The following is a 69,918-nucleotide window of genomic DNA, read 5'->3' as shown; positions in this document are numbered from 1 at the left end:
CTCTGTATAGACCAGGGAGCAGCAGGCAGAGCCCCAGGAGTCTGAGTGCAAGCGCACACCTCCAGGTTTGCCTGGGCACACCTAGATCTGCCCAACCTTGGCCTTCGCCTGTAGCTTATTATATACTGGATATCGCGCATCCCACTCCTCCACAACCTGAAAGCAGATAAGCAGGTCCTAGGAAAATTCAGGGCAGAAGTTCCTCAATAAAGCAGGAATGTGCCCAGAAATGTGCTGGATCTATTCAGGCATGCAGATGCGTGCGCTCTGGGATTTCTCCCCCATCAAAAAACAGGGAGCTGGGTGCCCTGCTTGCAGGAAACTGGGACAAATTCTCTAGAAAAAGCTTCACAAGCCTGACCAGCAAAAGATGCCAGAACTTGGGAGCTGGTACGATTTTCCAACTAAAAAAAAATAATATTGATACCATCTTTTGACACCCTGCGGTGTCCGTTCCTGTGAGAGGGTCGCCGTCCCGCTGTGTAGCACCACTCACCCAGATAACGAGGTTTGCCCTCGCCCCTCTAGGCAGCAGCTGATGCTTTGCTGATGCACGCAGCCCCAAAGGCAGTGAAAATGTAGTAAAACGGAATCTGGCTTGGGGTGATGGTTTTCCAGCGGTGATGACACAGCTGCAGCCCCTGTCAGTACATCAGAGGTAAAGCCTCCCTCTTGGCAGCACCCGCTGTTGTTCCAGAGGCTGCCAAAGGGCTGCTGTTTCACACCGTTTGGTTGCTGAATGTCTTTTGCCCTGGGATCCTGGTGTGGGAGGGGTACAGCCCAAGGAGGGAACAGGCCCTCCGGACCCTCTCCAGTGTATGCTGCCCCCTTAGCCCACCCCAGCACCTCACAGGGCATGACCTGGTACCAAAGAGTCAGGGAAAAGGCTGGCCGAGCAATGGGACCCTGGTGTTTCAGGGGTATTTGGGGTTCACATACTCACGGTAGGAATGTCCAAGCTCTGATACTAACTCTGGACCCCTAAAATGGTGTTTGTTATTGCCAATTTTGTTCCATCGTGCTATTTAATAGTGCTGGTACCACTTCTCCACAAAGGTCCTTGTGCCCTGCGTTGCATGGGACCACCAAGTGTGGCTGGAAGTGATGGGGGATTTATTTTCCTCTTGCCAATGTACCCCCAGGTGCTTTTTAATGTGCCTTTAACTCTAAAGCTTCAGCACTGAGGTACCTCAAGAGCATCATTAGAGATAAAGTGCTTAAGGCAGCTCTGTGGTGGAGGCACTGGGGGTTGTGCTCTGAAAAGCCGGCTGTCGTGGAGCCCTGCATTAATGACGGCTCGGTGACCACCGGCCAAATTTACTCGGTTTACAACCAAATTGTGGTACATCTGCTCAAATGAAACCAGCACATCAATGTGAGCAAAGGTCTGGGTTAGCTAGATTTTAAACCTTCCTCGCACGTGTCTAAAGCTTGGTGCGGAGCAAAGAGCGGCAGAGGAGGATCAGTCAAGTAAGAAAGCCTGGGGTTCACTGTAAAACACTTTTGGGGCTGAAATGCTTTGTGAAGGCTGAGCCACCGTTAGTCAGAAAGCCTGAAGAATTTATCCACGAGTAAGAACAATCTAGAGATAAATGCATTCCCTGCATGCTCAGTGGTCTAAAACTCGGCAGAATAAAGCAACTGGGGAAGTATCATCCTCCGTTTCAATCAAAGCACCAGTATTTCTGAGGTCACAACATGCAGAACCCCTGAATGGGTTTTCTTTGTGTTTGAATAAACAACCCCAGTTCCAGGTTTTTAGCGTAGCTGCTTTTTTTCTTAGGCGAGTGCACTCTAAAGGAGCTGTAACCGCATCAGCTTGGACTTCAGGTGAAAATCAGCTTTTGTGCAGACGCTGGCTGAGGAATATCCCATTCCAGAGAGTTTTTATTTCAGATGGCAGTCAAACAATGAATGCAAATGGATGCAGAGTGGACCAAAAATGAGAACCCACTGCTAACTACCAGGGAACCTCCTAACTCCCCTCCCTGCTACACGTAAAGCGTGCAGAACCTGGCAGGCTCTCCTCACTTTTCTGCAGAGATTTAATAGAATGGAGTCTCATGTGAATTGGATTTCATTATTTTCACAACAGACGCCACTACAAAGTCTTATCATAAATAATTCAAACAAAGCTACAAATGATAAAATAAATTAGTAAAGTCCATTTTGAGAAACATTATCTTCAGTTTTGACTGTTTTCTTTGCCTAGGCACTAATTCACAACTCCAGTCATTTGCAGCTGGATTCACTGCAAACTAATGAGGTTCTGCACAACAGCATCTTTCAATGAACCTGAAAATTAAGATAGCAGAAGGGCTTTTCTGCAGAGGTCACGGGATTCCTGGCTAGCTCCTAATATTTGAGGTGGCTTTTGTGGCTACAAGTCTTGATGGTGATGATATTCATGTCAGGTCGGAGAACGTAGCCTGGATTGATACTGGTTCAAGTCATAGCAGAAGGACTGAGGAGGGATGATTTGCTTTAGCAGCAAAACCCACTTGATTATTAAATCAAGTATCCTGGCTGGGGTCTGAAGGCAAAGTGCTCCTCCGTGCCCCAGTGCCCATGCAGAAGTGTCTGTGGGCAGAGCAGGGATGCTCCTGACCACCACGTGATCACGCTGTTGTCCTTTGACTCCTGGATCCCTGGTTTTGCCTTTCCCTGGGACACCAACTGGGGATGTTGGTGCTGGGGCTGGTAAGGAGAAGCAGCAGGGATTTCATTCCTGGTTCATCTTCTCATCCTGTTGTGTTTGCCCCAGGGCTCTCCCACCTACTGTAAGGTCATGCCTGCCCAAAGCAGCGGCATTGGCACAGTACGCAGATACTTAGCCACTTGTGCAATACCTTGAGCAAGCAGAACAATATGATCTTCTCTGTTTTAAACCCAGGGAGCCAGAGCTGCAGCAGCCAGGGTGCAGAGGAGCCAGCTGCAGTGGTTTCAAAAGCTGCCACCCCTTATCCTCCCCGCTCTTCCCCTGAGACATCACTTCCCCAGTGGCCCAGCCAGCAAAGCAGGTTGGCTTAATGTAACCACCTGGGAGCATAGACACATGTCCCCTCTGCCATGGGCAGCGACACCAAGGAATGTCCCCACCGCATCTGTGGGCTGCATGAGCTCCCGTCCACCTGAGGGACACAAAGAGAAGGCGTCTGAAGTTTTTGCTGGTGATGCAGATGTTTCCTATGGAAATACAGATTGGCCGAGCTGCTGCCTTCGGGATTTCTTATTAGGTTTCCTGTATTAGTTCTGTGCAAGGAAAAAAAATTACTGCTTTGAGCTGTAAACATAGCGATGGTTTTTGTTCCCACTGACTTGTCCAAGCTGACCACAGCTAATGAGCTGCCCTGAGCCCCATCCGTGGGGCGAAGAAGTGGCTCTGGGTGCTGCAGCCCTGCCCAGCGCAGCCGCCGCACGCAGCTGTGCTCGCAGCCCACTAAAGCCCCATCCTTTAGCATCGCCGTTCGCAGATGGTCATATAATTACTGTTTGCTTTCCCATCATGTCTTTTTGGGACATGTGTTTTGCGTTCGGATTTCTCCAGCCTCCCTGTTTTTGTGAATCACACTTCATAAAATAATGGCTACCTAGGGAATGTAAGGCATAACATTTTATTCTTCCCGTGCATATGAATTTTTCACTAGCACTGCCACGATCCAGCTCATAAAGCAGAGTCCTCAGTTTTAGTCCTTATGTTGCAATATACTTAAGCACATAGACATTCACCTCTGTCCATGATAACACTTAGGTATGTTTTTAACTCTTACTCCTACGATTTTCTGCTTTAATTTAATCCAGGTCTCATTTCCTGGCTGTGCTGGTCCCCACCAAGCTCATCTCAAGCAAAATTCATTGTCCCTCCGTTTTTTCTCTCCATCAATAAATTTGGCTAATGGTGCTTATATATTCCTCACTAAAGCACTTCAAAGTGTTATGATGAGGGGTGAAATAAGAAATAGACCATAGCAATCCCCTTCCTTTTGCGGTGCACATGGGCTGAACTTCCCTGGCACTGTTGCTTGGTATACAATAGCATCTGATACAAGCAGCATCAACTTTTCGAAAACTAAACTAAAATATAAAGTAAACCTTCATAGCAATAACAAAGACAAAAACCTGCAGATGGTTCCCTGAGATACAAATACAGTACTTGTTATTTGCCATTTTTCCCCAGGTAGGTAAATGAGATCATGTGTGATACCTCGGTGCTGGCAGACCCCTCTCATCTAGCTGAATCCCCCCTGACTTCTTTCAATGGAAAAAGGGAAATATTTCACCCAACTAAGAATGAGCAAAAGCTGGTGTTTAAACAGAAATCTCAAAGGAAGCTGCCTATGTAACCACAGCTGGTATGCTGCGTACCTAAATACTGACAGCCAATTTGTTTTTTGGTGCAATATAATTCCAAGTCAGTCAATAGAGCTCCACCAGGGATTCATTTGACCTTTTGTATTTACCGGGTTAGCCCCAGAGGGGGGGGGGGGGAGAAAAGGAGGGGACCACTAAAATCCATCTCTTTTACCACTAGAGCCGGTGTCGCGCAAGCACTTTTTATGCTGAGGCATTGGGCGGGATGGGGTAACTCCGCTGATTTGGATTTGGGGATGCTTTCTTGGTGCTGGCCCATTTGAGGAGACTTTTCCCTGGAAAAGGTGGGAACCACAGGGGATGCAGCCAACACGTGCTGAAGTAAAGAAGACTTTTTAATGCAGCCCTGTCACTACAATCAGATAGGAGCCACATAAAGACACAACTGCAGGGATCCTGAGCAGACGGAATGGGTTTAAGCCCCATCTGTGGCCACAGAGGCTGTTTGGAAAGGTGGGGGCTGGCAATCCTCCCCCTCGCAGATGCACCGTGCTCTTCCCTGCAGCCAAGTCCTTCCCCGAGGCCTGACCGAGGAACCAGTCGGTGCAGGATCCTCCAGACTGCTGCAAGCTGTTCTTTCGGTGTGTGAGCTTACTCAGTTTAAGCCTGTTGCTTAAGCTTCCATGCCTGTTTGCAAGCTGCCTGTGGAATGGGAGCTTGCCATCAGCAGTGGGGTGGTTTGCAGGTGCTGCGGGTGTGCATGAAGCTCTCTCAGCATTGCATTTCCAGGGGCACGCTGCCTCCCCGCTTGTGCTAGGAAGGGGTGCCAACAGCCTCCTGCGAGCACAGACACTGCAGCTCCAGGCTTCCTTTCTCTGCCCTTGCAGCATTGCTAGGGGATTTTTTCCCTGGTTTTATATTTTTCTGTGACTTCTTAAAACTTGCCACAGTTGTTCCTGAAGGCTGAAAGAGCTCCAAGCATTGCTCTAGGGGTGCACAGTGTAAACATCCCTTCTCCCAGCCTGGGCTGCTGATCCGCAGTGAGCAGTGTGATGTTGGGGCTCTCCCCTGATGTCCCGCTGTTATACTCCTGCAGGACAAATCAAGCTTTTACTCCTGAAACTAAGACTCAGGAAATGCAAAGATCCTTTTCACCCGGTATCCCTGTGTTTAGTGGTGAATCCTCTTTTTCCCTCCCTTTACCTTCCAGTGCTGGTTTAGCTGTGTGTGTCTCTCCCACCCCAATGCCTGTTGAGATGAGGGGTGCAACAAGAGAAAACTTTGGCCCTTAATCTCTGCTGCTGCCTGGACTGTGCTGGAGCTCCCCAGCTCCTCCAACAGTCCTGGGGCTTCACAAGGTCTTTTGCCAACAGGGACAACCTCAGCGAGTCGATTCGCTGCCGTAGCCCAAATAATGAGATGGGGAGTGCAGCGGCAGCAGGTCCCTGCTCAGCTCTCTTCAGGCAGTAGGGAGCAGAACAGCCCCGGGTGTTGCCCCTTTCCCCAAAAACAGGGCAGAAGTCGGTGTAGGAAGATCTTGAGTTGGGGCTTTGGTGGTTTGTTCTTCCTAGTTAATGAGGGAAGAATAAAACCAAACTCTGTGTCTCGTCTGTGCCTCTATGCTGACAGGCTGAAGTACAGCAGACGCACAGCCATATTGTTCTGTAATCAGCAATTAGCTTTATATTTTTTTCCCCTCATCCCTTTGAGAAAGGGACAAGGAAAGGCCCCACTTCAGAATAAATTAGTCTCTCAAAAGAGAGGGAGCTCTGCAGATGGCTTTGTCATGCTTTCCACTCTTGTACAGCTCTAGAGCACACAGTCCCCCATCCTCAACCTGTCCATGCTCCAGATGTTCTCCTATTCCGAACACCTGGAAGAGAGGAGGTGTTCTCACCTTCACCAAAAAGCAGCTGCTAAATTTCTGATATGTATCACTAAATTTCAGCATTAATTTTGTGCAAGTGCTTGCCTCCTGAATACTGTGAAGCTGTAGGTTTAGTGCTGGCTTGCTGGAGTTGCAGTATGGCATCAGCTAAGTCTAATACGGACCAGGCGTGGCAGTGGGAATGGGTTGGGGGTTATTAAAATGTGAAGTTCATTCATGTGCCCTGTTTCTTCATGAGGTGCAGGAGTTCAGTGTGTGTGAGAGAGCGGTATTTTACACCTACACTGTTATCCCACAAAACGAATCGCTGAGCAGGGAGGATTTTAGCAACTGTTTCAGCTGTCGGCCAGGATCAAAGTCTCCATGCCCCAAACCCAACCTCCAGGACAGCTTCTCCTCTTCTGGGGAGAAAAAACCTCTACCCTGCTGCAGCCATTTATCCCTGCTATGGGCAGGCCTTTTCTGGGGGTGGTTGCCTGAGCACTCAGGTGAAGGCTTTGTCTCCAAACAGCTTGTTTCAATCGCTCTTCGTTTTTTCTTGCAGCCTCGTGGTGGGTAGCTCTATGCTAGAGGTTTTTGACAGCCTGTTTGAGGGGCTCTTGTCCTCTTTCTGTGCACGGCCAGCCCTCAGCATCCCTCCTAAATTATTCTATTTACACAGTGAACATCACCACAGCAATGTACAGTTCCTGAAACTTCATAATTTCCAGTCTCTTTACTTTCCTGCTCCAGATATTGGTCCTGTTTAGCTAAGTGAGTCCAAGGCGGTAGATTTCTTAAGTCACTCAAACACATCTCATGAGTGGTGTGAGTGCGCTCTGTACTACACTACAATCTAACTCACTCTGGTGCTCAGCAGCGCTTTAGTTACCCTCCTGTTGGTCAGGGTTCACAGTGGAGGAGAGAACTCCACTAAAAATGTCATTTTTAAGGGGCACTTTGGCAGCAATAGGAGCTGCCCTTTCTTTTCAGGTGGGGAGCAGCGCAGCGCAGCTCTGGTCTGAGGAGACAGGCAACCCTTCGTGCTTCTGGAGTGGCTCTTGGTGGTGCTTGGCTGTGTTAAACAGAGTCTCTGAAAACCTCGTTCGACAGGGGCATTTTCTACATTGCAGCCTCTAAGGAAAAGCAGTGAAATGGGGCAATATGAGTGTTTTTAAGGAGAATTTCTAACCCCTATGGCAAGTGATGGAGAGCAGGAGGGGATGTGCAGCACTGAGTAGGCTGTAACATGCTTTTTGCCACAAACTCACTTTTTTTTTTTAAAAAAAAGTAAGTATAGTCCTGCATAGGGCTGCATCTTTTACTCCACCAAGTGCAGGTTTCAGTGAGTGACTAAATGGAGGGTGTGCCTGCCTTGTAAAACACAGTCACAGCCCCCCGGGACAGTCTCTTCAGTGAGATCCATGAGACATCCCTGGTTTTCCACCTCTTGTATTCTGCTGGGTACATAGCATGTTTGCCAACTTCTCATTTGGTAAAGATCTGGTGGTGGTCTCATAAACACTTTCTTGCATGAGTGGTTTCCCATCTGAATGCTGCCCAAACTGCCAGGAAAGCTTATTGTTCAGTCCTATATAAGCACACAGGGTTATATTCCGAGTATGCTAAAACAGGGGATCTGCTACGAGGGGAAGGTGCTGATGCTACTGCACATTGTCCTTGCAGGCTTCCAGGGTTGTAGCTGTTCAGGTTATTTATTTTAGCTCTGTTCTTTTCTGCTGCATCACCAATGATTGGTATTTGTTTCAGGCAGGCTTCTGGTTTATTTGTATGTCACGCTCAGATGCAGTGCTTGCTGCTGGGGACTGCTGTGCCGAGCCCTGACCCTCTCGATGGGCCTCCTCTTCGCCTAGGGCACTCCAGAAACATGATGGTGAGCACAATTTATCCATCCAGCTCACATTCACTGATATACCATCAGGTACAGTTTGGCTGGGCAAGAAAAAAGTACTGGTCCCTTTTCCTACATGTGCTAGCCTGCTTGAACTCGGTGCTGCCAAGCCTGCATTGTCCGCAGTGTTACTTGGTCACCGTGTGGGAGCCGCAGCTGCTCGGAGCTCGCAAATCCTGATTGCGGGGAACGGCTGGATTTATCACTCATCTCGTACCCAGAGGAAGGAAGAGAGACTTCAGCTTCAAACTTGCAAATAAAGGAAACCACGCATTTTTTGATTCAGTGTATCCAAACAGCTGAATTTTCTCTCAGTCTTCTCTTGTGTGGCATCTGGGTTCTGCAAAGGTCATACCTGTGGCTGATCTTGCTCTTGCTTGTGAGGTCCTTGTGGATCAAGGACCACAGGAACAAGGCAGAGAAAGTATGTTGGGGTTTGCTGTAGTTTAGACATGTTTCAAGCAGACCCTTGGGAGCTGGGAGTTTAACTCATCGTGTGTGTGGTTTTTTCTCCCTGTGCACTTTGGGTTGCTTGTTCCATGTGCTAGTTGCTTGCTCCTCTGAAGCTTCCGAGGTTTAAAAGAAACAGGACAAACAACCCCCCCCTATTCTGCAATTGACAGGTTTGGTGGTAGGGGACTGTGGTCCTGCTGAAGAGACATCACTGATTCAGTACCTGCCAAGGCTTGTTGCGTCTCCTTTAGGATTTTAAACATGTTTTTCAGGAGAATACAGAGAGTTAGGCTCTTCTTGGGAAGAAGAAATCTCTGCCGTGTCTCAGGCCTGTTGGCGGAGTCCCCGCAGACCATGTCCCGGCGAGGGCACAACGCGTCCCGGTGGGGGGCAGGCTGCACGGGGAAGCTCTGGGATGCCCGATAATTCCCGGTTGGCTTTCCCTCCCCCCCCCGAAGGAGCGGGGCATTTCACCCATGCCGGGTTAGGAGCTGCTCGGCGGGGGGAGCGACCAGCCAAGGAGGGTCCTTGACCCCTCGTGCCGGTGGCGGGACGCGGCGGGCGGGATGGGGGGCACGCTGCGCCCTGCCTGGCTCCCCTCCGCCGCGGCGGCTGCCCCCTGGGCTGCGGCTGCCCGCGCCCCCGCTCCCGCACGGCGGCCGAGCCCCCGCCGCCGCGAAGTTCTCCCGGAGCTGGGGCGCACGGGCCCGGTTCCAGGGAGCGGGGGGGCAAGGGCGAGCCTGGCGGGACCCCCCGCCGGGCCGGGGCCGCGGGGCCGGGCCGCGCTCGCCCTCCGGGCCGCGCAGGCCGCCGGTGGCCGGGCGGGAGGTGCCGGTAACGGCCCCGGGGCGCGAAGGCGCCTGGGGGAGCGGAGGCTCCTCTGAGGAACCCGCCGGTGCCCGCCGCTCCCCGCGCCGCCGCTGACAGGAGGGCGCGGGGCCGCGCCTTACGCTCCCCGTCCGGTGGGGAAACCGCCCGCCGCGGGGGCTCCCCCGGCGCCCCCAGGTCGGTGCCCCCCCCCCCCTCTGGTCGCCCCGGAGTGGGGGGGGCGGCCCGCCCTCACGCCGCGGTGCCGGCAGGCGGCGGGCGGCCGGGGCAGCGGCCGGGGCGGTGAGGGGCCGGGGGGGGCCGGGGGGGGGGGGGGGGGGGGGGAGCGGGGCGGTGGGGCGGGGGGGGGCGAGGGGCGGTGACGTGCGCGGCGATTGGGCGGCGGCGGCGGGCAGGAGCGCGCGCGATTGGCCGGCGCGGCGGAGAGAGCGGCGGAGCGGCGGGCGGCCATTGGCTGGGGACGAGGAAGCAGGAAGGAGGACGGAGGGGCTCGCGGCTTGCGGGGAGTTCGCGGCGGCGAGCGGCGGCGGCGCCTCCTGCTCCTCCCCGCGGCCCCGGCGCCTGCCCGCCCGCTCCCGGCCTCTGCGCGCCGCCCGCCCGCCCCGCGCCGGATCACGACGCCCTGCGGCGAGGGCGGGCGGCGGCAGCGGGGGCGCCTCATCCCCATCCCGCAGCCGGGAGGAGGCGGCGCTGACGCAGCAGCGTGGAGCCCGGGACTCGGGCGCCCCGGGAGGGCTCCCGTCGCTGGATCTCTCCCCAGCCGGGGCCTGCGGCAGCCTCGCGGCGCGGGAGCGCGCCCCGGTGAGTCCCCACGCGGCCGTGCCGATCGTCCGGTGGAGCCCGCGGCGCCGCCTCGTCCCCTCCGCCTCCGGTAACTCCGGCGGGCCGGGAGCAGGTGCCGCCGCCCCGGGGCGCGGTTGTGGGGGGGGGCGGGAGGCGGCGCGCGGGGCTACCGGGAACTTTCTTCGGCGGCGGCGGGCGGCCCCGGTGGCGGGAGCCCGGGGCGGGCATCGCGGGCGGCCGCGGCTCGGCGCCCCGCGGGGAAGCGGCCTCGGCTGCAGGTGGGCCGGGCCGGGCCGCCCTCAGGTGCGGGCGGCGGTTGAGCACGCGCGGCGGCCGTTAACTTGCGAAGTGCGGAGGGGACGAGGCCCGGCCTGACCCCCGCCCCGGCCGCCCGTGCCTCCCCGGCCCGGCAGCCCCCAGCCGCGGCCCGGCGTGCCCTCCCTCGGGGCCGCCCGTCCGGCCCCGGCGGCTCGGCAGGACAAAGGCGGCGGGGCCGGCGGCCGCCTGACAGGCGGGGCGGGGTGGGGGGAGGCCCCGGCCCGGGCGAGTTACGGGGCCGGAACCGGGGTGTATGTGGGTGGGGGGTTATTGCCGCCGGGGGGTCGGGCAGCGGGAGGGTGAGGGCTGGTCCCGACGCCGCCGTTTGGAGGCGCCTCCCGGGGAGAAGCGGCGGGAGCGCGGGCTGGGAGCCGCTGTCCCCGGGCCGGGCCCTCCCGGGGCGCGGGGCTCGGGCGGCAGTCGCGGCGGAGCCAGCGCTGCCCCTGGGGAAGTTTGCCCAGGGTGGACGTGGCGGCGGGTTGGCGTTTTTGTTTTTTTTTTTTTTTTTTGTGGTGGGGGGGGAATGGACCCCCCAAACCTGAGCCTGGAAATCAGCCCCCTCGCCCGGGCGCCCGTTAATTAACGGGCAACTTCGTCGACTTCACCGTGGTTTGTGTGAGGTGTCGCCCTACGAGCGCAGGTGCCATCCTGCCGCTCGGGGGGACCGCGGGGGAGTTCTTCATTTTCACCGTGTTTCAGCCCCCCCGGTCTCTTCTCGGCCGCACTTGCCGTGCGTTTCCCCTGGCCCTGACCACCTCTCCTTTCCTGTCGGTAGCCCGGGTGGCTGAGAGCTTGTTTCCTCTTCTCCTTTTGTGTAGCGGTGGCTCCTAATGGAGGCAGCTCCGCTGGCTCCCTCCTTTCCAGCTGCTTCTACAAGACGCAGGAGCCAGCACATGTGACTGGGCAGATCTCGGCAGACTAGCAAGTGCTCTCCGGGCTACTGCTCGACAGCCAGTCGCCGATGCGGGGATGCCCGAGCCCCGCCATCTCTCTCCCCGCCCCGGCGCGAGCAGTCGTAGGGACCCCCTCTCTTTCAAAAGAGCAGCCATAAAAACTTGAAAAATCCGAGCGTTTGGGATCTATTCTGTTTGCCTTCTCTTCCACACTCCCCCCCCACCCCCCCGCCCCTTTCCACCCCCTTCCTCCCTCTCTCTTTCCACCAGTGCTTATCTGAAAGAGGTTCTGGTTTTGTTTTGTTTTAAAGAATACAGCTGCCCCTCGTGCTCGCTCTCCATCTGAAGTCATCATTGTCAGGAGCAGGCGAACCTCAAAGCAAAAGGCTTTTCTGGGCTTTTGCTAGCCTGGTTAATTGATCTGTCCATCAGTTTGCCACAATTGGAAAGCGCTTGCTCCAGACTGGCGGGCTCTGTGTGATCGTTGGTGCTGTGGTTGCAGGACTGTGTTCTGGGGTCTCAGGTTTTTATTTTAAGGTTTTCAGTCCTTACGGTTGTGAGAGGTAGGGTGACATGAACTGTATGATAGACCGATGCTTTTGAAATCTTAATGTGATTTAAATACCAACATGCTGCTGATCGCTCTAACGGAAATATCCTGCTAACATATTCATCCCGAACCATCCTTCACGTTTGTCATGTCCTAGCTACCTGAATCGTTCTCAAGCTTTAGCTGGAACTGTCTAAATATTTGCTTGCGATAGGAAACTGTGTGTTAGTCTGATTTAACAGGACATTTTGGATTTAAACATTGATTTCTGTTTGTTTTCCTAATGAATTCAGTGTAGCATTTTAAATGGAGCAGCAGCATAGGCTTTCTAACTGCTGTTCTCGACCAGAACAGCACTGCTACCACAGTGAAGCGTAGCATCACTCCTAGGTGTAAAATCAGCTGGAAAACACCAGAGCTGCAGGTGAAAATAATTGCCTCAACTTTGTGTGAGTGGATCCTTTCTGGATGCCCTTTTCACTGTGGGTTGATGATGGCAATAGCTCAGAACAGTATAATACCACCTAGCAATGTAGCATTTGGGGGGGGGGGGGGGCGGGGGAACAGTTACAACCTTGGTTCTGTAGCAGAAATGTTATTATTTCAGAAGCTGCTGAGGTTTTCTTATCTAACTATATCAATTACTCTAAAGTTGGGTGTTCTGTCCTTCTTGCCAGTCATCTGCATCACCTTTCTGTCTGCAGGCTGACAGCCTTATTATTTATTTGGGTTTTTCACCTCTCTGGGCAGAATACGTAAGCTAATTTTGTTTGATGTGATGGTGTTAATTGCTACTGTGTGATTCAGGGGCTGCGCAGACAGTGGGATGTGTGTGTTGGTACAGCCTATGGATATCCGATTTAGATAGTGCTTGGTGATTATTTTGGGGGAATACACCCTTCAGCAAATGCTTTTCTAATACTACTGCAGCACTGAAAATAAGCCCTTAGCAGCAAACCTATCCAAAGTAAACAACTGAAAAATAATTAGAAATCATAAGCAAAGGCACGCTCACTGCTTGGCATTAAGTTCAGATCATGAGAAAATGAATGAATGATTGTATCTGGTGCTGTGAAAATAGACAGGTATGCTCAGATGTGCAAATATTGCATCCAAAGGAGCTGTGCAGAGCTGCTTTTTTGCCCCATCTAATACTCGGTTAACCATGGCAATACACCCTGTGGAAGTAACAACGGGAACAACTCTGCTTTGTGCCCGAGCAGCCGAACTAATTAAGTCACAACTATCATATTGTTAATAATACATGAAACAGCAGTTCAGATAACTGGGAAATAAAAAACCCCAAAAATAAACACCCCAAAGAAGTTGTAAAACTGAAAATAGCTTCAAACATGAGCTGTGTGCTTTGTGCCATGGGCTGTTGTGGGCCAGGGTAGGGAAGTTTGATGGTCCCCGGGGCTTTCCTCCAAATCCCAGGGCGCTCTGTCTGTCTGGTTTCCTTCTCTGCTTCACCTGGCAGTGTGTTTATGTGCTTGTTCACGGGCAGGGTACAGGTGAGCTGCAAGTCAGCTGGCTGTATTTGCGCCTGCAGACTCATGCCTGTCTGCAGGTATTTCCTCTCGGTGTGAAGGCTGGGGAGTATTCGTGGTTTTGGGATACAAACCACGTTTAAGGGCGGGGGGGAAAGGGGGTGCTCGGGAGGAATTGTGCCCTTTGCTTCAGCGTGAGAGCTGCGAGGTGTTTGGGTAGAGGGGGGTGGTTCTTCAGAAATGCTATAGCTGCCCAGTGCAGCAACCTCCTCTTTCATTTGGACCAAAGGCATGTTTTTTATGACAAAAAATATTAAAATTCATGGCCAGATTGCTACCCTGAGTGAGTTATCTGTAACAAGGCCAGTAAAATTTAACCCTCCAAGCCTTCGCACTGGCAACCGATATTCTTTAAATGCTCTTAAATGTAATACTACTGGGTTTATTTCTGAAGACGGGAAGAAATGTGATTGTATGGGACAATGCAATAGGCCTTTATCCAGTTACTGTCCAGACTTGATATTCTAGTGTGAAGCTTTATTATAAGAAAAGTAGAATAAAGCAAACTGCAGTGGTATTTTGTATCAGAGTTAAAAAAATAATAAAAAAAATCTTGCATCAGAACAACAGCATTGTGGAAATCTTTACTTTGCTGTAAAGTGAAATGAGGGACTGATATCATAATTTAAAAAGTTAAATCAAAAGATGTTGTTAATAATAAATATAAATCTGATTTAAAATTAATTTTTCGCACCTGTTCTCTGTCCCTTGTCAATGTTTGTGCCGTTGGAATTTAATTAATGTTACGTGTTATTCTTACAGTGTGGGTGAAGACCCATACTAAATAGGAGAGAGTCTGGAGAGCTGGTGAGACGTAAAAAGTGCAGTCAGCTGAGCAAAGGAGGCAACCTGACCCTCTTCTTAAAAAATCCCTGAACTATCGATATTATATTACTGTAATTTCCAAAGAATATTTTTAGTTAAATTGTAGTGGAAGCCCCTCAGCTAGGGACGGTAGCGCTGCTCTCTGTAGCTGAGGACGGGGGTAACTTGCCTGGAGAAGCAGTTATTTTTCTCATGTTCAGCTAATCATTGATGTGCATTGAATTTCATGAAATCTTCCATAGAGGGTGTGAGGTCATTAACTCCATGTGAGTCAAAAATAAGATGAGGGATGCCTTGGGGTTTTGCTTGGGTTCTGCTGGGCGTGAGCCTGCTGCTGAGGCAGGTGTTGAACGGCCTCTCGGTGATGGGGAGCTGAATGTGTCTTTCCTTGGCCAGTTAAAAACTGTGGGAATGAGCAGTGCAATGTGCGGGAGGGCCAGTGGCACCAAGCAGTTGTGTGCAGTGGCTGCGCTGTGCGGTGGCAGGGGAGCACGGCAAATAAACACCTATTAACGTGGGGAAGGAATGTATGTCAGCTCACTGAGAGCACAGTGTGTTCAGGGCCTTATGTCTATGCTTTTCACATGTGGCATGGCCAGGAATGGTGCTTTTATCACCTTTTTTAAAAAAATCTGTCTTGGGTTATAGGCGCATCTTTATTAAAGATGCTCAGTTGAATTCTTGCTGAGGGCTGCTTTCCATCATTTGTTTTGCAATTCTCCTTCCTCTGCCATTTGAATTTCCAAGCGTGTTTAGAGACTTGTGGTACAGGCTTTGGAGAGGTGCTTGCTATAACACCTGCAGCCTAGTACCGTGGTGAAAAACAGCCTGGTGGCATCAGTGGGGTGTCAGCTTGTCACCCTGGGTGCCACGCTAGGGTGGCGCACAGCGTGCTGGTGCTGGAGAGTGGCTGGCAGAGGGGCGGCTTTGGGGTGCGTGCATCCTGCTTGGGGTATAACGCAGCCTGGGTGGGATTGCTCTCCTGCTGTAACGTGCTGCCGATCTGGGTGCTGCTCTGTGTAAGAGCTTTTTGAAATTGCCTGCGAAGCAGGTGGGTTCCTGCGTGGCTGAACTGGAGTGATTTTGGCATTGAAGAGCGTGGGGTTTGTTAAATGTGTTGTGTTCAGGAATAAGATGATGTTGCAGTTCAGAGCTGCCAGTTGCTGTGTTCCTCGTGTCCCAGTTCTCTGGAACAAAGGTGTGCCTAAACAAGAAAATTATGATTTTTATTATTTTTTCCCTCCCCCTTTGTAAGCCACATCACAGGAGTGCTTGCTGGCACCCATTGTTCTTCAGGCAGTTTTTTGAAGGGCTTTCTCATGCTCAGCTTTGAAACTATACAGCTTTCCCCAGCAGGCTTGATTATTTATTATTTTTTTTAATAAAAGATTTTGGCTTTTAGTGACTGCCTGTGTATCAATATTTCAAATTATTTACGATGCTCTTAGAAATAAAAAAAGAGGCATTTTCCTAGCATTGATTTGAATAAAACAGCTTTGCTGATGGCTTATTTTTCATTGTCTGAATTATCATCCTTTAAATGAAATAGCAGTGCTAAAGAAGCATCGAGATCCATGGGCATCACTGAACTGTGCTGCTTCATACGTACACCATGCATGGCCTTCTATTGTTCCTGGCTGTGGCCTGTGTAAAGCACTGAAAATAGCGAGCTTTAGCCTGCCTTCGTGCAGTAAAGCATTATCCTCTGCTGCTTGTCATCTTTGTATATCTTCGAAGGCTTGCAGAATACCTGGAATAGGCTTAAATTGGCAGCGGAGAAAGAAATGGGGAGTTGCAGGCATGCTAGGAAAGATGGTTGAGTTGACTTTTGCAGGCTGGAAGGGAGAAGGCGCCGCGGCAGGAGCGCGGCCGAGCAGCTGCAGCAGCACGTTGCTGGCAGCCAGGCGGACGCTGCCCAAGCCGGGAAGCACCTCGCACCGAATCCTGCCGGGAAGTTCTCCAAACTAAAGAGCGTTTTAGCTAAACCCTAAAATGGAGGGGGGCTCGAGGCTCGGCAAGAGCGACGGTGTTACACGATCGTTTGCTGTAAGTATGAGGGCAGTTGGCAGATTGAGCACATTCTTGCTGATTTAGGTTTGGGAATACCATAAAAAGGAAAAGGATTTGGTGGGGGGGAGGGTGTGGAGAGGGGCACTGAGGCATCTCCCTCTGCAGAGGAAGGATGGAAAGGCACCCGGGAGGATGCAGGTGGTGAGGAATAAGCATCAATAATCACATATTGATAAACATGGAAGATCAGGAAGGCAGAGGAAACAAGTGGGAGCAGGAGGTTGTTTTTAAGTTAAAGATAAATCAGCGCGCCCAAAAAACAGATGCAAAGCGCATGTTCGGGTTTATGCAGCTCAGTCAAAATTAGTTCAAGAAACCAAGGCTGGAGGGTGGTTCAGGGTAAGGCGACACAGCAGATATCTCCAAGGCTAGCAAGATAGCAAAGGGAAAGGATTTAGCAGCTATAATCATGTGTAGACAGAGGAGAAGAGACTTTCTTAAAATCCTGGCTAAATGCCAGGTGGCAGGACAGGTATGAAAATTCTGATTACTTGGGCAGGTAAATCTCAAACTGGGAATTCCTTAGATTTCAGCAAATTGCATGAGCCACAGAAGTGAGCCAGGTGTTTCAGGGATTTGTGCCCTAAACAATCGCTTGGTAACCCCAACTCTCGCACATCCCTAATTATCTAGGGGCGGTACGTAAAATAACCAAGCATGTGCTGGGTAGGGTGCCTGGCGAGGCAGAACATGTAATGAACTGCTGTCTGCCCCCCTCTCCTCTCACGGGAGCCCTGTCATCTTGTCTTTCCCTTTCTTAGATGCTGGATTTCATGAAAGATCTCTAGGAATGTATTGTTTGGAATTTCTACTGTCCTTGTGTTCTGGTTGCAGAGAGGTGAATCCTTCCAAATCCTGTTAGGGAGGACAGATAGTGTGATTGGGAAAGCACTGTTTAGCCAGCCTTCAAAAAAAAACCCCCCAAAAATTTTCATTTTTTGCATTTCTGTTTCTTTCCATATAGTGGAAGAAGAGTCAGGGAATAATTCCCACTTCAGAATAAATTACCAGCTTTGCTGAAATTGCAGTCCTGACACCTCTGGAGCTAGACAGGTGGGATTAAAAGCCCTGCCCCTCTTGGTGCTGGGGAAGAAGGGGGCTGCAGCTCTACGTGGAGGCTGTGGGTCAGCATCGCTCGCTAGGAGTAACTTCAGCCTAGCACTGAAGTTTTTGATGCAGGTAGCATAATTACAGTGCAGATAGTGCATCACTACTTGCGAAAGGCTCTTGTCTGCACTCAGCATACGTGTGATTTGCATCAGTTGTCCTGCCTGAAACCACTAATGAGCTTAAGAACTGTTTTCTCAGTGCTTAACAAAAATTAAATCCTTCCCTCCAAACAAAAATGTTGTCGTGTGCTTGGCCTGATGCTTTCATGCAAGTACAATGGGTAATCTCTGACCTTGCCTGAGATGCCACCTCGAAGCTCATTACTGAATAATTAGGTGATCCTTAACCTTTCCACAAAGTTTGGGCATTTTGGGAGCTGTGTGTGTGGTATTTTGTACTGATAATGTGACATATCCCAAGACTCGGCCTTGAATTTCAGGCACTGGGCTGTTCCAAACTCCATCTGTCCACTAAGTGAATGTCAATCCAATTTAAGCTTGCATATGTTTCCAAGGAAACCATCAGAGGCAATGGTGAGAAATGGACCATGGAGGGGCAGGGAAGCGAGCGCAACAGCGGCATTTTTACTTTTCAGTACTTAAACATGATTAAAACCTAGTTAGCAGTAATAACCCTATATAGAAAAGTGTTTAGAGTACTTGGAGGTCAGATGGTTCCTCTTGAAGGAGTCTGTGTTGTGTGTAAATGAAACAGTCAATTTTAAAATTAAAAAAAGGGGAAGTGTCTTCAGGTGCTGCCCCCGAGGTCTCATTCCAGCTCTAAGAGCTTTATGCTTCCCCATATAGATTATGGTTTTGTATAGCGCGGTCCTAATTCTCTTTCCTTTCTAGCAGGCTGGAAAACTCCTGCAGCTGTATAAAAACCTGTCCAGCCCCTCAGCTGAACAAAGCAAGCTGTAAATGCTTGCTCTCATTTCTACCCAAAGGAGTCTTTATATATACATGTAGATCCTCCACCACCACCAAAAAAAAAAAAAAATATTGAAAGTGTTTAGGTAGATTAAAGATCAGTGTCCTGGTTGTATTAAAGTGTCTCAATACTGCACGCTGGTGTATTTCTGCGCTGTTTTGGAGGGCGGTAGCAGTGATGTGCATTGCCTGAGGAGCAGGAAAGGGGATGAATATTTGGATATTTGCTTCTGATCACTCAGGCCAACTGAAGGTGCTCCAGTGCCCTGAGGGCTCATCTTTTACCCAAGACATGAGAATTTCCACACGCTTACCAGCTCAAGCATGCTTAGCTTTTCAGAGATAGGAAAGGAAGCCTTTAGGTTAGAGTGAGCATAAGGCTGCATGGGTTTGTTGGCATTTGTGACCGTTTGTATATGCAGCCAGCGAGCCGTGTCGACCACAGCAGAGAACCAGCGGGACGCGTGGCATGCCCTGTGTCTGTGGGGCTCTGAGAAGCATCACCCAGCTCAGCCAGTGCTCCCGTGCTACGTGGCAGAGTTGTAAGCAAGGTGAGCAGCAGCAGAGCAGTCTGGAGACTCAAAGGCAGAATTTGTGCTCTGTTTCTGTTTAGGAGAGATGAGGGCTTTTGTTTCTTTCCCCCCCATTCAGAGGAATTCATCTTTAATTGAGAATTTAAATTCTGCAGAAGCCAGAATTGTAAGTCCCCCTTGCTTTTTGGAGAGAAGTGTATTTTCTGCCTGTTAATATAGCCATTAAATAAAATGTTTATCTTTGTTATTGAAATGAGTAGCGAGGTTCTCACTTTGGAGCTCTAAAATGGGATATTATCCATCATTTTAGTTTAAAGAATGCTTCTAGCACCCTTGAACTTAAAATGTTTTACTGTGACAAATAGCTGAAGCAGGAGCTGAAATTCTGGTGTCTGGGGGCTACCCTGTATGGGTATATTGTATCCTTGTGCATTGTAACTGCAACATGAGGCAGAAACTCCGCAGCTCAAAGCTCTTTGCAGCTGTTGTCCAGCATCAGATCCTCTTTGGATCAAATCTGCAGAGATTTGGTCTGCAAAAGGCAAAACTAGCTCCAGGGAAGTGGGTATCTAGGCACGAGTACTGGGAGTTGTCCTTGGGGCTGAGATAGCATGGCAGCATGGTTCTTAGGTGGAGAGGAGGTTTGTAGCGCGTACCTCCTTATCTGCTGTTTACCCTTCCATGTCTGGGCACAGCATGGGAAAGTGGAGCTTGTGCAGCTTTCTTCTATCTTCTAGCAGCTCCTGGAAACTTTCTACCAGTTCATCTGCCATTCGACCAGTAGCTGCAAGTGTCTCCTGCTGCCACTTTGGCTCTGCTTCAGCTGGCAGCCCTCGCAGCTGCAGGCATCCTTCTCTGATCGCTTCTCCAGTCAGATTTATGATGGTCTAGCTTCAGGTTTTGTCTGCTTGTACCCCAGCCTGCTGGAGTCCATAACTCTGTAGCAGTTTGCATCTTTTACCCTGGTGCTCTTATGCCAGTGACTTGGATGCGTGGGGGCGTTTTTCTCTTCCCCACCCATCTGTCCCATGTGTTGAACATCTCAACTCCTGTAGCAGACAAACTGATTTTTTTTTTTGCTCTACTTGTCAGTGCTAGGAGTTCCTCAAAAGCTTTGCTGCTTTGTTCCCTGTTACAAATATATTCCCCTTGAAGCCAGAGTTGGAGGAAGCATAGGGGGTGTCTTCAAACTATCAGAGCAGTCATTTGTGAAGAGCAGTTTGCATAGCAGTTGTAGGATTCTTGTCCCCAGTACTCAACACGCTTAGATGTTTTGAAGCCACAGCCTGACTTCAAGGGACCTTCCAGAAAATCCAGTTGGAGGCACCCATGACATTTCCATAAAACTAGGCTGAACTGTGTAAATGCTTTGTAGTTCTAGAGATGAATTTGTAACTGTGCTCTTTTGCCAGAGATGGTTTATCCTCTGGAGTTCACACTGGCTTCATGGTGACCTGCACTCATGTGAAAATGGAAGTCTTCCAAGACTTGTTGCTGGGTTCCCCTTGAGATGAGATGGTGCCTCTGCTTAGGGAGCAACTGAATAAATGCGCCCCACTTGCAGGCACAAGTTTGCATCTGAAATGGCCGGGTATGAATAAAGTAAGAGTAACTGTAGTTGAGATTTGTGTTGAAGCTGGAAGTCATCTAATGAATCTGCTTTAGTCTCAAAGCAAACTGTAGCTCTTGGTGCTCAGGAGTTTATCTGTGCCAGAAAATGCCTGTGCTCTGTGTGAACGGAGTGGCTTCTGGTTCTCTCGTGGCGTGTGGCACGCGGTATGGCAGTGGGGTATGGAGCTGGGGTGGGTTAACTAGCCTCTTTTAGTGTAGGCTTATGAGAAGTGCTGTTGCCTGAAGTTGTGGTTTTGGGTGGATGTGGAAGTTGAGGAGAGCTGCAATACTGAATGTGCATGCTCTTAACAAATAGTTAATTTCATTAACTCAAATAGCGAACACAACAATCAAACTTTCAAGGGCCTTTGCTAGCTGTATGTCCCCCAGGTTATCCGTACCCATGGCAGCAGCGGGTATAGAGAAGGACCTTAGAGTGGTCATGGTCAGCCCTGCGTGTGGGGCAGGGGATAAATTGTACCGAAACATTGCTAACAGATGTTCCTCTAACTACTGGGTTTTTTTAACCTCAGCTTCTTTGGGCATTATCTTGCTTTTCCTAGCCTCGTGGGAAGGAAAGATGTAGGAAAAGACTTCTAAGTCTCCCTAAATGCAGTTTAAGTCTTTTCCTTCTCCTCTCGTTCCCTGCAGAATGCCGTATCACCACCTTCGTACATGTTATGAACTCTTTTTTCTCTACCTTTTTCTGCCCCCCTCCTTTTTTTTTTCTTCTTAATTGCATGATGTATGCCCCTGTACCTCTTCACTGGTCACCTCCAAGTCCTTCATCCTTGCTACTCCCTTGCTCATGCAGTGTCGCGCACAGCACGGGAAGATGTGGCCCAGCTGGAGCCTGCTCCCGTCCGGACTCCTTTCCCCCCGCGCATGGCCTGGCTGACCTGCAGCACTCCTGGGCATCTACCCCAGGATGATGCTTGGAGTTGTTTTCACGACATTGGGATGTTGTTGACTCATCCAGCTTGTGCTCTTCAATAAACCTTAGCTGCTTTCTGCAGGGTGCCACCTTCCTGGCTGCTGCCCATTTTGCATTTGTGTGCCTGATGATTCCTGCCTGTGGGGTGTGCAGGTTGTAGATCTCTCCCTGGTGGTGGGCTCTTTATTTTTTTTTAATGCTTCTTTGGTCCATCAAGATCATATGTGAACCCATAGCTTGTCTTCTGACTCGCTTGCTGCCTCTCGAAGTATTACCTGTGGGTGAGTCGGTGACTTGCTAATAAAATACTACGTGACTTGTTAATAAAATATTGAATAGTCTCAGCCTCCAGGGAACCTGCTATGTCTGTTGTTGTGTTTTGTCACAGAATCGTTAGGTTCAGGGAAAGGCCATGTTTGATTCTACCGTACGGTGGTTTTCTTTAGGCCATCTATCCCCCACTGGCTCACGGGGATGTTCTGTGGACCAGCTTGAGAATAATTGAGGTGCAAAATCCAGTGCTTTGCTTCTACAGCAGAGCACTGGATGTAGGAAGTGGCAGTAACTGGGCAGGTTCAATAGATGATTCTGAAATATTCCTTCTTGTAGACAGCTGCTCTTAGCAGGGTCTACTCACATGTGGCTCTTGGGACATGCTTTCCGTGTAAGGTGACGGAGCAGAGGCAGGTGTCTGTGCTGCAGCTGAGGGAGCATAACCTCAGCGGTGCCCCGTGGGGGCCCTTCTTCAACCAACCCCCCACATTGTTCAGTCCATAGCTCTTGGGATAGTGTGTAACTTACTGTTCTTAATTGTTCCTGACTTTTAAAAATTGTTTTCCTTCCAGCTGTGCAAGATGCAACAAAATCTAAGTAGTATGTTGGTGTGATGTAATTTAAATGGCTTACCTTACTGAAAATGTCTTACCGTACCCATTGCTGTGGAAGCAAAGTGTGTTTAATCACTCTCTTTCTGAACGGCCAAATAATGTCATGCATGTGTAGGTAGATAAATGCAAGTTAATGAGTGAATATAAAACAAATCACTCCTAGCGCAGGTCTGCAAATGCCTTCCGGTCTATTTAAAGGAGATATTTGTTGCCATGACTGATCAAAACCTGGGGCGCAAGCAAATGTGTGTACTCAAATATACCTCTAACGATATGGGTAAAGGATGAAGGAGCTAGGCCAGCTTCCAATGGGAGTTAAATGGGCTCTCATGGAAGCGGTGTTCCAGTGATTAGGCTTCTAGTTGTCAAAGGTGGCTGAATTGCCGATGTTTGGCTTGTGGTTTCTGTTATTTTAATACCACTTGACAGTTCTTGTATGGAGATATATATCATCATCCAACTGTCTTGCCTGAGAGTTGTGTCTCAGATTTCTGATGGCAATACCATGCCAGCTCTGGTCACTGGAAATGTTCTTCCAGCTCTGCTTGGGACCTTTGGCAACGCAGGCATTGAGTCCCTCTGCTTTCCTGGGCTTAAATTAGCAAAACCAAGTTTGCACAGAGGAGGGTGATTCCTTTGCCTTGGCCAGAAGTGCTGTGGTAGCCGCCGTGTTGGACGTGGTGAACGGTCCGCACACCATGCTTGGGTTTCCCCAGCCCAGCCTGGACCCCTAATAATTCTGGAAGGAGCCAGTGTTGGGCACTTAAAAATCTTGACATGCTAGTTACTTAGTAATGAAAAGTGTAATTGCCAAGCAGTTAACTTAGAGCACTTAATGGCTGGTGGAGGTTCAGGCTGGTCTGATGAAGACATTAATAACTTCAGGTTCCAGACTAAAATCTTCCGTTTCCCGCACAAGGATGACAGTGCTGTGGGACTTCCCGCATGCTCCGCACTGACTCCCCAAGCCTCTCTGGCTTGCACCTTTCTATCCGCTGCCTCACCAGAGCATGTGTTCCTGTCTGCTAATTCCCTTAATGGAGAATCAATTAACAAACTGCCCTTCAAAAAAATAAACAGCAACAACAAAAAACCCCATTGTCTGAATTTGGTCATACAGGTGAGTGTGCTAACACCACCTTAGGAATTAAGAAACTTGTTCTCCTTTGAGAAATCAGGTGTTGCAGCACCATTTGGTTGTGCTAAATTTTGACTGACCTAATATGTTAAACCAGCGGAGTTGTGAAGTTTTAAGAGGAACTTTTTCACTTGCCTTGTACTCATTTATAAATAGTGTGCTCTTGTGTTAAAAAGAGGGAGGCAAGGTTTTACACTAAGTTTAGTGAGGCTTGGCAGTTTTACCTTGGTCGTAACTGCTGCTACAAGATGTGGGAATATAGACAGCTCCCAGTTTCTAGCCCTGCAGTGCAGTTCTGCCCAATTTGATGACAATGTCTTATGCTTCAGTCAAATCTGAACTTTTATTCCATGAGTTCAAATGTAGCAAAGCCAGCTTCACATGTAAGCTCTGCTTAGCGTTCAGCGTGGCACTGTAATTTATAATGTGTCTGGGGAAGGAGAGTGTTTGGTTACAGGGATTCTGGGGGGAATGAGGGTTTTGTAAAGCCTTTCTTTGACTGGGATTTTGGACTGGGAGTGAAGCTCCCAGATGGAAAACTGCTCAGTGTGAGTAGTCCTCCGTCACCTGTGTCCCCAGCTAGGGAGGTGTGTGGAGGATGCTGGTATTTCAGGTGATGGTAGGGAAGTGAGAGTAAAGAAATAAAAAGTGCATTTTCTTTTGAAATGTCTGTATACTCTGAATATAAAGAGGAATAAAAACCTGTGATGGAAGAAGTTTGAAATCCCAGAAAGGTGTTCTGCTCTGTGCACATCTTGCTTTGTATGGACCAAGTTGAGGTTGAATTGATGTGAAACTAAGTTTAAAACCGCATAGTGACAATAGGTATTTCCAAATGAAAGATGATGCTGTCTTAAGTACTTATTCTAGAACTGAAAATACATTCAGATTACAGCGTTGGTCTGGAGAGGTAGTTTTGGTCAACGTATTTCAGCTGAGGATGAGTCAGAACACAGAAATCCTCAAAAATATTACATGAACTTGTTATTTAGCATAGCCTTTTTTTGCCTGCCTGGGTTTAAAGCTTCTGTGAGTTTAAGTCGAGGTTATAAACATGTGTGCCTGTTAAATTTTTAAAATGCAGTCTCTCTTGTGCACTCCTCTCAGAGATGGTAACAGAGGCGGTACCTGGAGCCCCAATGCCAAGGATTCAGACATAGAGGTGGGGTACTGTATTGTCAGATAGTTTTGAGGGGATGCTTTGAGGTAATGAAAATAAGATGAAGATTATTTAAAGTGTAAAAAAAAAAAGTCCTTGAAGTTGGATTTTGGGTCAGAATTTAGGATAGTTAATTAAATGGTATATTGAAGGAATGCCTTGCCCTTCTCTGAATTTCCTGCATTGTTTTTTTTTTTCTCCCCTAAAGCAACTTCTGAGCTTGTTGAGTAGTGACGTGTTGTCTTTGAATCTCAGGGGTGCTGTGCTGACAGCTTATAGTCAAAAGAGTTGAGAGTGAATGGAGACCTTTGTGGAGGGAGACATACTGGAGAGAGGAGAAGGGACGTCCAGATCCTGTGATAGGGTGGCAGCGACAGCCTTGTGAAATGGAGAGGAGCTGGCAGGGATGCACCTGCCCTTGAAATTCCCAAAGGCAGCACAGTTTTGCAGATGCATGTGTAATACATGAAATCACGGTGCATCTTGAATTATTTAAGCTGAGCAGCTTGGAGGAAGTTCCTAAAGCGGTCGTGGAAGAGTGTGATTTTAATATATAGAAGAGCTTTAATATTTACTATAGAAAAATCTTGCACTTTGTTCTTCAAAATAAAGTCTTGGAAATAATTTGTTATTCCATTTTGTCCGTATAACCAGGACTGGTGCCAGAGCTATCTGAGCAAAGTGACATATGATTGATATTTTACCAGACTCAGCCTTCTGCCGTGAAGGAATTTAGTTTGCATTTTGCATATATGGAAAGTCAGATGAGCAGGGCTTGGTTGGTGTGTTTTTTTTTTCTTTAAACCTTGATTAACTTGATTGGCAAAGCTTGTGCTCCTTCTAAAAACACAACTGTCAAAGCTGTCCTGGAATATTTTTGACTTGGTTTTTCAGACTACTTATAGATACCTTACAGGGTGGTGTTAGCGTAGCTGTCACATAGGCAGCTTTACATGGAACCTATTTAAAGTTCTAATAGGCAGTTCTTTGTAAACTTGTGATATTTAATATATCCAATACATTATGTGTAGTAGTAGTTGCTGCTGATGTTCTCTGGGATGTTTCAGAAGAATTGTAAAATCAGTGTAAACTTTAGCCTGTTTCTCAGGTGGTCCAGCCTACACACCCCCATCCTTTCCAGGGCTTATCTTGCCTAATCTCTGTACTCTGCCTGTCTTCGTTAAAAGGAAGCCTTAATGACTGATTCACTGGGGAGTGTTACAGCAAAGGCCAAGTGTCAAAGCGTCTCTTAAGCATGAGTGCTTTCATTCAAAGTTGTCAGCCTTGAGACAAGTTGAGCCTGATTTTTCACCCCCACCTCCATGTACTCATTGCCTGTGCTTGCAAATGCCAGGGATTTCCTTTGCCTTACCTGGGCTTGCATCGCAGCAGTGTGGTTGGGTCTGGTTATCCATCATTCTCACTTCTTACTTTTCAAATTTTTTTTCTCATATTTGTTTTGAGAGACGAGAAGCCGATGGTGGGCTTTGCACTGTGGGAATAATTACAGTGTTTGCACTGGCAAAGAGGTGGTTTCTGTTCGAGAAGGGGGTTGGCCTTCTGTGTGTATGCTTGTTTGATTGTGTCTCTAATGACATGGTTGTGTATTATTTTTCCCTATAGTCCCTGCTTGGTGCACAAACAGAGTTTGCAGACTAACATCCAAAGCCAATGGCTACTGGCCGAAAACTTTGGAGTGGCAGTGGGTTCCTGCTGCTACAGCTATGAGGCTCTTTTGTAGGAAGCACAAGTGATGAATGCAGGATTAAAATACTGTTCAGAAATTGGTGCGTATTCTGTCAGCCTTAAGGTGTCTGTTAGCTCAAAGTTTTGTTCTCATCCTGGTGCATCCCTCTTTTTCTTGTCAGAAGGCAAAAGAAATGTGTCCCTTCTGAAGGAGGGAAGATGGTAATCTTCTCCATCTGAGCAATATAAGGAAGTAGAACAAAATTCTGATCCCCAACTGCTTCCAGTTTTCGCTGGGTTTGTAATGGGTTTGGAGTTTGGGGGAGGTGAGGGTGGCTTTGCTTGTGGATAAGCACAGCTTTTGCACCTTTCCCCCAGAGAGTGAGCATGAAACCGGCAGTGCTGTGAGCTCTGAACTCACCTGGAGCAATTTCATGGTGCTGTGTGGCAAGGCTGCAGACAGCAGCAAAAGCATCTGAACTTTCTGCAGATGTTCGGACACCACTGCTGTGTTGTGAGTCACAAGCAGAAGGCTTGTGGCAACAGCTGGGGGTGGAAATCTTTAGTTCTTATAGGCTCTAGGAAGTGGGTTTGCAAGTGTTGGTCATGGCTGTACAAATAAGTGTTCAATGAAGGCTTTGCATTCAGAAACTTTGGTTTTAATTTAAGGCAAATATGTAAACAAGACTGTGGCTATAAAGCCTGATCTGGTTTTGGTGACTGATGTTTGAGTTGTTGAGGTCACATCTTACTTCCCACATTTATTTCTTACTATAGCATTTACTGAATAGTCAACCTAAGTGACAGCCTTTCGCTGAAAATGTAACATTACCGATGCTACAAAGCTGCATTACTGGCCAAAGGAAAGCTGGTGCCTCTCTGGAAAGGCAATGTGCTCTGCATTAGTCTCCCAAACAATGCACCTTGTTATTGATTTTGAGGAAATGTCTTCCTACTCTCCCCTAGACTTGTACATCATTCTTTTCCACTGATACTGAGAGAGCTGGCTTTTCTCAGCTAGATGTGAATTAAGCAGCTTACTCCTAAATGAAAAACTTAGCAAGCAAAGTTAGTTGAACAGTTCTTGCTACAATCTCTTCTCCAAAAGCATGTGCCTGCCCTTGCCAAAAGATGTCAAAGTCTGAACCTAAGCCTCCTTGTAGCTGTGGGCATGTCTGTGCTGTGCAGCGGTCGCAGCGTGGGCTCGCACCTTGCTGCTCACTGGTAGTTCTGCCACGGCGATGGCAGGGGGTCAGGGGATGCGAAATGCTTCCCCTGCCCACCCAGCCTGCCTCTTTGGGCTTTCCAAATTGCTTTGATCAGGGAATTCTGAACTCCAACTGTCTGCATTTGAGGCTTTCAAGGGGCTGCTTTCCCCAGGGCTGGCAAGCTGCGTGGCCGTGCTGGGTATAAACGCTGCCCGGAGAGAGGGAGCGCAGAGCTGGGATTTGGGGAGTGCTGCTGCCCAGGGTGCTGTGCCTGCTCTGGGTGCTGAGCAGGATCCTGGCCATCCGGCTGTCAGGCACCGAGCTCGGGCTTTGGTGGTGCAGCAGGGATTTCTTTCTTTTTTTTTCGTTCTTTTTTTTTTTTTTCTTCCTTGTGAACACTGCTTGCTGGGGCTGTGGAGAGTGTGAGAACAGCCAGAGAAATTTAATTTTGGCTTCCCTGCAAAGCGCTTCAGAGCACTGCCACTAGGCAAGATCTGAAACCAGATAATCAAGGCTAGGACAGGCCCTCCCAAGAAATCAGCTGGGGAGCTGCTCTGCCGGGGGTGTTAACAGGTCTAGCTCATGTTTATTCAAGTGGTCAGCTGTGCAAGTAGGGACTGCACCCCAGCCTGGTTCGCTCTCAGCTTGCCATTGCTTTCAGACAGGTGTAGCACTACTGGTTTTAAAGCATGGGGTTATAATTGCAGTTGTTTGAGCACTGTAATTTATCACAGCCACACATGTGCTGCAGCACTCCCAGCTATGTGGCTGGAGCACAGGCTTTCGCAATGGAGTTGTAATTACTGGTATTGGACCAGGGAGTGGAGCAGTGTGTAGTCCCATACAGCTTCCACAGATCCTCTCTTGACTGTGCAAGAGTTGCCCCAGATCTTTTTTGCAGGCTTTATTGACGCTACGGAGGCATGGGCTGCATCCTCCAGTGCGGTGTTCATGTGGTTTTCAGGAGGTGCTGGCAAATGGTTAGGGCTGTGCCAATGAGAGAGAGAGAAACAAGCCTTTTCTGCAGTCTAATGAGCTCTGTATAAACAGTTTTCTCTGGAGCATGTGGATGATGGAGCTTTTGATGGGTCTCCAGAGAAAAATCGGGGCTGGACCCTGGGAAGACAAATTGCAGCCTGCAACAATTACAGTTTTTCTAAATGTTTGAGACTGAAACGATGCTTCCGCTCATGGGACTCGCACACCATTTTGGTAATTCAGCCTGGGATACCTGACGCTCCTGTGATTTATCTGGATTTCTGAGAGCTCCTGGGAGGCTTCCTTCATGCAACATGTTCCTTATAGCACAGAATTACTCGACTGTAAAAGCAGTAGGGAGAAAGGAGCCAATCCTCCAGATACTTCCAGTTATAAGGCTGTTGTCATAGCATAAGCTGTGCCAATTTAAATGGATATAACTTGTTCAAGTAACACAGGGGCTGAAAGTCGACAGAATGATGCTGTGCATGGAGAAGATCGGTGTTGTCGTAACTCTTTGTATATTACTGAAGTGCCAAATGGATTAGGAGCCTTAAAAGCTTTAAATTTCTGTGCTTTTGGCATCATCTCCTTGGAACGAGTGCATCTCCGTAGTGAAGCTTTGGAAAGGAAATGGTGCTTGAATGGGTGTCCCAGACTAGTTTCTTCTAATTTCACTTGCAATCAAGTGATAGAGAGGGAGAGACAGATGCTGCAGCTGCGTGATTACAGAAAATGCAGCTGTTAACACACTTGCTTATTTTCCTGCTAATGAGGCATCAACTCTCTTCTGCTTTTGCTGTTTGGGTAGTGGTTTTATTCTAGCAGAAAATTGGACCAGTGTTGGTTTTTTAATCTATCTTTATTCTGATCTGGTTTGGGTTCAATAGCTGTCAAGACAGTTTTTCAGAACTAGTCCAGTTTGAAGGAGGAGACAGCGATTCCAGCTAGCTTTAAAATGCTTGGTGGGCCCTGGATGCAGCTGGTTAGACCAAGCTGCTGCTCTGAACTTGTTTTGTTTCCAATAGTTATACCTAAATGTCCTCTTACCATTAACCCAGTTCCTCAGCTGCAAGCAGTAAATGGGTAGTTCAGTCTTAAGTATCTTCACTTTTCGTTCTTCAGATTACCTTGTGATTTTTTGGAGACTTCTAGGCACAGTTGTTATTCCTTCTTTGCTTTGTGAAGCAATAAAAAAGTGGAAAGAGAATGAAGAGCCCTGGCACTCTCCCCTCCCAGCTGAAATGAGTACAATACTTGCTGTAAATAAACTCGGTGTGACTCTGATCTTGAGGCATGATACACTTGACTGTCAGATGGTTTAGTTTTGAGCAGCGTTCAAAAGCCTGCTTGTGTGTTACGCTGCGGGGAGAAAAGGGATTGCTAGATCACAGGTAAGGCAGGAGTCTTAGCTGCTCTGTGCTTTTTGCCAAGAAGGAAATGAGCAGGAGCATCCCTGTAGCAAAGCAATCAATGCAATACTGGCAACTTCATAGGCATGGAAAGACTTCTCAGTAGCCCAGTGTGCTAAACATGGCTTCTGTTAATAGAGCAATCTAGCAAGACAGTTTGGTGCCTGTTGCTGGATATGTGCTTGCCATGTAGGTGAATTGCTGGTTTAGCAGGCTTTTTTCTTCTTGCCCATCACAGTACTGCTCCAGCTCTGGCAGTGGCATCACTACAGTGGTCTTGTAGCAAGGGCTGCTTAGCATAAGGCTCAGGATGGCTCTTTCTGCACCTGTATGTGACAAATCACAGGACAGAAAATGCACAAAATTCTCCAGGCTGAGAGTGACTTATGTGGTGGCGTGAGAGAGTTTCTCCAAGAGATGCTGAGGAGTTGGTTTCTGTGGGATATGGAGTCAACTGCTGGTATCTCCCCCAGCCCCCCACCCCTTTGGTCACGATGGTTTGTAATAAATTCACATTGTATAAGGCTCTGGAATAACAAGATCAATTATGGATGTTAAACCTGGTTGTTCCCACCTCCATTAGAATATTAGGTCAGAAAAAGGACTTGGGAGGATAAACAATGCTCCAGCTTATACAAACTACTCTGTGGGTCATGGTGGTTGTTTTATTGTAGGGAAGTTCCCTGTGTAGAAACTGAACCTTTTTAGCCACACGTTGTAACTGATTCACTCAAAATTGGTTTATTTCTACTGATAATGTTGAGCCAGCACAGAGCAAATGGGTTTCAATCATGTGTCTGAAGACAAACAGAATTCACTGACTTTGGACTTAAGGTTTTCAGTGGGGTGCAATCTGGAAGAACAACCTTCTCTGTCTCCAAACTGAGTAGATCGGGGAGAAACTTGGCTGGTTTTTGGTTGGTTTTTGTTTGTTTAGCCAAGGAATCAACTGTGGAAAGAGACAGTAATGCAGACTGCATTTGGTTAAGGTACTTGGGTTGTATTTCTACATGTCCTCCTGTGTTGCTGCTGTAAAGCTGGATTTCAGAGGGTTTACAATCATGTGGGAACATTGCTGGATGGTACTGCTGTTTTCCTTGCTGGCACTTAAGGGATTTGCTTGGCTGTAATGTCAGAATAAGTGGGGTTGGCTTATTTTGTCTTTTCACAAATTTCTGGATACTTCATCTGTAGGTAAATGTTTTGTAGTATTGGAGCAGCTGACCTCTGAATGTGGGAGAGAGAACTAGAGAACAGATGCCGAGGAGGAGATCCAGGCAGACAGACAGAACCTCCTTTTATTAAAAAATAATAAATAAAAAAACCCTGCCTGTGATTGCTTGATTACTATTGTGCTGAAGAACTTCGTGTCAAAGGGCTTGTGTGACTGAGGTGTATAAAATGGATTGCATTGAATCTTGGTGCTCTTCCCACTTTAACGCTTTTCCAACTCAATACCTCGATTGTCTTTTTTACATGTTCAACCTGAGTATTTCCCTTGATGTTCCCAGTTGCAGCCTGGCAGTGGTGAAAGCTGGGTTAGAGCATTAGCTGTAAATGCAGCATGGCAAGGTGTTGCTACCTGCTCCCCACTGGGAGATGCGTGTTGCATCAGTTCCAGGCAATGTAAGTGGAAGAAAGTGGGGAGAGGAACCCTCAGTTTTCAGTTTGGGTATTGCTACTTAAAGTGTTCTTATGCTTAGTTTCAGAAAAGGTATTTTCTTTAAGCTGTTGTTTGTCTTGGCATTCCTTACGGGGTCAGACAGGGAAGACGGTCACTGTGCTGTTTAATGACTCTACCTCACTGTTTGAAAAATCTCCTTCCTTCAGTCTCTACCAGACTCTAACTTTAGAGCAGATGTGGAATGAACAAAGTCATGTCTATAGTACTGAGGTTTTGGTAGAACTGGTTCAATGCCAGCAGGCTGTGAAGCCCTGGCCAGTGAAGGGTGAGCGGTGAGTGGCCAGGTCAGGCTGCTTGAGAAAGCTTGAGGAGGAGGTGGTGGTGGCTGGTGCTGGTTTTTAAGGCAAGTCATGGTGGTTTATTTTGGGTTTTTCACCTTTCTGCAGAGCACCCCTGCCAGAAGCTCAGTCTTTCGTTAGGGGCAACAGAAAGTAGGATGAGAGTTGCAAGGAAACCTCTGGTCCGTGTAGCTTGGGAAAAGTTATACTCCCCAGGGCATGATTATGTAGGATGCCTGGTCTACCACTGCCAAACCCTCCTCTGCCTGGTCTATTTTTTAAATTATAGTCCTTTTGCAAACTGTGGAGGTTGTGTGGTCAGCTTGGCCTCTTGTGCAAGAAGAATTTCAGTTTTGGAGGAAATTGTCTGCCTGACTTGATAAGCATCCTCCTGATTTCCAGAACCTGGTGGTTTTTTTTTAACCAGAAAAACATGGATATACATGAATATTTGCTTCCTGCAGAGCACTTCTGTTTGGGCACTAGCCATGGGAGATACACACAGAGTAAGGGGCCAGTTACCCCAAAACAAGTTGGGAAGAGTATGACTTCTAGCAAAGCAATGTGAAAACCACAGTGGTTTTCAATTCCTGAGTTTTTTAGTTACTGCATATATAAGCAAGTCAATTAAAACACATTTGGCTTATTTCAAATAGATAATCTAATTATCAGCTTGATTAAACCATATCAAATGAACAGTTCTTGTAATTCAGTAGCTTTGTTCTAATCACTGCAAAAGCAGTGGTAGCTTTAATTAAATGCCTCAAAAGTGGCAGGCCAGTGTTGATTGTGTCAATTGAGGGGTGTTCCAGCTAAATACCTGATTGCAGGGAAGATCAGACCACTCCTAGGTTGATGCTAATATGAAGACCAACTCTTTGGTGCCAATAAAGGGAACCTGACTACTTTGTAAATACCATTGAGTACAAGCAGTTGTCCTTTTCTGCTCTTTACGATGCTCAGATACAGACTTAGTTAAATCTATTCCAGTATCACTCCATTAGGCTGACTTTTTTTAAATGTTTATAGGTCAGTATCACCCACCTGTATCCTTTCTTGGCATTAGAACTGCAGCTTCTTATGTGAATGTGCGCTTCTTCAGACTGCAGAATTGCTTAACTGCTCAAATACCCGACAAAAGCCTGCTGCAAGTCGCTTGCTGAAGTTGAAATGCAAGAGTGCAAAGGCATGGTAATGCTTCTGCTGAAAATTGAACCTGATTTTTCATTTTCCTGTTCCGTTTGCTGGCTAACTTAGGAAGCCAATGCGTGGCTGAAAGGGCTCTCCAGCTGGGGTTGTTCCTCTCCTATTGCTTGCTTACTACATACTTAGAGGTCATTTATTACTAAGGTCCTGCTTGTGGTGGGGTCAGAAAGCCTGGGGTGTACTCATTGCATGACTGGTGAGCATACAACTGCTGCTGATGCTTTGGGTGAAGGCAGGCAGCAGTTGTCTCCATTTCTTCTGCCCTTGATGCTTCCTCCCCACCTTTCCACAGAGAGCTCTGGTGATGTATTGCTTGGAGGGAGCCATCCTCCTCGCGAGGCTGGCTTTCCTTGTGCCTCTGCAGGAAAAGTTCCCTCTCAGGGTAAATCGGAGCAGGACCACTCCTGTGATGTTCCACCTGGCTGGGAAGGTCTGGATGTGCTGAAGCTGCCTGGTCTGCCAGCGGCTTCATTAGGGCACTGGGTGTTGGTTTGCTCAGCTGTGCCTTCAGCGAGGCGGTTCCTGTTCCAGGTACAGATTCTAATCTCTTGCTTTCTGTATTTTAGTAATTTGTGTTGGTTTTGAACAGTGACTTGACATAGCATCTAGATGAAAAGTCAGGAATGACATGCAGCTGAGTCATTCTTTATCCTCCCATAAATGTATTTTTAGGGCCTCTCTGCTGAGTGTGATGATTTGGTGGTTTGGTGTCCAGTTTTTTTTATAAAATGCAACTGGAGGGAACGATGAGAGCAGCGGGTAGCCAGGTTCTAACCTGCACAGGGATTTGCATATATTCAATTTATTAATGTTGGCAGATCTCTGCTTAATAGACCAAGTTTACTTTTCACGTGAGTAGGTGGACTTTGTTTTTCTTCTTCTAATTGTTTCAGAAAATGACAATGAAACAGCCTGCCTGTATCAACATGCAAGCAGTCAAATACCTTTGATTTATTTCTGCTGTACGCCCTGGACCAGCATTCAGATCAGCTTTAGTAGATTTGATGAGAATTTGTAACGTGTTGGAAACATGTTCCCTGTTACACCAGTGCTACTTGGACTGGGAGCTGGGTGAAACAGCTTTCTGGCTGTACCCTGGTTTTCCCAGCTGCTGTGGCATTTGCTGTCACCGCCTAACTTTTAATTACTATCGTGTTCTATGGCTTAATATTAAACCACATCTAATTGCATCCTGTCTCTTAATTGGCTTAACTGGCCATCACCCAAAAAAAGACTCTACTGTGTAGAGAAACAAGCTTCCCCAAATATTTCCCAATTGGCAGTTGTGCTTTGTGAGGAGATGGGTCCCTCTCAGCGATATTAATAGATGTTTTCTTCTGTTCATTCTCAGGATTGGACATTGATCCTATGACGCATGCCCGGAAGAAACAACTTTTCCTTCTGAAACATCCAGCTGGTTCTGCTGGTCAAGCTTCATCACCAACAAGCAGCAGGAGGATGGACAGGACCGACACAGAGTGTGGCGAGCAGAGAGACGGAGGTGCCACCGAGGCCCCGAACTGTACAAGTGGGTTTGTGGGGACAAGCAAAACCAAGAATTTGCATGAAGTACGAAAGACGTACCCGCTGCGGAGGCGTCTGCTTCCCTCAGTGAACAAAAAGACCTGTAAAGTGCTCCTCACCAGGCTGGAGGATGTGGCTGGATCCCTGTCGAAACAGACCCAGAGCTGCAAAAAAAAGGACCTTCCCAGTTGGATGGAGGGTTTGGGACCTGCTTTGTTCTCTGAACAAGTTCAGCCTGTGGGAGCAGGGAAGAGTGATTCATCTGGGGAAAAGTGCACAATAACTTATCCAGGGACAGAGCAAGACCTTGATACGGCTCCTTCAGAGCCCAGGAAGCGCAGGCTGGCCTCGCTGAATGCAGAGGCAGTGAACAATCTGCTTTTTGAACGGGATGATGGCTTATTATCTGGCAGGCGTTTTCGGAGGGACTCTGTTAAAGCCGGTGGAGAATGTACTGTTAAGAGCTTTCATTGCAAAGCTGGTGACAACTGGCCTGCACTGGAAAAAACAGCTGTGAAAACAGGTAAAGGAAAAACCCGGCATGAGCCAAGTCAGAAATGCAATAGCTGTGACCATTCACTGGATGAGGTCTTTGATGATGGGGCAAAGAGGGAGGATGGTGCCATCTCCTATCATCCCACCCCAAAGAGACTGGCCAGCCTGAATGCCGTGGCCTTTCTGAAGCTGACCCATGAAAAAGACCAGCCCCTGAAGCAGAGGAGTAAATCGGATGGAGAGGGCAAGTCAGAGAACCACTGTTCAAAATCTACTCTCAAATGGGCCAAAGCCAGTAGGAAGAACTGCGTCAAATCCAAGAAGGAAATGGCTAGCTTAAAGATGGACGTTCAGCATGGCTGGCGAGGAGTGGGTGCTTTGGGGAAAGGAGAGCAGCGGGACTCCTCTAGGCTCTGCGGGACGACAGAACCCGCCCCTTACGAGTCGCTGTCTAGCTCTTACGCTAGCACAGAGGGTTTCTACCACAGACTGCCTTTGCTTATGGGTGGGCAAGCTTCCATGAAGCCGGAGTATGGAAGACCTGGAGAAAAATCCCCGACTCCTAAACAGGAATTTCATCAGCCTTCTTTTCCAGTGCAGCAGTTCCCTCCCTTGCCTGTGCCCGGAAATCACACGGATTGTGGATGTCTCTATGAATCCTCGGATCTGACTCCATTGAACGGGTTTTACGTTTATTATGGCCAAAGTGGATACAGTGGCTACTCTCACTGCTCCATTTACCCCAAGGACGAGCTTTCGCAATCTGCTACCTGCGAGGGGCTCTTGGTATCGCCCAGTTCTTTGCCATCAGGTGCTCATTTCCAGCCACTCCACTGGTGTAACTCTCCGTACTGTTGTGGAGAAGGAACGGCGATTAACAGTTACAGCGTCTGTGGAGTTGTGCACGTGCCAGAGGGCAGGATTAGCAGTGTGCATGCAGGACGGAACAGCTACCCCTACAAAATGCCTTTTGCAGCAGGTAAGGTGCAAAGTGCGAGCAAATCTCGTTTGGCGTTCCTAGGAGAAGAGGGCTGGTTCAGCACGGCGGCTAAGGAAGGTATCTCGTTGCCAGGAGGCAAGCTCCCTCTGCGGTGGTGCTTCTCAGCTTTGGCAGTGAAACTGCAGCTCAGAAAGAATCTGCGTTTCAGCTCCCCTTCCCCCATTTTTAGCCCTGAGGGTTTTTCCCACTGAAAGGTCTTTATTGGTGTGGAAAGCATAGAATCGGTGAAAGGATTTGGGCAGTGAGAAGGTGACTCATGACTTGTCATGCTGGAGCTAACCACTTAGCTTTGATCTGTGTAAAACGAGTGGCTTTTAGTTCCTACATGCTCTGCAAGGCTTCTCGCCATCCTGCTGTGCCGTTCTGAGCGGAGGGTCTAAAGCACATCGGGCTGAGTTACTCCTCCGTTCCCAAAAGCTCGTTCTCAGGACAGAAGCATCCTTGCGGAGCAGTGTGATGAAGCAGGCATTGCCTCGGTCATTAGACTCTCCCTGGTGCAAGCTGTATGGGGGATGCAGTCTTTTAAGATTTTTATAGATTGGATCTGGCAAGGCTGTGTAGCAGTTCAGTTTGAGTCTAGTGTTTGGACAGATGCTTGAATTTCACTGTGGTGATATAAGTGCTGGGTACACTGTTAGTTTGGTGAGTAGCCATCCCATCTTGGCTCTTAAATAATGTCTGAAAATGAGGCATTGAAATGAGAACAGGTGATGACGGTGTAAGAGGCAAGGTAGTTATTTGACTGGCTGTCTTATGTCCTCTGTCTGTTTTTTCAGACTTTGTCCTCTGATGTGCTTTATCTCAGAGCTTTGCCTTTGCTATTGAAAAATATCTTTTGAAATATTTAAAACTGGATTGTTGCGTGGGGGTTATCAGACACCAGTACTCTGTATTAAAGCCATCAAGCTAGGCAGTGCTGCTGCCTGCAAACAGTCTATAAACGAGGCTGCTGCTTCAGCTGTTGAGAGTGTAAACATCAGCCTTTCAGTTAACCGTGTGTTTGAGGCAAAAGGAGGCATGACTTACCCTCTGAAAACACATTTTCAGGTAGGTGGGTGAAGTTTTGGTTCAGCGCATGTTTTGAACGAGGCTTTGTCATCTGCCGTTGTAGGAAGCTGCTGAAACTCGGGAGGTTTTGGTTGAAGAATAATTTCGGTTTTCCCTAAATATCCCCGCTGTTGTGGTGCTGCTTCTTACGGTAGCAGCCAGACAGTGTTCGCTAGTGGCTTCAGTGCTCTTTAAAGTTGGATGCTTGCAAGACAGCTAGCTCAGCGATGTGTTCTTGTCTAACAGTTTTCTGCGTAGTGCCCTGAAGTCATGTCAGTTTGCTTTGGTCCTGAAATTTTGCCTGCTGGTGCCTCTGACTTCGTGCAACCAGAAGGGTGCAGGCAGTACAGACAGCATTTTTCAGAGTTCAGCCCTCCCTGCGAAGCTGGTGCTCCCTCACAGTGCTGGCGGGGGCAGCGGTGGTTCCAGGGGCATGTGTTTACTCACGGTGTGTCACCCTGCTGCTGAGATCTTCCTTGGTGTGATTGCCTTCCTGGGAGCAATGTTGATTTAAAAGCCTACAACACCGGAATAATTTAGACTTTGTTTTGTGGATTGAAGTGTATGAGGCAGTCTCTACAATATTAACAGGGAATTATGCGCAGGAGTTGATTTTTGTATCTGTGTGCGCCTCTGAAATCTCACCCTTCCCTGGAGTGGGTTATTTTAGTGAATTAGAGGAGTACTTTGGCTGCAAGCAACAGGCTCCCATCCAAGAGTACTGGTATGAGGGGATCCAGCTTGATGTGTCACATGCCTTGTGTTATATCTGTTGTATTTGGTGCATTCAGGATGTTCATATGGAAATATCGATGTCTGTTTGGTACAAATCAAGGGATCAGGCTGTAATATTGGGTGGCTACGGTTTGCCATATGCAGGAGCGAGGCATTCCTTTCCCCATTCTACGGATGTTTTTCAGCACACAGTTTGGAAGCAGCGTGGTGGCGATGGGATGGGACAGGCTGTGAGAGATGCTTTAGCAGGGCTTGGGAGTGTCTGCAAGCAAGGAAGGAGTCCTGGGGTGCCAGCAAGGCCAGCTCTGCACTGCTTTTCCTGGAGTTCAGTAGATATTTTTGTGAAGCTTCGTCCTGCGTTTAGTTCAAGCTTGAAAACTGCGTTTGTAAGCAAAATGCTCAAGAGGTGATTCACTGCTCTGTGGGTCCCTGTGCCTGCCAAGGCCAGGCAGGATACCTGAACTCGCATCCTGGCGTCTTGGCTCGCTGAGGGAGCTGCTGCGGCATTTGCTGCTCGGGGTCAGCAAAATCTGCAACTGTCCGTGGCAGCCCTGGTGCTGGCAGCTCGGCGGCGGCTTTGCTGCAGCCCCCTTAGGGAGGGTCAAGTGAGAGACAGGAGGCAATAATTTCCTGTTATTGCGAGGGGGATCTCGGCTATTACTCAGCTGAAGCTTGGTGACTCGATGTTTTTTCACTTGTAGACATTTTTTTAGCAGCTCTGCAGAAGTGCAGTCCCACGGATCTGCTAGGACATGCTCCAGACCAAAGGCATCTCTTGAAGCTACAATCCCAAAGCTGCCCTTTTGCTCACCCCAAAAAGCACGCTTTCAGATGAAGCAAATAGGGGTGTGTTGTATATTGGCCTGGGAGCTCCCTTCCTGCTGACAGCGGGTAATTCGGATCCGACTTGCTGTTCTGATGGACACGCTGGCCTGGGTTGAGGGCTTGTTCTGTGACTGCTAGAGCAGTGTGAGGTGTTCTGGGATTCTTTTGAGAGGCGGCGTCAGCTGGCTTACTAACCTGTTGTGGTTAATGCGTTTGCTCTAGGGACACGGTTTTGCTGAGGGCAGCAGTGTGCATCATCTCGTGTAGTCTTGTTCTGTGTTGTTTCATGTTTCTGGAGTGAATTTGGAGAATCTTCTCAATTTTCCCTGATTAGTTAGAATTTGGCTTTTTGAAATAAGCTGGCGGCTTCTGCTAGTGTGGTTTAATCCTTCCCATCATTTTGATAAGCCTTTTATTTCTTTTATACATATTGACAGGCTGGAACTGCTTTGGACACTGGCCAACCTTATGTGTATTACTGGCTGGCATTACTTTGGGGGTTTTCAGGCAGGTTTGTTGTAGTGCAGTGTCATCGGCAGCAACATATTGGAGCATCACAGGCTTAGAAATATCTTTTGCTTTTAGAATCCAGTGACGGTGCAAAATGACATTACAACATGAAGAGTCTTTACCACTATAATGTGATAAAGGGAATTTCTAGGGGGAAGCGATGGTAGTTTGGGGTGGTCCTGATTGTGTGTGTATGTCTTACACTTCAAATGATACATGTCTCTCTTCTTCCCTTCTGTCAGAAGGCTGCAAGTCTCTGGACCAGCTGAACCTCACAATCCCAGTGGCAGGGCACCCTGCGTCACCTGCCCACCCGCTCTCAGGATGTCCTGTACCCAGCGTGCCACCAGCTGCAGAACCCGTTCCTCATCTGCAGACCCCCAACTCTGATCCTCAGACCATGGCCCGAGAATGTCCTCAGAGCTCAAAGCCTCCCAGCGGCTCGAAATCCGGTCTCCGAAATACTACGGGCTGCCTCCACGCCTCTGACAGCAAAGCGGTAGGAGGTCACTCCCATCCAAAGCAGCAGCGCATCAGCAGGCGCAGAGCTACCAATGGCTGGATACCCGTTGGCACCGCCTGCGAGAAGGCAGTCTATGTTGTGGTAGGTGTCTGTGGAATGCTGGGGTTTGCACGTGTACGGCTGTACCTGTTTGTGCATCTTCAGGGGACTAAGGTCCTGAAGGCTTGAGAGCGCCTTGGGTCTTGCTTCAGGCTGGAGGTGGTCACTAGATGCCGTTTGGAACCTCTTGGACAGGCTGCAGGTCAGAGCAGCGAACAGTGCCTTGTGGCTGGGCTTGGAGGCCAGGCTGCTGTTGTCTTTGTTTTCCTTGTGCGCCCTGGTATTACCTAGCACAGCACGAAGGGTGGTTTGGAAAGGAAGGAAAACCAGCTATTCCGGTGCTAGCATCAGTGGAAACACCATGCTGATGAATACTTCTGGCTTCGGCGTTTGCAAGGGTGGCACCTGTTGCACGTGTGAGTCTGTCCTACAGAGAGCTTGGCCTCCAGCTTCTTCCTCCTGGGTTAGGGCAAACCTGTCTGAGAAAACAAGGGATATTTCAGCCTCGTTATAAGGAGCGGTTGTCTGAAGGTAGCTGCTCTCACTGATGGTGCCTGTAGCCTAGCAGGGATCTCGGAGCACAGGGGGCTGGGCAGTATGTGGGCTCTCAGATGGAATTTTTCTAGCATCCAATAGCCCCCTTTTTGTAGCTTATATGGTGGCGTGGCCGGTTGCTCCTTCAAGGATTTTTTTTGTCTGTATTTTCCCATTTGTTGTGTTCAAGGGCAGAGACTGGCTTCTGCAAGGTGGGAAGTTCCTGCCAGAAAATTTAATTAACTACTGTAAAGTTCATTTCATTTGAGGAAGGAGGCAATATCTTTTGTGTTACTAAAACATAAGAGCTGTGGACTTGAAATCTGGACCCACATGCTGTCTGGGAAAGTGAGACAAGGCATGGAACTGCATGTGGTAAATGTCAGCAGCAAGGGGACCTGTGCAGTGGCATAACCTGAAGCTGCTGAGAGCATCACCCAGGACAGGTTTTGTAGCTTCAACTCTTCAGGCTGCATACAGGTACCGAGGGCTGTGCAGGGGTGAAGCCCGTGAAAGCCAGGGACAGGCCTCTTGCACCCATCACTCAAACTCTGACACCTTGAAAGGAGCAGTGCACCATTAATCTCCTTAAGGCCTGGCACATAATGCTTCTGGCTTTGCCTGGGTGGTCTGGCAGGAGGTTAAACTCATCCTGCTCAGGCATTCTGAAATGAGTTTTCAGAGCAGAAATAAAATAACCCCCTCAGTTTGCAGTCCAAAAAGTGACAGTTTTGTAGGTTAGAGGGTACGAAGGAAGTGTTAGCAATCTTGTGAAGGAGTGCTTTATGCCACGGCCTCCCTGCCACTTGCTGCCCTGTTCATGTGAAATATTTCGTGTTTTATTGGTTTTCCTGCAATGTCTGTATCAGAGAAATGTGTAGCATTCAAAATAGGCCTGGTTTTCCGTGCCTTTGGATAGGAAGAAAATGTACACTGACAGGTAGGCAGGTGAAATGGTGAGTTTTCTGAAGGTTGTTTTTTGCATGTAGAATTGCAGGAGCAACTGTGTTTTAATTTGAAATAAGGGTATTAATTTCAGAGATATGTGCCTCTGTGTGACTTTCTCTCCCGCTGGCGAGCTGCTCCTTACTTGCCAGCATTATGTAGGAGAAATAGTTGGTTTGCTGTATTGAGAACCATGGCTGTGTGACCTGTGAGCACTTGGATGCTATTCCTTGGTGAACTTTCTTTACCTATGAGTGCCCTACCCATAGAACAAGTAATTTGTTTGACCTGATCTTTGTTGTGGTAACACAGTCTGGTGAGAATAGAGATGCCATGAGGGGTCTTTAACGCTGTATGACTTCTCTCTGAGATCTGCTGGAGTGGAAGCACTTAGCTCTGAGTAGGCTTAGGCAAGTTTTTAGTTAAGTTTTAGCAGGACCAAAGCAGTCTTTGGATTGGGGTAGCAAACAGTAAACTAACTCTTTGCATGTACGCTGAGGTTGCTTTATTTTTTGTGTGTTTCAATGGTATAGAATGAGCCAGAGCCGGCTGTTCGCAAGAGCTATCAGGCTGTGGAGAGAGATGGGGAGATTATCCGGGTACGAGATACCGTCCTCTTGAAATCAGGACCCCGGAAGAAATCTATGCCATATGTCGCGAAGATATCGGCACTGTGGGAAGACCCCAAAACAGGTACTGTGCTAGAAGTGTATTGCCTCTGCACTTGACAGATGAGGGTGAGCTGGAACCGGGGAAGTGATGGATCTCAGGAGAGCTGCAGGCTTGTTAGGGTACTCCACTGCTGCCAGACCGGGTGATGAAGAGGAAGAGATTAGCTCCATGGCTTTCGTTCAGATTGTTCCAGGAACCAAAATGCTCTTTAATCACTAGCCTGGGACTGGTAATCAAAATCTTCCTGGTCGTGAAAGCACGTAATGTCTGCCAAGTGCCCATCTTAGCAACGATCTCCTTTATTATTTCATTGCAACAGACATCTCAGGAGCTGCTGTTTACTCAGATGCTCTATCCAGCATCTGGGCTGGGAGTTGGGATGTGGAGCATGGCTTATCTGCAGAAACTCTTGATGGGACCTGAGTAGGGGTGGTGATTGGAGTAGTGTGGTTTTGATGTTAAGTCCTGTCTCTGAGCAGCGATCCCTGAGCCAAGGAAGCTGTGCCAAATGTTGTGAGCTACAGGTATTGCTTCAGTTAAAAAAAAAAAAAAACCCAACCAAAAAAAACCCCCAAACAACAACAAAAAAAGAAAAAACAGAAGAACCCCCCCCAAATGAAAAACTTGTAAAAAAAGTGATCACTGTGTGGTAAGGCCCATCTTGGTCATGTCATCCTGTGTCAGCAATACTGGCACAAACCTGGGAGTTAATGCAGTGAGTGTGGAGCTTTGGATGAGCATCTTCCTCAGCTTGGGGTCTGAATGGATACTTTTTTTCAGATGGAAACATTTGATTTTTGTATCTTTTTTTGTGTGTGTGCCTGACCTCTTTGTGACAGTGTAACACAAGTAGGAGGGGGTGAAGGTGTAATGGAATCGCAATGTGACTGACTTCATACAGTTCCTTGCTGTAACAAAAGGACACCTAGTTCAGCATGAAATATTTATCACAGCACAGCTGCCTCTACGTGAGTGCTGTGGGAATGAAAGGGATGAAGCAGGAGGAAGCTGGTGATGAGTGGGGAAAACACTATGAGAAAACTGAGGCTTGACATATTTTAATACATTTTCTTGCAGGGGAGCTGATGATGAGCCTCCTGTGGTATTATAGACCAGAGCACACTCAGGGAGGCCGCAATCCCAGTATGCACCAGGTGAGCCAGCTGGGTGGGAATGGTGTGGGGCCAGGCAGCCCCGGCTGTGCCTGTACGGCCGCAGGAGGAGGGGATCAGCCCAGGTATCTCCCTGCCTTCCTGGGTGGCCTCAAACTGAAGGAGCTGAGCTTCTGTTTTGGGTAAAATGGAGCTGTCTCGTGGGGTGTGATGCAGCTGTTGCTAGATGTTTTGAGTGGTGGTGTCCTATAGATGGGCTTTTTTTGTAGTTTATTGGCACACGTAGAAACTGGGCTGTCACAGAAGCTGCTGCATTCTTTACATGGCCACCTCTGTCACGTTTTCTTGTTTCTCCCTTTAATCTGAGAAAATCCTGTGCATTAAGTGAGAAGTTGTGACTGCTGCCTTAGGAGTAAGGAAGAGTGAGTTTATACTGAATCAAGGTCAGCTGCCTTTCCATCACCAAGGAGTGCAGAGCTCCATGTAAAAGCTGCTGCTGTGGTCGTGCAGGATGTTGGAGAACCTATATTATGTGCTACTTTTTTATCGTAAATCCCTTAATCTGCTGCTTAAACTCCAGAAACTTGCTTGTTTTGTGCAGAAACACGGATGCATTATCCTTCCCCTGTGTAGATTTAGGATGAGAATTAAAGACTGACTGGAGGATGTTGTGCCAGTATAATAGTTTGCCTTTTAAAAGGAAAAACGTGTGAATCATTATGACTTCACGCCTTCCACTGCTTTGCATGGGCTTGTGTTGAGTGACAGAACAAGCTGTTTTTCAACTGGGAATGGAGAATTTACTGCTGTTTTCAACCCAAAATACTTGATGCCTTTTCCCTTTCTTTACTTTTGTTTTAAATAAAAGGGGAGGGAGAGGGTGAAAGCAGGTCTGGGGAGCAGCTGGGGAATTGTATCTGCCTGACTTGCGGGTGAATTTCTAAACCAAAATGTGGTACCTTATAGTTTTCTGTCCCATAAATGAAGTATGATTGTATCCAGTTGTGTTTTAGGGTAGAGTGAGTGCCAGGAGTCTGGCCAGGAGGAATTAAGCCAGTTTTTTGCACACCTGCTTAATTACACAAGACTTCAAATGAGAGTGTGATTTGGGCTGAGTAGCTGGGATGGGCTTGCCAAAGATGACTCAGTTTTGATTTAACAAGTACACCAAAACCCCAACCTGCAGAAGCAAGGTGTGGCATTTTCAGTTTCTCTGTTTAAGCGTGTCCCCAAACAGGGATCCTTTCGTGAGTCTTTCCTTCCAGCCTCCTTCCTCGGAGCTGTGAGCAGAAACAAAGCCTGCAGGTAATGCTTCCAGACTTGTGTAGAGCATCCTTATTCCCAGAGATCATCTTTGCTGATCTAACCACACCTGAAATTCTTTCAAATGGCTCTGACTGGGTTCCCCCATATCTAACCAATCCTGCCTGCTGCAGAGCCAAGTTTCCTAAATGACTCTGGGAAAAAAGGCTATTGCTACTTCCCTCACTAAACCAGCCTTTTTAATTGAATTGGGATGAGGAAAGGGTTGGAAAAGAAGGAATTCCCTTACCTTTGATAGAGAGAGGGGCTAAGAAGACTGGTTATGTGTCAAAGGGTAGTAGTAAAGACAGCAAAGTGCTCTTCTGCCTCAGTTTTGATTCTTAGCTGAACAAATGAATTGGAAGGATTTCCAGCACAGAAAGGGAAAAGGAATGTAGAACATCCCTAGGAGCTCAGAGGAATGTGTGGGTGGGGAGTGCTCCCACCTCCTGCCCGCAGGAGCATTGCTCATTGGGTTTTCTCCATGTGGTCTGTAGGGTCTTCCCACGTGGAGTCTGTGCACAAAATCAGGTTTTTGGATAAGCTGAAGCATAGGCATCTCTTCTAGGGCTTTTACTCTTGCTGAGCTTCTGCAGGACCTCCCCGATGGACTCTGCCTTCCTCCCTCTTACCTGTCTCGTTGTCATTCCCAGGCATCACGATAGCACCTTCAAAATGCTGTTTGTTTTTTTTTTTCTAATGCAGCATTGCAAAAGCTCATCTCCTGGGACACTTCGCAGCAGCGGCCACGAGCTGTCTGTCCTGCCCAGGAGGAAAGGAGGCTGGGTGGGTGTAGCTGGTGGCAGCCTTGCTGCTGAAGTGCTTTTGTCATACTGGGCAGTGTGTGTGGGATTTGGACACTTGGCCTCACGGAGTGTGCTGGGCAGTGTTAAATGATGGGGGAACTAATGCTTTGCTCGGGTGCTGCCAGATAACAGGGTACACATTCTAAACAGGTCCCAAAACACCTGGAAGGTGTCTGGGTTATGTGAAATAGTGACTCTAAACAGTACCTGCTGTGAGCATGCTTTGATAGACTCCCCTTTAAGGTGAAGGTGTGGAGCCGGCCGCACCTCCCTGGGGCTCCTGGCCAGCTGGGTGACCTCCTCCTTCCTTCCTTTTGTAGAATGAGATCTTTGCATCCCGGCATCAGGATGAAAACAGCGTTGCCTGCATAGAGGAGAAATGCTACGTGCTGACCTTTGCAGAGTACTGCAGGTAGGTGGTGCTCTTAACCTGCTGCTGTTCCTGAGACCTTCCCCTGTCTCCAGCTCTTGTCACCCTTTACACCTCCAGCCATCACGCAGTAGAACTGTCCCAGCCCTACAGACTTTGGTCTAGCTGGAGCTGGGTGAATTACACTCGCTCTACGTACAAGTCACTCTCAGTGCTCCAGCCTGTGAGTGCTGCTTCCACTCTAGATTCATGACGTGTTTGTGTAATGTGTGTATGCCTTAAGGGGCTCACAGGTGTTTGTACTTGTATGACCTTGGTACCACAGTGTGTGGACATCAGTGGAGCACAGTGCAGGAATACTTGTAACTTGGAGCTAAAAAGTAAGCAAGGCAGGAAATAATCCTATATATCCATCCCCTGTGGTACACAGGTGCCATAGCTAGCCAGAAAGCCTGCTGATGCACTTCTGCCAGGGTTGCTGCTAGACACTAGTGTCCGTGCTCGCAGATCCAGGGTGTTCTGGCAGCGGCGTCAGTCGAAGTCGTGACTAAGGCTTTTAGTGTTAAGCTCTTGCTGATGGAATTGACGCTTTGTCAGTGAGAGCTTCCAAGCATCCGTGTTCAAGGCTGCCATCCTTTGGATGGATGCGCAGGGCGGAATGAAAACGGGGCTTAAATGGACACACAAATCCATAATGCAAAATAGTGCTCTAAAACTCTTCAGTTTTGCTGGGTGCATCTTGTTGACTGTGCGGTCTTACCACAGAGAGGATGTTTAAGCCCTAATGCACTCTTCTTAGTCCTCCTGCTCCTAGCCTAGGGCTCTGCTGTTTGAATTTCTAGAAATGAACTGTTTTACAAACTCTTTCTAAGCTGAAATTTGCTTTTTCTTTTGAAAACTCTAAAAATAAAATCCAAACAAATGGGGGAAAAAACCCCACCCAAAACAAAAACCTGAAAAACAACCAAACTGAAGCTTTGGATCAAAACAGCTTCTTTCCTTCCTAACAGCCCAGTCCTCTGGAATAGCTGTGGGCAGGAATTTTTTTGTGCTGTTGTGGGCAAGGACACCTTTGAGAGATGCTTCCTGAAGGCACCCCAGATTCTTCGTTTGCCTAAACAGCCTGATGCATTAGCCTTTTCTGGGGATAATAAACAAAACCGAGGCTAAAATAGTAAAAGCAAGGTGGTTTAACTGCAGTCATCTCCTCTTGTACTGTACAGTGTCCACCAGTACAGAAATAAACTGTTGTGCCATTTCTGGGATCGAAAGCGACAGCTACTTCGTGTCCTCTTGAGCAAAGCTTAATTCCCCTCCACACTCCCCTTCCCCTCCGCCCGTGTCCTTGGGCAGCTGTGTTGTGGCTCCTGGCGAGGCGGGCTGACGCAAACGGCAGGCGCTGAAACCACTTTGTGCTAACGCTTCTGATGTAATTGCGTTGCAGATTTTGTGCCTTGGCAAAGCGTCGAGTTGAAGGGATCCCAGGCAGGAAAACCATTATGGTTCCTCCCTCAGAAGAGTACTCCACACCTCTGCACCGCAAGGTGCCCGAGGACACTGACCCTGAGCTGGTTTTCCTCTGTCGTCATGTCTACGACTTCAGACACGGGCGCATCTTGAAAAACCCGCAGTAGCACCGTTCTTGAGTCGGACCGCGGTGAGGATGAGCGGCACCGGAGAGCCGACGGCAGGCCGGCAGTCTGGGACATCTGTGCACTCCTGACGACTTACCTTGTGCTGCCTGCAGACCAGAGCGCCCAGCGCTCTTCCCTCGGACTGAAAAGTGTGTGCAGGAGCAGATCCCTGTGGAGGAAGGCAGCAGTTGAAAGCACAGCACTTCATTAAAAGCATAAATGAAAATATATACGTATAAAATAAATATATGTATATAGATATAGGTACTTGCATATGTAAATCTATATCTATATATGTATCTAGAGATGCATATATTGGGAGGGGTTTGCAGGGGATAAAAGCCAGTAAACTGAATCCAGAGCCATCGCTGGTGGGAATGGTGGAAAGGTGCAGGAGGGATGCTTTGGTGCATTATATGAGTCAAGCTGTGACAGTTCTGTGGTTTTCGTGCCCTGATGTGAAGTGTGAGGTCTGAGACAGTTCCTTGGCAGAGCACAGGAGAGTCTCTTGTCCCTCAGGACAGACTGTGAGGATTCCCCATGGGTGACAGCTTCTTCAGAATGCAGCCATTGCTTTGGAAGCTGCCTGGATGCAGAGTGGCCTTGTGTTGTGCTTGAATAGGTTTTGCTCTGTCAGGGGAAGAGGTCACCCCTATTTTCTCTCATTTTCCTCTTCCCCTCACCTCGCTGTTCTGTGATTCACTACCTGGACTGGGGCTTGGCAGCCAGGTTTGGAAATCTGCTCCCTTGCAGAGCGGAGGGAGCCAGCAGGATCATAGGCTTTGTGTCCCAGTGCGGTGTCCCGGAGAGGTGTGCCTCTGCCGCAGATGCCCTGACCTTGCCCCGAAGGATCTCATGCCCTGTGAAGCACAGCACCAGCAGGCCTGTGTTGCTCTCGAGCTTGGAGCACACAAAGTGGGCTCTGCTGGCGAGAACCACATTTTCTCTTCTGAGTATTGCTCTTCCTCTCATGGCTTAGAGACCGTAGTGACAGAAGTGGGTTTACTCTTTCTTCCAGTTTGTTTTCCCGTAACGTTGTTTACAGTCCTTGTTTAACTGCATCAGTCTTCAGTGTGAAGAAGCTAGAGGGTGAAACAGCAAACCCTTTTCTTGAGTGTTTTTAGGCTTTTTTTTTTTAATTTTACCCCTGCTCCCCTTTACATGACTGTCCTCCCCGGATGTGCTGTTGAAGCCATCAGCAGTGCTGTCTCAGTGCTGCCTTGCAGCCTCCCCCCCTCCAAACTCCTCCTGGCATCTGAGCAAGCTCACCAAAGTGGCTTTCTGGCTCCTGAAAGGAACTGAGCAGCGGTAAAGGTTTGCATCGACAAATGCAACCCGAGCCCCACAGATATTGCCTCTTGCCTTACATGTATAGGTCCTAGATAGACACTAGTTTATCTTAACGCAAACTGTTCAAGTTAATTCTAAAGCAAACCAAAGGACACCATAACAGTCCGTTGAGTCACTCACACCAAGCTGGGAGTCCGCTTCTAGATTGCACTAACGTAAAGAAGGAGAATCGACATCATCTCAGCCCATGTTCCTGCTGGCTGGAGTTGCTCATTGAAACTAGGGATCTGCATTTTTCTGGTCTTTTGGGGCTTCTGAACTCTTGTTAAATGGTGGAAGTGTTCATACTGCTTTAATATTGTCCTATAGTGGAAGTAGCACTACCTGTACTCCCCGTGGACACTGGCATGGTGGGGACAGAGGGCTCATTGGCTCGCTGTGACAGCGGCATGCCTGCCTGGCCTGGAGAGGAAACCCGACAGCATCAGATCTGTTACGTGGAAAGTTTGTTAATGCAGGAGTTCTCCAGAGATTCGCTTTACATACCAAAGAGGGGAACATGTCTAGAAGACGATGACTTGAGAGGAGATGAGAAGATCTGGCACCTGCCACAGTGGGCGAGCAGGGCACGTGTCTCCCTGCTGTCAGTGGACGATGCCTGCTCAGTGTTGCAGAGGATGCTGGAAAAACCCTGTTCTTGCCTGCGTAGCCCGGGGGAAAACGCCCAGCTCCAGGAGCTTTGATCCTAGGTGTGCAAGCAAGCATTTGCAGGTGAAGCATCTTATCTCACTTGTACCTCAAGATACTGTTAGTGTCAAAGTAATTGCTCAGATTTCTCCTTAACAATTAACTTGGGCACTGGTGGTCTCGTGTAACAACACGGTTGAGCTGCCGAGCTGGTGGTGCTGCATCAGGATGGGAGTCAGGGGTGCTTTCCGGGCTCCTGGATGAAAGTGCCACGGGGGTGCAAGGGGGTTTGGAGGATGCAGTCTCTGATGCTGCTGGGAGGGGATGTTCAGTGGCCCCCCTTCTCAGCAAGCAGGAGGGTGCTGGGGAAGCAGAGCTGCTCCTGCACAAGAGGGGAGCAGAGCAGCAGCCCCTGGGGCCGTGGTGTGGAAGGCGAGGGGAACCCCTGAATGCAGAGCGTGGCTGGTAGGGACTGTGCCGGCTGAGGCAGGCATGCCAGGCAGCGCTGTCAGGCGCAATGTGCTCAGGACCCACCTGCCAAGCAAACCTGAGCATTGCTGCACAGTCAGGGAAGGGTTTGAAACCCAGCCTTGGAAACCACAGTAACTTGCTGAAACTTCTTCTGACCCCCTCCCCACCCCTGCTCCCACCTTTGTCCTGGCTCCTCTCCAGGCAGAAGAGAAATTGTGCTCATCCTGGGTCTGGAACGGGCTTTGGCCCGTGTCTGGAGAGGACAAATCCTGACTCTTCTCATGTTAGAATCTGCTTCAGGCCAAGAACATTGTTTGAGATTCACGTGGTTGCTTATGCTGTTGTGCAGACAGCATGTAAATGAATTGAAATGTCTTATCCATAATGAAAATATTTCATGCTTTTTTAATCTATTAGATATGGAAATATTTTTTGAAACTGAAAATGCAGTCGGTAGAATTTAAATTGAAACGTAATACATGTAAAATATATTTTAGTTGATAATTTTGTAAAATGCACTTTTTTGTGTCTCTTCCCTGGTTTCCCAGATCTGTATTTCAGTGTTTACAGATGGAATGAGAACATTCCCTATACCCTCCTTCTGTGAGAAAGATATATTAGAAGTAATTCTTAAAAAATAAATTTGAAAAATCGTATTGATTTAGAAAACCAGTGCTGCGCTGTTCTTTTCCACGCTGGAACTTCCCACTCGGACCTGTTGGAGTGCAGGAGTTAGAGCTTGGAAGGTGCCAATGTGGGAGCAGACTTGGGTGCTGGCAGTCAGGGGGTGAGAGGTGTGGATGCCGCCCAGAGATGAGCTCCTGTTGGGTTTTCCAGTGAAAATGAAGCAAGTGGAAGGGGGATTGGCAGGGGGCTTGACTGATTGATTGATTCCAATCTGCTCTTGCCTGCTGCTGTCAATGGAGTAGTAAAGTCTCTGCCTTCAATTGGGGAAGGTGTTGGTGGCAAAGCTTGACTCTGCAAGGCTTGGTGTATCAGCCCATGCTTTGGGAACCCGGGAAGGAAGCATTTTGAAATGTTGTTTTTGGAAAAGCTGCTTGCTTGGAGTCACTGGAAGGCAGCTGGCAGGTCGCTTGGTGGTATTGCTATCAGCTTCTGCTGTCAGAGCCTCCTTGCCCCGCAGCACCAAGCACTGCACACACACAGAGGGTGGCTCCGACAGCCATGCAGCCTGCATGGACATCCCAAAAACGCATAGGAGGAGCCCAGGTGGGAGCAGGAGGAATAAAATAACCTGCTTGAAATTGTGCAGTGGAGTCAGCACCTCTGTGAGGAATGGGATCTGGATGGCCTGATGGAAATACCTGTTTTCAAACACAGGTGAGAGCTGTCTGCTGGTGCTGAGCTCAGGGTGCTTACAGTGAGCAGCAGGTTTTGGGGTGCAAGACCAAAGCTGCTGGCACGTGCAAGAGGTGCAAGAGAACTCATAATCCTTTTGCACACACTCATCCTCGGTGAGAACAGCTTCCGTGGTCTCCAGATGGTGGCACAGCAGTTTCCCACGCGGTCCCCAGTAGTTGCTCCCCTGGAGCTGTCTCACAAGCTCTGCGCTGCTGCTCAGTGAGCAAAAAGGCTTTTTCAAGGTTTCCCTGCTGGGTAAACATGGGGGGGCTCAGCACCTGCAAGGGCATCTCTCCGTGATAAAACAACTTCTGTAAAGCTCCCCGCATATCTGGGAACAGCCTGGTCCAGCCTTGCTCCCTTGGCTGTAGTTAACTTTGTGTTCTGACCGCCTTATCTGTTTTCTGCAGCACTAACCGATTCCTTGCTGCCTCCTGCCTTCTAGGAAAGGCTCCTCTTTACACTTCCATGATTATTTTTTTCACTCCCTGTTGAGATGGTGTTTGCTGCTTCCTGGGGCTGTGGCGGCTCTGCTGGGGATGCTCGGCATGGGCAGGGAGGGGGCCTGTTGCAGGCTGCTCTGTGGGGGCATCAGGGAATTCACCCTGAAACTGTGGTGGCATTGGTAAGGGCTTGGTGCCCCTCGCGTAACCGGGCTGGCACGTGGGTGGGTGCCGAGGTGGCGGGAGGTGACATGGTTTAGTTCTTGGCTGGGTGCCTGGCCCTTGGAATTGGCTATTTCTATAAAAAATGCTGTGTATTAACTGGAGCTGGACCCTTGCAGGCCTGGGGAGGGAGGGAATGAGTTTGGAAACAAAACGAGCAGGAAGAAAAAGTAATGTCTGTTACTGCTGCTGAATTAGCTGCTAATTATAGAGGAGGGAGCGAGTGGCAAGTGTAGTTTGTGGGACGGATGCAGCCCTAGCCCACCTGGGACCCTGGGCTGCTGGCACTGCCCATGGCGCGGGGCAGTTGCAGAACTGGGTTTTGCAGCATCCTTCGCTCCCGGGTCACCTTGAGCCGGAGACTTGGAAGTTGTCCCCTCTGAGGGGCAGGGCATGGTGCAGGAGCCGGCATTGCTGCTCCCAAACTGCTTTAGCTGCTGTCCCCTCGCAGCCCTGCCGGCATTGCAGCCTCTTCAGATTCCTGGTTGGACGACTTTGTGGGTTAGGGGTTTTGCTGGAGGATTCCTGCCTTTGGCTCTCTGCACCCATTGCACTTAATGGGGAGCCTTGTTGCAGCACAGCTCCTCGCAGGGAACTGCGGGCGGGTTAGGCACAAACCTGGAGAAGCGGATCAAAATGAGAGATTTCAGACTGAAAAAGGGAATCCCATTGGTAGTGAAGTGTATGAAGCTGTAAATTACCTTCCCAAAGGGAGTAAGGAGCTCACCCTGTGACGCTGAGATGTGCATGCTGGTGTGGGCTCAGCAGGTGTGATATTCCTGACCCCATGGCTTTGGATTTTTGTTAAAGCAGCAATTTGAAATTTTCCAGTTGTGTTTAATGCAACTCGGCTGCCCAGGGGGTCAGTAGCATGGGTGCCAGAAATGGAGCAGAAATTTGTGTGCTTTGCCAGGTGGGGACAGTAGGGGTCAATTACAAAAAAAAAAATGGAGAAAAAGCTTTTCTAGCCCAGCTCTTCCCATGTGGTGAGCCATCATCAAAAGGATAATCTGTGGTGGACTGAAAAGTTGGGATTAATGTCAAACAAAATTGGATTTACTGTTGAAATCTGCTACCAGAGGGAGCTGCGCTGAGCAGTATCCATCTTTCCTGGATGTGACATTCAGCGAGCTCCTACTCCAGCACTGTGTCTGATGCTACCAGGGACTTATTGCTGCAGTGCTGGCAGGGTCCTGCTGGCCACAGGGTCGTCCCTGGAGGTGATGCCGTGTGTCAGCAGAGGTGGGCTCACCCCGCTGTGAAGCAGAGGTCTGTTGTCCCAGGGATCCTGCACTACTTTGGTTGCCTGGGGATCTCGTGGTGGCTCCACATCTGGTTCTGATGACCTGACAGTGATTAAGGTAACTGGTGGAGCCAGCCTGGTCTGACACATGTCCCCTCATTTCCGTGTGTGGTGTCTGGAGGTGACAGAATGTTGCCAGCCTTGCAGGAATTGCAGGAGCAAGGTGGCACTTGAGGTGCTGGGCAGGAGCAGTTGGGGCTGCAGGCACCGGTGGAAGCTTCGAATAAGGTTTGGGCACTGGGACAAGCACACTGCATGGGTGGGAGGTGTTCAAAGGCACATCCTGAGCTTTGGGAACACAGTCCTTTCAGTAGCACAGGACAGTTTGTCCGTGTTATTGCTGCAGCTTCCTGTAGTCTTGGGGATGCTGGTGCGGCTCTTCCCTCCATGGCTTGACACTTCATTTTGGAGTAGCTCCTTTCACCAGGGAAGATGCCAGCTGGCTCCTGGCACATGCTACTGCTGGGGGCTTTCCTGGGGGCTTTACTACTACACGCCTCACTCCCCACATCTCCCAGCCAAGCAAACCGAAAGTGGTGTTCCAGGCTTGCTCCGGTTGCTGAAGTGTCTTCCCACCCAGAGCAAAAGCCACGAGCTCCTGGTTACATTTAACTGCTGCTTTAATGCCACTAATTATAATTGACTGTAATTGTGCCAAAATTCATCCCAGCCAAGAGACGGGAGCAATTTGGACTGTCATATTAACGTGACGGAGCACTCAGTCACTCTCCCAGCTCGGTCTCTCTAAAGCAGCTGCTGATAAATGAGCTGTGCCAGAGCAGCAGCACGTCCGTCTGCGTGAGCTTTGCCACCTCGGTGCTGGCAGGATCAGCCCCCGGCAGAGCTCGTGCCACCCAGGGAGAAGGGATGCACATCCCCGTGTTAACCTGGTGTCCCCAGGGACCTGTAGTGTGGGCGATTCCCTGTTCTTACTGTGCCCTTCTCACCCCAGCAATACAGGAAAAACTCCTGGCCCACATTGTTGGGGGTTTAGGGGAAAAGAACACAGCAAACACGTTCTGATCCCTCCGTGCGGATGTTGGCTCTGCCACTGCGGGGTGAGTGCTGCTCTGGATGCTTCAGCTGGGTACCAGCAGCAAAGCTGGGGCGCCAGCTCCACTTGGTGCAGGCACCATCTGATGGGAAAGCATTCGCAACCTCAAAGCCATTTTTTGTATTACTCCTGCTGCATTACCGGCTGTTTCATTTGAAGTAGAATAAAAATGAGGTTGAGTTTTTAATGTTCATCCCTAGCTGCTGCTTCTGCCAGACACTACAGCCCTGCGCCTGTGTTGCTGGGCCTGGAGGCTAAAACATTTTCTTGCTGTGACCTCGGGGTTTGAGAGCAGCAGAAAGCCACGGGTCACCCTGCACAGCACCATTTTTCCAGAAACATCAAGATGTATGTTTCCAGAGGCTGTCTCCTGCGATAAAAGCCATCAGCAGAAAGGTAATTCCCATCTGGCTCCTGGGAAGGGAGCTGTGCTGGGAGCCCGCTTGGTGGGGCTGGCCGGGACCGCACCGCTCCGCTCTCCTGCAGATCCCAGAAATTCAGCTGCACCGGCCCTTTGTCCGTGAATTCCCCCTGTGACACCACGGGGGGGTTTAACCGCAGGGCTGAAGGTACCAATTTCCAAATGCCAGCCTGAAGCTGGGTGAGCTCTGTGGGGCGGGCACCTGGCTTTGAACCCCACCCTGCAGGGCTCTGGGGGCGGCCACCAGCAATGGCAAGTTCCAGGGCCACCGCATCGCTTGCCAAGGTGAGCAGCTGCTGGGCAACGTGGAAAAATTGAGGGCAGCGGAGGAGAAAAAGGGAAGTTACCGAGCCCCAAATCAGGGGCACGGAGAAGTGGGGCTGCGCTACCTGCCTCACTGGGAATCGCCTGCATCCACTGGCCCTGCCGACGGGATGGGACCTGCAAACCTTTGCAAAGCAATCGCCGCTGCGGTGTGCGGTCCTGATGCTGCGCTCGGTCCTGGCCTTGGGGAGGTAATTAATAACGGGAAATGCTGTAACTGTGACGTTTGACATGGGATGATGTCCCGGCTCCCACGAAGCCAAGTGACTCGCATGGAAGCGAGGGGTGCGTTTGTGACTTGTTGCTATAGAGATGAGATGGCTTTTCCGTCAGAGCCTCCAGTGAGAGCAGTTAATCCATTTTTAAGAGGAAAGGGTATTTAATAAAGGAAACAATTTAAACTGGATTTACAAGATATGCTGAATGGAAGCATCATTTATTCTGTGGCTTCATATTTAATTTTAATATCTCTATAAACCTCTCCAGAGTGTTCTGCAAAAGCAAGCTGGAGTCAGAGCGGGTTTGACCGCCCAATAATTCTTAAAAGCAAATCAATTTAATAATGCTGAAAAATAAGCCTGCATCTCGATGAATTAATATTTTTCTGCTCTCCATAGCAGCAGGAGCACTGGGATATGCATATTAGAAAAAGGACAAATAAACTGTTCTAATGGAGAGGTATTTTTGAAAGGATATTGAGCAAAAGCTCGGCAAATCAGGATTGGGAGTGCCTGGTTTCAGGGGCAGCTGGTGCCTACATCCCTGAAAACTTCATCTTCTGTTAATTGCGCAAGAATCTTGGAGGTTTACAATGAATCAGGAAAGCAAGAGGTGATGCTTTGCGTGCAGTGGCTGGGAGGGCCGCTGAGCCTTCCCCAGGGTCTTTGCAAATCCCCATCCAACTGCATCCTGCAGCAGAGAGCTGCCAGTGCCTGGTTCCTGGCGCAGTACTGAGGATGCAGCACGCTCCCTCACACAGCCTTCTGAGCACTAGGCAGGGAGGGATTTTTTTCACGTTCTTCTCTTATTGATTCATGCTTACCCAACACAGGAAGCATGTGCATTACAGTACTTACTTATTAAGCGGGGAATGTCAGGGTGAAATAGCTGTTATCTGGGTCCCAGCTGACTCTCGTGTAAGATTAATTTCATCTTTTGGCTGTTGGAGGTGTGTGTCACAAAGCCCAGCACAGGTGATGCTGCACTTTCTGCGCAGCCTTTGCAGCAAGCTGGCAGAGCCAAGCCAAAAAGAAATGGACCCCTGTGCAAATACCTACTGAACACTGGCCAGTTTGTTGGGGGGGTTTTCTTCGTTGTTTTGAGTTTTCTCTGCACCCATAAATAATACGATACATAATACGATACTTCCATCAATAATCCAGCTTTTTTTCATAGCCATGCTCACTGCTATTCCCATGCTGCTGTTTGAGCAGCAGTGATTGCGCTGGTTCTCTGCTGGGATGAGGGCAGGCATCTGCACGGAGAAGCCCGTAGGAAAGCCAGGAAGGGGGTGACAGATGTGGGAACTGCAGCACCTGGCAGCATTTATCACTTGATGAATGAGAAGGTTACGGAAACTCAGTAGGATTTCCTGCTGGGAAGCGGTTTGTGCCTCTTCCCAGAGCATTACTGCTTCACGCGCTGGGAGCGTTGTGGTTTGGAAAGCATCAAGTGCTCTGGGAAGAGCTGGCAGGAAAACTTCCGTCCTGTACAGGAGGTGAGTTCTCCCTGCTCCTTGATGCTCAGGGCATGAGAGCAAATTCACTGGATTTTCTCCTGTCCCTTGAACATACTGTTTTTTTCAGTTCCTTTTAATACATAGAGACTGAACTGCACAAAGCTGGCTACAGTTTTTCTCCGTGAGCAGCACGAGATACCTCTTTGGCAGTCCTTGAACCCTGATTTAAAAAGCAGGCGCGGTGTCCTTTGCAATCTCATGCTGATCAGCACGAGCAGCGGCCAGAGCATTACGGAGTAGTGTCCTTTCAGGTGTCCCTTTGCCATTACTTAAGACCTTTTTCCCCCTCTTTTCCCTCACACACACACGTGTGACCCCACCAAGCAGGGGAGACAGCCATCCTCTGCTATCGATGGGGTCAAGGATAGTAATTTCTCAAGGAGGGGACCCTAAATTGCTCAGAGCAAGGGTGATTTAGCCATTCAATGTTTTCCCTCTGTCCCAAGCTGGGGGATGTTTCCCTGTCACAACCCCCCTCTGTATCCCAGCCGAAGCACAGTGAATAAGTGGGGATGAATTCATAGCACATCATATAATTACAGTCTATAAAAAGGGAATTATATGGCTTATTAGTGTCATTTATTTTACTGTACTAGCTGTTTTCATGCATGCAAACAAGCATGGCTGGGTTTTGTTCTCTCCTCCCCGTGAGACGAAAGCTGGGATACCCCATGGGAACTGATTTCCCAAAGGGCTCTCCCTTCTCGGGAACACTGGGAGTCACTTTAATGTCCACCGACAGCAACCCCGCAGATGTGTGTGGGTCTGGAAACTGGGATCAAGGAAAGCAGCAGGGCTTGCCTGCATGCCCACCCCATTTCTAGGGACTTCATCCAGCTACAAGAAGAGACTGCTTGCTCCCAACTATTTATATCTTTTTTATTCCTCCCCCCCCCCCAGTATTTGTGAAAGCTTACCTGTAATTTAACTTTCCTCCTTTGCAAGAGCTGTTATCAGAAATTGTGATCTGGAGGGGATGATTGTGGGCCTGGCTGGAGAATAACCCACTTGACCGCTACCTTAAGGTGCTAGTGAGGTGGGGTTGGTGAGGATTACTGCACCCCAATGTGGCCCCCGGCTGTCCTGTGCAGGACGTCCCTGCTGGGCACAGTCCACCGGCAGGACTGCTGTGCTGGGGAGGGGGTGGGGGTGGGGGCATAACTGTGTAAGAAACCTGTGGGGGGAGGATTTCTTTGTTAAAGGGTCAGAACTGCAGTCTGTTGTCATCTCATGGGAGAACTGCAATGCCTGGGTCAGATTCCTCATTAGTTTTCTTCTAAAGTCTGGAAAGAACGCAACATTTCCCACCCCCCCACCTTGTCTATAAATATTCTTTCCAGCGCTTTTCTGCAGAAGGACTCATTCCTCTGTGGTAAGGAAGCTAAGAGGAAGCAGACTTATTTATTTTATTCCTCTTGACGTTTATTTTAAACTAATCCTGTTGGGACAGATGTCAGACCAGAATTCTTGCTTGAGTCGCTTCTGTTATTTGATCTAATTAACAACGGTTCATGTTCTGTAATAATTTGGGTTTTACAAGGGATGAAATTTGTTTACTCTTTTCTGTTTCCCTTTACCTAGACACTGAGTTTCCTCTTTAATTTTGTTCTTTTCAGTGCTCATTTTCCAACCCAGCTTTACGTTGATACATTTAAGGCTTGAAAACATTGGAAACATCTTTCCAAATATGATGTATTTATAGAAACTTTAAGGTTAATCGTACATGTTAGTCATTAAAAAAACAACCAAAAACAACAACACAAAACAAACTCCCACAAAAATAAACCTTTGCTTGCAGCATCTCATTTTCAGATCTAGACTTGTCCACTGTCTTTTTTCAGGGCAGCGGTCTGTGTCTGACCCTGTGGTGACAGCACCGTGGCTTAACCCAGCACACCAAGGATGTAAGGGCAGTGCCACAGCCCCTGGCCAGCCCGGGGCTGGCTGCATCCTCCAGGTACAGCTGTGCGGATTGCTTCGGTGGGGACAAGGATCTGCATTGCGAATATCCAGCTGTGGCTGCCATCTGGTGCTGGTTTTCTTCCTCACTTTGCCTGCAACCCTCCCCATCACCCCAAATAATACTTGTGATGCACCGATCACACGTGAAATCTCGGCGTTTGTTTTAGCAAGCGTGCTTCTGGCCTCGCTGATGCTGATCATCATCCAAGCGGTTGGCGAAAGCGCCAATTAATCAGCGGCACGAGGCCGCAAGGAGATAACCCATGTCCGCCAGGCACGCAGAGACCTGCGCTGCAGAAGCACAGCGTGCCCTTAGCCAGCCTTGGCTGCGCAAGGACGGACCCCCCGGCTGCTCTGTGGCAGGTACCTGCTGAGACCTGCCCACCTGTGGGGCAGACCCAGGCCACCTCCTGGATGCTCCTGGGGTGCAGCAGGGGAAAGGATGCATTTATTCCTCACTCAAACACAACCCTTTCACCCATACCCAAAGCCTGGGTCCAAAAAGAAACACGTTTTAGAGGTGAGCAAGGTGCTGTTTGCCATTGACGTGCAGCCTGAGGTCTTAGTGTGAAAGGGCGCCTGGGCAGGGGATTCATTTGGATACCCAGGGAGCAGAAGCTAAACGTGCCTGTGCCCACGTGAGTTAACAGCATTACAAAATGCATTTAATGGAAATGAGTCTTGGTGAAATAGGTGGGCTGGGGGCTCATTTGGTTTTTCCCTTTGCTTTTCAGGCAGCTGAGCGGACTCCTGCCGGGGCAGTGTGCCTCCTGCTGTGCTTGAGGATCATTCACACAGGCGTCCAGGGAGGCTGCGCTCTTCCCATCAGGTAGCAGCTCCTCTCTGAAGGCTCGGTTGGGGTGCAAAAGGTTGCAAGGGGATGGCTGAATAACGCATGTGATGTCCAGCCAGAGCAACGCTATTATTTCAGAATCTGCCAGCCTGGACTCCACGCAGATGGCACTGCTCCTCCAGGCAAACCCCCCAGATGCTTGACTGTTCTCTCAAGGACAAGTTCCTCCTTATTTCCAGCTGGAGCCTCTCGCTTTCAGCTTAGACCCATAATCTTCCAGGACCCAACCACCACCAGTCTGCAAACTCCCCTTCAAACAAATTTCCTGGGCAAAGTGTGTAGTTTGCAGGCTATTTATTGCCCCTGACATGTGGAAGGACATTGCAAATCTAAACAGGGCTGCACCAAATGAGTAATTATCTGTCCCTTTCCGCACACTTGGTTTGGTTTTTTGGTTTTGTTTTTGCCTCGTGATGACGATTTTTGGTGTCAGAGATGAGGTGCTGCAGGTTTGGATGAACGAGGACTGAGCAGACTCAGTTCTTGTTCTGCTGCCTGTGAAATTAAGTGGGTCACAAAAACATCAGTCAGACAAATTCAAGCATCAAAGAGCAAAAAAACTTGGTGCTGTAACGAGTCATACTGGGAATCCACCCAGGTATGGGTAGTGACCTGCGCTTTGACTCCGTCCATTTTGCTGGAAAGAAGTTGCTGTTTCTTATCTTGAGCTTTGATTTTGCTTTACAAAGGAATGTAAATGATTTGTTTCTGCTCACAGACATCAGATCTAGAAAAGCATTATTAGGACCCAGGTAGTATTGCCCTTCCTTAACAGATATTTCTGCCTCTTAGTTGAGGCTTGAGAATAATACTCGTGATGAAGGATGAAGGAAGCTAACTATCTATCTTACTTACGTCAGTGAGAACATTTTCATGAGACAGTCAACCCTTCTGAAATTTTCTTACTGGAAACAATGTCTTGCCTAGCACGCTTATACTGGATGGCTAATCCAGTCCAGCCAAGTGTTTAGGATGTGGCAAAGCAGAAGCCCTGCAGCAATTTCCATTTCCAGGGCTCAACCCTGGCACTGCAGCATCCCTGCCACACCTGGGAGCTCGGTTACTGCTGCCAATGGCACAGATCACTGTGACTGCCCTGAACTCGCCGTGTTATTTAAGTGTGTGAGGGGACAATGAGGCTGGTGGTGATCCCCAGCGAGGACCTGGTGGGGCTCACAACTTCATTACAGCCTCGCAAGAGCCGTTTGGGAGCCTCAGGCAACTGCTTGTTGTGAAGAGTAGCAGTTATACCTAGAATGAGTTAAGAGACTTTGAGACTCTCCTGCAGCACAGGTTTCATAGCTGCATTGGATTTAACGTGTGTTTGTGTTGAAAACTGACGGTAAAACCACAGCGGGCTGCTGACACCAGCAATGTTTGACATGTGTGAATCCAGCAGCCGGAGATAGCCCTGGGCTGAAGGGGATTAGAGCTTGCTCAGTGGGTTTGTGCAGGAAAAAGGGTAGAAAAAAGGGAGTTGTGGTGGTTGTTACTGACTTCTCAAATTGAATGTGCTCAGCCTGGGAATGGTTTCTGCATGTTGACCTGGTCTTTTTGGGAAGACCTGGGAGCAGCTGCCCATGGCAGCACTAGGAGAGCTCTGACTCACAGAGATGCAGTTACCAAAGGCTGGCCCCGTTGTGCTGGCGCCTGCAGTATTTCTGAACTTTCTCTGACCTCCTGCCCAGCTGGAGCGTATCTGAGTGAGCAACACCAGCTCCTATATGGTGTGTGTAGCCCCCGGGGGGAATGTATAGCCATGCAGCTTCTGCCAGCCATGCTGGCTGCCTCTGTGCCTCATCCCACAGACTTGCTGTCCTTGTGATCCCCAAGGATCTGGACGCGCTCCCTTTCTCCCTTTGTGCATCAGCATCCACCTCTGTGCTGGGAAGCTGGGCAAAGCCAAGGTGGGACGAGCTGTTACAGCTTCTACTGATGGTGTAGGTGCATAGCAGTTTTCCTTACATAGAGGAACCAAACCTCCTGAAATGTCTCAGTTCAAAAGCATTTTCATAGTTATGCACAACAGAGCAGGGAAAAATGGAGCTAAGCTCAGTGTAAGGCCTTTGCAAGTTCAGCCAGCTGCATATCAATTAATTTGCAGTTGCAAGATAAGCAGATCCTTCAGCACCACATTTTCCTTTAAAATAGTGATTTTTGTTACGAGGGAGGTGGACAGAGCCTATTGTAACAATCTCCTCTGAATTATTTAGCATATTCATCCAGCATGTTTGACTTTGTTTAAAAAGACTTTTTCTTTTTTTTTCCCTAGAGATAAGAAACTCTGCCTCGCATAGTGAGCTGATTGTGAAATGGCTTCTACACTTATCCACGTGGTTAAGAGGCTTTATTATACTAAATTGCTGGATAATCTCTGGACACGCAGCCACAACATCAGACCTCTTCTTCCTTTGCTGGTTTTACTTTTTGATCTGGAGCTGCTTAAATCCGTCCAAGGGGTCTCATTTGCCTACGTTAGGACTCACTGTTCCGTTGCTTGTTTGGAAAGTTGGCATCAGCTCAAACCGCTGTTCTTTAAAGAAACCTCCTTTCTCTTGCTGTGCTTTTCAAGGGGCCTCATGCAGTCTTCCTTTTTGTAGTTTCTTGGACCAAAGTAAATATCTGATCTTGCCCAAATAGCCAGCAGAGCCTTGGCAGGGCACGTGGCAGTGTTTCTGGTGACAATCAGTGTCCAGCCTCACTCCGAGCTGGGAGGACAGGAGTGTTCCACAGTCTTTCTCTCCACCCACACTAGGAATTGGCACTTTCCTGACTAGACCACCATTTCTGATAGCCAAGGCTGAGTTCTGCAGCCTGCTCTAAACCTGAGCGTGCCCCACATAAATGGTGCTGGGGTACTAGCTCTGTGTAACACATATAATATTGTCATGCATATAATAACAATGCATTTTAATGTTGCTTTTCTGCTCACATGAGTTAGCAGTGAGTAAAAGGCCAACAGGGTTATTTGGCACCAGCTGATAGTTACCTGGGCAGGGAGGTCTTCTGCCGCTATGATGCTCTGAAGGCAAATGTTGGGGTTTGAAAGCATCTTGAAAAGGGCTGTGAGTTACAAAAAACTTCTTTATGTACCTGTAATAGTAACTGTGGGGAAGTGGCTGCTGCTACACCCCCAGGTAGTAAGGATCGCTCTGAGTTCTGGGGAAGTATCTCCATGGGCAGGGCTGTGCAGGTTTCCCTTGTCCTGTGGAGCTGTGTAGACCCACAGGATGCAAATAATTGACTGTGACTTGGGGCTGGTGAATGGGTCTCTCTCTTCTGCACCATTTATAAAGAGTTCAGGATTCCTATGGATGAAAGGTGCACTTTAAGTGCAGGCCATGATTTGCCCATACATAGCCACGACAGCTGGGTTTGGTTAATCTATCGGGCATGCTGCAAAGCCTGCCTGTTCTCCCAGGCGCTCGCAGGGCAGGTGGAATGAGGAGGTCACTGCGCTGAGTTACAGTGCTGCTGGTATGGGGGACACGCAGCAACATGTGCTGTCCAAGTTACAGGAGGCATGGATTTTTACATCTGCTGTGGATGTCTTTTTAAATGTGGAAAAGCGAAGGGACAGACTCTTCCAATTGTACATTTGAGTAAGTTGGTACACGTTATTTCAGACCACGTCGAAGGTGGTTTCTTAACATGATGCTCTACGTGCTGTGGCAAGCCCCACTGATAACATCAGTTTACTGTGGCTAGCCATTGCACACGAGTCTGGGCTAGGCAACCAGATGATGACTACTGCAGAAATACTTACCTGCAGTAGAGAAACAAGCATCACAGTTTGTCCAGAGTGCACCAGCACCACGAGTCAGCAGATCAGTTAGGTGAAATGGCACATCCACCAGCCTCCTCCTTCCCAGCCTCGCAGTTTCTCATTAGGATCAGCGAGACGTTGCAGATGCTGTCATCGCCGGCCATCCCATTTTCATGTGCATCTCCTGCATGGTTCCTGTAACTGGGACAGAGCCAGAATGTGTATTCACAACGGGAGTTTGCCTTTACCAATTTGGAATAAAGTGACACAGGTAAATGGAGGGCTTTGAAAGCACCTTGAAAAGGGCTGTGAATTATAGAAATCCTCCTCATATATCTGTAAGAACTAAACACTTCCATCTCTTATGGTTTGTAGTATAAACTTGTAGGCAAATCACAGTAGCCTTAAAGTTGGGTTTCCTTAGTGACATTTTATTTTCTAAAAGTACCTTTTCCAAAGAAATGGATCTGCCTGTGAAGTATATTCCCATAGTTTTGTGTACTCTGAACATGAAGCTTCTGTAACTGCTTTGAAAATCTAATTAACATCCAGAGTGAGCAATACGCACATTCAGAATAACCACAGTTAATTTTCTTTAGTGACATGGTTTAGCCTTGCAAATGACCAAAACTGCCCCTTGAACCGTGCATTTGCTTGGCTGTGGTGTTTCTATAGAGACTTTGCATTCTATCTGATACCTCTGTCTTCAGGCCAGCCCTTAAATCAAAGTTCTCTTGCTTACTTGGGAGAAAAATGTCTTCTATTTCTAGCAGTACGGAATATATTTTTGGAACCACTCTGTTATTGTTTATAACTGCTCTAGACCTATAGATATTAGGGGTAAATAGAAATAACAGAGGACAAGCAGTGCCAGACTTGCACGCCTTCTAAGAAATAACAATTTCTTTTGGCTGCTTTGGCCCTAATATTAGTGCCTGTACTGGAATTTACCGTAATCAGTCTTTTTCTTTAACGTGATGACTTTCCAAGGAAGCTTGATTCTTGTCTCAGTGCCACGGATTATATACGTTGGCACAGCTTCAGTTTGCACTGGTGTTGAGATGAAGATGGGATCCTTGAACCTGCCCTCTGAAACGAGAGCAGAAATCTGGTAACGCTGCTGAGTGCAGATTTACAGCCGTGCTGCTGACGGTGGGGTAGAATGTACCACCTCTTCCTAGAGCTAATGCTATATTTACATCAAAATAAAACTGTAAAATGTAAAATCATCTAGCTTCAGGCTCTCACACTTCACTACAAATGCTTTGTCTGCCTTGGCTGACAAAATGCTCTTGGCTTTTGATCAAAGAAAACTTAAGTGGAAGCTGTTTTTCTCTTGATGTTAAGAAAGCTTTTGACGGAGAGTCCCTGCAAGACTAGTTAAGGCGCACAAGCCCTGTGGGACGCTCTGAAAACGCGCTGAAGGAAAGTACACGGAACAATGCCAGTATGACATGGTTTCTGCTCCAGAAAGGGCTGTAGGCAGAAATGGCATCTTTATCACCGATGTAGTGCCAGGGCCGCTCAGGCTGCCAACCTGGCCCGACGGAGGGGCCCCTGGCTGGGCTGCTTGCTCCTTTGGCTGGTCAGAGCCTCAGGCCGGGGGGTGCTGTGCCTGAGGCGGGGGTGCCAGGCTGGGGTGCTGTGCCTCAGGCCGGGGTGCCAGGCCTGGGGGTGCTGTGCCTGAGGTGAGGGTGCCAGGCCCGGGGGTGCTGTGCCTGTGGTAGGGGTGCCAGGATGGAGTGCTGTGCCTGAGGCAGGGGTGCCAGGCCGGGGGGTGCTGTGCCTCGGGCCGGGACGCTGTTGGGGAGCGTCCCCGGGGGTTAACGCGGGGGCTGCGGCGGGCGGGAGGCACCGAGGAGCCGCAGCGCTCGGCGCCGTCAGCGGGAGCCCTGCACCGCCCGTCCTGGGCTGCTGGCTCCGCGCGGTGGTGAACGGCCCGACAACGAATGAAGGTTAGTTTGGCCCGGTATTGTAGAAAACGCACCGCGGCCGTTTGATTAAGGCTTGCATCACTGCACGTAGCCACAGAAAGGCGAAACAGGAGCTGGGAAGCGCTGGGCTGCGAGCGGCGCCCTGTAACTCGGCGCAACGCCCGGGGGCTTCTATCGCAATTCCGTCTGAGCCGTGCTGGGGGAAGAGGGCTGCCAGGCGACACTCGGCGCCCGCCCCCGAAGCGGGGCCGGCCCCGGACCCCGCACGACACCGCCCCAGGGGCGGGGGCTGCGCCCGGCCCGGCCCCGTGAGGGAGGCGATGCGGGGCGGGGCCGCCGCGAAGTGTCCGCCGTCCCCCGGCGCAGCCCGCCCCCCGCGGCCGTCACTGCCGGCCGCCGCCCCGCCTCGCTCCGGGCGCCGGCAGCCGGGCGGGAGCGGCAGCCGGGCGGGAGCGGCAGCCGGGCGGGAGCGGCAGCCGGGCGGGAGCGGCAGCCGGGCGGGAGCGGCAGCCGGGCGGGAGCGGCAGCCGGGCGCCCCCTCCGCCCCCGGCATGCGGCGCGGCGGCTGAGGCGGCGGGCCGACCTCCGAGGCCATGTTCCCCCGGCCGCCCTTCCCCGGGGAGGTGAGGCGGGCGGCCGCCGCGGGCCGCAGCCGGGCCCGCCTGCGGGGCGCTGGCGGCGGCACCGTGCTGCTGCCCTCCATGCTGATGTTCGGCGTGATCCTGGCCTCCAGCGGGCTGCTGCTCATGATCGAGAAGGGCATCCTGGCCGAGGTGAAGCCCCCGCCGCTGCACCCGGCGGCCGGGGAGCTGTCCCGGCGGGGCGGCGCGGGGGAGGCTCCCGGCGACCTGGACTACGAGGTGCTGCGGGACATCCGTAACCGCACCATCCGGGCCGTCTGCGGGCAGCGGGCCATGCCCCGCAGCGTCTGGGAGCTGCCGGCCGGCCAGCGGCGCACGGTCCTGCGCCACCTCCTCGTCAGCGACAAGTACCGCTTCTTGTACTGCTATGTGCCCAAGGTGGCCTGCTCCAACTGGAAGCGCATCCTGAAGGTGCTGGACGGGGCGCTGGAGAGCGTTGACGTCAAGCTGAAGATGGACCACAAGAGTGATCTGGTGTTCCTGGGGGACATGAAGCCGGACGAGATCAGCTACCGCCTGAAGAACTACTACAAGTTCATCTTTGTGCGAAACCCCATGGAGAGGCTGCTGTCGGCCTACAGGAATAAATTCGGGGAGATCAAGGAGTACCAGCAGAAGTACGGGGTGGAGATTGTCAGGCGGTATCGGAAGAATGGGGGGAATTCAGCGGGCGATGACGTGACCTTCTCCGAGTTTCTCCGGTACCTCCTGGACGAGGAGGCGGAGAGGATGAACGAGCACTGGATGCCCATCTACAACCTGTGCCAGCCCTGCGCCGTGAGATACGACTTCATTGGCTCCTACGAGCGGCTGAACGCCGATGCCAACTACGTCCTCGAGCAAGTCCAGTCGCCATCCTTCGTCCGCTTCCCTGAGCGGCAGTCCTGGTACAAGCCTGTGACAGCAGAAACGCTCCATTACTACCTGTGCAACACCCAGCGCCGACTGATAAAAGAGCTGTTACCAAAATATATCCTGGATTTCTCCCTCTTTGCCTATCCCCTTCCCAACATAACCAGCGAATTCTGCAGGCAATGAGCTGTTCATTTCGGGATCTGGTGTAAATTCTGCCTTCGCTGCAAGGATTTGCTACTGCAGCCATTGCTGCCAGTACGCGTTGCTGCAGGGCCTGTGAAACGCGGTCTTCTATGCATTGTTTCCTAATTTTAAACTTTTCAAACACTGTTTATATAAAATATTATATATTGCCTTTGCTACTAGAACATTTTTTGTATTGTTCTGATTTTAACATGTACATATGCCGCTGACTTGAGCACAGTAGCTTTTGTATATCTATTTTGCTTTAAGTTCTTTTTTTATGGCACAACATGGAAAACATCTGTAAGGGATGAGAAATTGATATATTTCAAGGATTTTTTCTCTTTTTTGGTGTTTTGTACTAAGTAGCATGCGGCTGAATTGCAATCATAATAGAGCGGTTAGTGCGCTCATAACAAATTAGCACTTTTAAAACTGGTCCTGGATTAGACAGGAGATAGTTTTTTGGGTGTGAGTAGAAGAAAAGGCTTTTATAAACTAGGCCCTATTTATCCTTTATTTTTTTCATCTGTAGATGGTGGTTAAATGATGTTGGTCTTTTTTTTTCTGTGACACTAGTACTTCTTTTTCATCATTATTATTATTATTATTATTATTTACCATTGAAATAAAACTAGTGATAGGGTAATATTCACTTTTGTGCAATTTTAAGATTTGAAAGTACCAGCTAGTTACCCAGCAGAACATATCAGATGCAATATCAAGCCATAACGATTTGCTCTTCTCTCTCTCTCTCTCTGAATTAAAGCAATACAGACTTCTGGTAAGATCAAACCCCGTCCTGGTTCCTAGGACAGAAAGCAACAGAGACACCCACCAGCAGTGTGCCAGCTCCCAGCCTCGGTGGGTGTCTGTGCCTGTGTGCGTGCAAACCATTGTGGAAAAACACTTTCTCCAGCCATGTTTGAAGCAATGGCGATTTGAGGATTAGTTCTCCCTTCTTTTATAGATGCGCAAACCGTTTTTGTAGCTACTTGTATTTAATTATGGCCGTTACGCTGTAAAAGTTTGGGAGATAATGTAGAATGTTGTTCCTGGGAGGCTGTGTCCTCATTTCTAATAAAGTTTTTATATGAATTAATCTGTTGCTTAGTGCTTTTCCTTAGATGTTAGTATTTATTGGAGAGGCCTTCAGCCCCTCGTGCTAAGCCATGGTGTGAAAGTAAGATGAATAGGCAGTCCCTGCCTTGATTAATTTGTGTTTTAAGGGCTGGAGCAGTGGTAACAAGTGGAGAAAGAAATGCATCCGAGTCAAATGATGAGACGATTACGTGACACGGGCAATTGGATGAAAAGCGGCAGGCAGCAGCAAAATAGGCGTCTAACTGCTGTGGAGTTGATGCAGAGCAGTAGGGATGGATTATGGATACTGTGGGGAGCTGGTGCTTTCCTGGGATTAATCTCTCAAAAAGAGGGAAGAAAAATTGAGGTGTTTTCTTTAGCATTTGTGAAATTGTGTGAAAGAAGGGCATCTAGCCGCATCCAGGCAAACTCAAAGCAGTGGGGTGAAAATTCCTGCTTAGGGCATGACTTAACTAAATAGGTTTACTGTACCTATGAACTCCTGGCAAAATCATTTGTGTCCTTTGGTTGAAGTCAGGGACCGAGCTTTGAATGATTTTTACTTTAGATAATGGCATTGTGGTTGGGCAGTAGAGCAGTGACTGGTGCATTCGTGGATTCCAGCTCCTGGCTGCGTCTTTGCCTGTGCAGCGACCTATCCTGTATAAAAAATGGGTTAGAAATTGGCTTTTCTGCTCTTGTGCCCAGTCTAAAACCTGCAAAATTTCTGTCTGTCCCCAGTGATTTAGGTGATGAGGCATGAAGGTTTGGTGCCAGTGTGCAAAGAGCTAGAGATCTGTCTTGTTCTCCAGCCAAAGGTACCAGGTACCAGTGCGGAATCTGATTTTGTTTTGTAGAACAGATGCTGGTGGTGGGGTGGTCTTTAATTAAGCCTGACCTTCAGGTCTCTCTAGCTGGGAATAAGCTGGTTAGACTTTACTATCTTTGTCTGCTTCTGTGAAACTGAGGGAACATTTCCTGCTTGTTTAGCAATTGGCTTTTTAATTAAATGTTTATTTCTTGGTAGTTGGAAAGGTTTGTGCCAGTTGTTTATCTGCTGCAGCTTCTGTTCTCTATGTTAAATTTTTTCTCTCTTGTCCTCTTAGTCTACTGCACACAGAAGGATTTTGCTTTTCTTTGACTCTCATTCTTTTACTGGGTATCACTGATATCCAGTAAAGATATACCTTTTTCTCTTTATATAAAAGCAAATGGCCTCCCACCTCCTTGTACCTTCCTGTAAGGAGAGTTTTAATGTAGGCAGAACCTCATAGCTTGGGCAGAAGTTTGTCCCGTATCTGGCAAAACTGTATGGAGTGTGGAAAAGCCTCCCAAAAGCTGAAGCGGAGGCGGGTGTTTTGTCAGGGATCTCTAAACCTTATTTCTCTTACACGATCGAGGTTAAGGACTACCTTTGATTTTCTTATCTCTTTGCTGCAAGTCAGCATAAATGAAAAATCAATTAGGTTTCCATTAGCGGTACTTCATTTTATCCGTGGCCAATAATACAATTTCCTGAGAAAGCTTTTGGCTGAGTAGGAAGAAGAAAAAGTAATCTCCCTCAGCAGCTGCATCGTCTCTTTCTTTTGTCAGGTGTTTCCCCGGTGTGGAATAAATCAGGAGCAAATACCAAAGCTGACAGCAACTGCTGGAGGTAAGAGATGCCGGGCAGGATCTGGCCCTCCTCTGCAGGACCTGGAAAGCAGGGACAGGGGTAACATCTACGAAAGCAGGGAGGAGGGGATTTCCTAGAAACTCAGGTACAAATGATGAGGAAACTGTAAAGTTACAAACTGTTTTGGTTTAATCAAACTGTTTTCACGTTTCTGCTTTCTGATCTGTTCCAGTTTGGCAGCTCCTTTTTCCGCCTTTCTGTCTGCCTGCTTGCAGGTACCCAGCAGAGTAAAAAGGTGATATTTTCTTTTTTTGAATTATGTTTTCTTAAGCCTCAACACTGTACCGAATGCCCCAAACTTCCCCAAGTAAACAGCTTGAGGTTTTGGCATTGGGGTTTTGTTACTACATTTCCCTCACTTTTTTTTCTAATTTTGTGTTGATAAATCCTAGCCCTGACCCTGCTGTTCTCATGTTTTCCCTGTAGAAACATGCCTGGGTACGTAGACACTCTGGCAGTTTTATT

At 48.9% G+C, this 69,918-nt stretch overlaps 2 protein-coding genes across 3 annotated transcripts; both read left to right on the top strand.

Annotated features, from left to right (window-relative positions):
• The first annotated feature begins 9,838 nt into the window (after window positions 1-9,838).
• On the top strand, window positions 9,839-50,294 carry BAHD1 (bromo adjacent homology domain containing 1). 2 transcript variants are annotated; one of them, XM_055722476.1, is made up of 7 exons: window positions 9,839-10,172; window positions 34,465-36,111; window positions 39,492-39,853; window positions 41,824-41,983; window positions 43,040-43,116; window positions 45,503-45,594; window positions 46,997-50,294. In XM_055722476.1, exons 2-7 carry the CDS (start codon window positions 34,482-34,484, stop codon window positions 47,184-47,186), a joined length of 2,511 nt encoding a protein of 836 aa, XP_055578451.1. In that variant the 5' UTR covers window positions 9,839-10,172; window positions 34,465-34,481; the 3' UTR covers window positions 47,187-50,294. The 2 variants fall into 2 exon arrangements, with proteins under 2 accessions (XP_055578451.1, XP_014134796.1); XM_014279321.3 differs by lacking the exon at window positions 9,839-10,172 and adding an exon at window positions 30,052-33,644.
• Window positions 50,295-65,407: 15,113 nt separating this feature from the next.
• On the top strand, window positions 65,408-67,797 carry CHST14 (carbohydrate sulfotransferase 14). The gene has a single exon (XM_027804111.2). The coding sequence runs from the start codon at window positions 65,610-65,612 to the stop codon at window positions 66,693-66,695; it is 1,086 nt and encodes a 361-aa protein (XP_027659912.2). The 5' UTR covers window positions 65,408-65,609; the 3' UTR covers window positions 66,696-67,797.
• The last annotated feature ends 2,121 nt before the right edge of the window (window positions 67,798-69,918 follow it).

The sequence above is a fragment of the Falco cherrug genome, chromosome 10 (genome assembly GCF_023634085.1).
Source record: "Falco cherrug isolate bFalChe1 chromosome 10, bFalChe1.pri, whole genome shotgun sequence".
Lineage (NCBI taxonomy): Eukaryota > Metazoa > Chordata > Aves > Falconiformes > Falconidae > Falco > Falco cherrug.
The sequence above is the reverse complement of the archived record's forward strand: the minus strand, read 5'-3'. Positions and strand labels throughout refer to the sequence as shown.

Excerpts from the sequence above, each read along its gene's own strand:
- CHST14 (XM_027804111.2), top strand. The coding sequence starts at position 65,610 with ATGTTCCCCCGGCCGCCCTTCCCCGGGGAGGTGAGGCGGGCGGCCGCC.
- BAHD1 (XM_055722476.1), top strand. The coding sequence starts at position 34,482 with ATGACGCATGCCCGGAAGAAACAACTTTTCCTTCTGAAACATCCAGCT. Across the intron at positions 41,984-43,039 it reads GTGGGAAGACCCCAAAACAG|GGGAGCTGATGATGAGCCTC; the intron begins GTACTGTGCTAG and ends ATTTTCTTGCAG. Across the intron at positions 45,595-46,996 it reads ACCTTTGCAGAGTACTGCAG|ATTTTGTGCCTTGGCAAAGC; the intron begins GTAGGTGGTGCT and ends ATTGCGTTGCAG.